The sequence below is a fragment of the Oncorhynchus gorbuscha genome, linkage group LG14, assembly GCF_021184085.1.
Source record: "Oncorhynchus gorbuscha isolate QuinsamMale2020 ecotype Even-year linkage group LG14, OgorEven_v1.0, whole genome shotgun sequence".
Classification (NCBI taxonomy): domain Eukaryota; kingdom Metazoa; phylum Chordata; class Actinopteri; order Salmoniformes; family Salmonidae; genus Oncorhynchus; species Oncorhynchus gorbuscha.
Genome location: NC_060186.1, coordinates 81,511,701 through 81,583,789, shown reverse-complemented (window position 1 = coordinate 81,583,789; position 72,089 = coordinate 81,511,701). Strand labels below are relative to the sequence as shown.

The 72,089-nt window shown below is 46.0% G+C and overlaps 1 protein-coding gene across 4 annotated transcripts; it reads left to right on the top strand.

Moving 5' to 3' along the window:
- The first annotated feature begins 33,854 nt into the window (after positions 1-33,854).
- On the top strand, positions 33,855-61,604 carry tbpl1 (TBP-like 1). 4 transcript variants are annotated; one of them, XM_046299108.1, is made up of 8 exons: positions 33,855-34,234; positions 34,614-34,795; positions 38,337-38,580; positions 39,574-39,656; positions 41,599-41,662; positions 42,937-43,040; positions 55,624-55,718; positions 61,013-61,604. In XM_046299108.1, the coding sequence occupies exons 3-8, from the start codon at positions 38,446-38,448 to the stop codon at positions 61,093-61,095; spliced, it is 564 nt and encodes a 187-aa protein (XP_046155064.1). In that variant the 5' UTR covers positions 33,855-34,234; positions 34,614-34,795; positions 38,337-38,445; the 3' UTR covers positions 61,096-61,604. The 4 variants fall into 4 exon arrangements, with proteins under 4 accessions (XP_046155064.1, XP_046155066.1, XP_046155065.1 ...); XM_046299110.1 differs by having other exon boundaries at positions 33,855-34,246; XM_046299109.1 differs by having other exon boundaries at positions 33,855-34,434.
- The last annotated feature ends 10,485 nt before the right edge of the window (positions 61,605-72,089 follow it).

The window sequence follows — 72,089 nt, the reverse complement described above, 5'->3', positions numbered from 1 at the left end:
GGAGTTTGGATTGGTCAGTGTTGCATCTTGTGTCTATACAATGAGCTGCTCATAATGAGCAAATCATCCTTTCTACTGCAGTTTTTTTGTTGTCCGAAAGATATTACGTTAGCCAAGAAGAACTGCAAATATGTTGCTTCTGCTCTCAATAACATTACTGCCCTGAATTTATCAGGAGCTATCGGCAAAGGTCAGTGGGGAAATGGACTACTTTCTGCAATGCTGGGGCGGCAGGGTAGCCTAGTGGTTAGAGTGGAGGGGCGGCAGGGTAGCCTAGTGGTTAGAGTGGAGGGGCGGCAGGGTAGCCTAGTGGTTAGAGTGGAGGGGCGGCAGGGTAGCCTAGTGGTTAGAGTGGAGGGGCGGCAGGGTAGCCTAGTGGTTAGAGTGGAGGGGCGGCAGGGTAGCGTAGTGGTTAGAGTAGAGGGGCGGCAGCGTAGCCTAGTGGTTAGAGTGGAGGGGCGGCAGCGTAGCCTAGTGGTTAGAGTGGAGGGGCGGCAGCGTAGCCTAGTGGTTAGAGTGGAGGGGCGGCAGCGTAGCCTAGTGGTTAGAGCGTTGGACTAGTAACCGGAAGGTTGCGAGTTCAAACCCCCGAGCTGACAAGGTACAAATCTGTCGTTCTGCCCCTGAACAGGCAGTTAACCCACTGTTCCCAGGCCGTCATTGAAAATAAGAATGTGTTCTTAACTGACTTGCCTGGTTAAATAAAGGTAAAATAAAAAAATAAAAAATGCTGACTCTCTCATTTAATAACACGTATTGAAATCAGTGGAACGCAACCGGCCAAACCAGCTGTTCAAACTAAACGGAAACAGCACAGGATGTCTGATAAAAGTGGTTGCAGTCTGCCGTGAAGCGTTCGTCCATGTATTAAGAATATAGCTACAGATTCAGATATTATACGTTTCTAATGTTGTCCGAAAGTTGGTTACATTGCAAGCTAAAGCTTGCTGTTAGCTAGCCAGCTGGAGTTCGATAGCTGGCTTGCTAACTAACAATGAACCTAATGTTATTTGGTTAACTTTAGCTAGCTATGACAATCGGTTTGTATTGCTAGTAACGTTACTCTGTGGATTGGGATTATAGTTTTTTTTTTTAGCTAGCTAATGTTAACGTGACATGTCTAAACACAAGATCCCGAATCAAAGCCTGCTGTTAGCTAGCTAACGTTAGCTGTGGTTAGGTGGTTGGCTTGCTAGCTAACATTAACTTATGTGTAACCAATGTGAAATGGCGGTGGTGCGCGCTAAATAGCGTTTCAATCGGTGACGTCACTCGCTCTGAAACCATGAAGTAGTGGTTCCCCTTGCTCTGCAAGGGCCGCGGCTTTTGTGGAGCGATGGGTAATGATGCTTCCTGGGTGTCAGTTGTTGATGTGTGCAGAGGTTCGAGCCCAGGAGAGGGACGGAAGCTGTTACATATGAAGTGTGTGTAACATTAGTGATCTTTTCTCAGAATTACATTTCCCATTGCTAGTTATAACCTAATGTTAACTAGCTAACATTGAACCTATTGGTTAACTTTAGCTAGCCATGACAATTGGTTTGTATTGCTAGTTAAAGCTTGCTGTTAGCTAGCCAGCTGACGTTAGATGGCTGGCTAGCTACAATAGCTAGCAGTACCTGTATGAACTGCGTGTAGTGATCTTATCTCAGAATGCTATTTTGTATATATTGTATAATATTGCTAAAATATTGGTATCTGGAATTAGCAGATAGCAGCGTTGTCATCAACATGCACATCAGCTGATGTTACAAAGTGCTGTATAGAAACCCAGCCTAAAACCCCAAACAGCAAGCAATGCAGGTGTAGAAGCACGGTGGCTAGGAAAAACTCCCTAGAAAGGCAAGAACCTAGGACGAAACCTAGAGAGGAACCAGGCTATGAGGGGAGGCGGGACCAAGTTTCAGGACCAGGTTTCAGCTGCTGCGCAACATTGACATCCTTCCTCCCATAGATGGTCTGCCTGTACAAGCTGCACATGGACTGGACACAGCTAGACAAAGTTATCTTTTTGAGAAGATCAGGGAGTTTTGTGACGAAGAGGCTATGGAACATCACGTGCCCTGCACCAAAGTCAAGGGCAGGACAGAAACAGGCTCTCCGAATGTAGATTCCCTTCCCATGCGTGGTTCAGACGGACCAGTCAACAGCACTATCTGCAGTGCCTCTACTCACATGACTCTCTGCTAACACACCATATGTTGCTGCTACTATAGTTGTTTTATCCTGCTGCTCAGCCACTTTACCCCTGATTGTATGCAAATAACTACCTCGTCTATCACTGATATCGTTATTGATCTTGAACATAGTGTATATGTTATTTATATTGACACTATCTATTTCTGATATTGATACTATACAAGTAACCATTAATATATGGCGCATCAACGTAAATATATGGCGCATCAACGTAAATATATGGCGCATCAACGTAAATATATGGCGCATCAACGTAAATATATGGCGCATCAACGTAAATATATGGCGCATCAACGTAAATATATGGCGTAAATATATGGCGCATCAACGTAAATATATGGCGCATCGACGTAAGACCTTCCTCCTGTAATGTCCTTTCTTGTATGCGTTCATGTCCGTGTCCCTTCCCATATACGTGATAGCTCTAGCCTTTAGCCATGGGCAGATATTGCCTGTGGTCCATGTTTTTTGTTTTGGATATGCTCTTATAGTCACTGTGGGGGACAACATTGTCTAAGCACTTATTGATGAAGCCTGTGACTGTTGTGGTTAACTCCTCAATGCTGTCGGATGAATCCCGGAACATATCCCAGTTCTGCACTAGAAAAACAATATTGTAGCCTCACGTCTGCTTTATCCGACCACTTCCGTATTGAGCGCATCACTGGTACTTCCTGTTTGAGCGTTGGTTTGTAAACAGGAAGCATGATAATGGAGTCATGGTCAGATTTGCTGGAGGGACGAGGAGGGAGGGGCTTGTATGTGTTTCTGTGGGTAGAATGTAATTGGTCTAGAGGTTTATCACTCCTCGTTGGGTTAACTCCTCAATGCTGTCGGATGAATCCAGAAGTGTTATCACGTCTGCTTTGTCCGACCACTTCCGTATTGAGTGAGTTTGTAGGACGGTTTGGAGTCAAGTCTTTGCTGGAGGGACGAGGAGCGTGTTAAATTCTCACTCCTCCCACCAGAAACTTTGTCTCTGGGTGAGTGGTTTCTAGTTTGTTTATGGCTCCATACAGTTTGTTGAGTTGCCCGAGTGGTTTTGGCTTGTGGAGGGATGGATATTGCCGTGATAATTATGGATGAGAACTCTCTTGGTAGATTAAAGGGTCTACAGAGGTATTCCCCATCGTTACACACACCTGCTCCCCATCGTTACGCACACCTGCTCCCCAACATTACACACATCTTGCTCCCCATCGTTACATACACCTGCTCCCAATCGTTAAGCACACTTGCTCCCCATCGTGACACACACCTGCTCCCCATCGTTAAGCACACCAGCTCCCCATCGTTAAGCACACCAGCTCCCCATCGTTAAGCACAGCTGCTCCCCATCGTTAAGCACACTTAATCCCCATCGTTAAGGACACCAGCTCTCCATCGTTAAGCACAGCTGCTCCCCATCGTTAAGCACACTTAATCCCCATCGTTAAGCACACCTGTTCCCCATCGTTAAGCACACCTACTCCCCATTGTTAAGCACACCTGCTCCCCATTGTTACGCACACCTGCTCCCCATCGTTAAGCACACCTGCTCCCCATCGTTAAGCACACCTGCTCCCCACCGTTACGCCACCTAATCCCCAGCATTAAGCACACCTGCTCCCCATAATTACACACACCTGCTCCCCATTGTTAAGCACACCTGCTCCACATCATTACACACACCTGATCCCCATTGTTAAGCACACCTGCTCCCCATCATTACACACACCTGCTCCCCATCATTACACACACCTGCTCCCCATGGTTAAGCACACCTGCTCCCCATCATTACACACACCTGCTCCCCATCATTACGCCACCTGCTCCCCAGAATTAAGCACCTCTGCTCCCCATCATTACACACCTGCTCCCCATCGTTACAAAACCTGCTCCCCATCATTACACACACCTGCTCCCCATCGCTATGCCACCTGCCCCCCAGCATTAAGCACACCTGCTCCCCAGCATTAAGCACACCTGCTCCCCATTATTAAGCACCCCTGCTCCCCATCATTACACGATCTGCTCCCCATCATTACACACACCTCCTCCCCATCATTACACATACCTGCTCCCCATCATTACACACACTGCTCCCCATCGTTACACACACCTGCTCCCCATCATTACACACACCTACTCCCCATCATTACACACACCTGCTCCCCATCATTACACACACTGCTCCCCATCTTTACACACACCTGCTCCCCATCATTACACACACCTGCTCCCCATCATTACACACACCTGCTCCCCATTGTTAAGCACACCTGCTCCCCATCTTTACACACACCTGCTCCCCATCATTACACACACCTGCTCCCCATGGTTAAGCACACCTGCTCCCCATCATTACACACACCTGCTCCCCATCATTACGCCACACCTGCTCCCCAGCATTAAGCACACCTGCTCCCCATCATTACACACCTGCTCCCCATCGTTACAAAACCTTCTCCCCATCATTACACACACCTGCTCCCCATCGTTACGCCACCTGCTCCCCAGCATTAAGCACACCTGCTTCCCAGCATTAAGCACACCTGCTCCCCATTGTTAAGCACACCTGTTCCCCATCATTACACGATCTGCTCCCCATCATTACACACACCTGCTCCCCATCATTACACATACCTGCTCCCCATCATTACACACACCTGCTCCCCATCGTTACACACACCTGCTCCCCATCATTACACACACCTGCTCCCCATCATTACACACACCTGCTCCCCATTGTTAAGCACACCTGCTCCCCATCATTACACACAAAACGGCAGAGAAAAAAATCCCAAAACTACGCTCTCGAATAATCAGAAACTCGTGCAAACACACGGAGGAACAAACACAGTTCCGACACTTTGCATACACGTGCGTAATAGCGAAAAAACAACAAACATCAAATACAATCAAGCGCAATACACACAAGTCTAATCCTGCACGAATTACGGCAGGTAACAGGTGCCCTATATACCCACAGAAATCAAAGCAATTGAAAACCAGGTGTGAAAAGGAACACAGACAAAACAACCAGAAAAACAAAAAGGGATCGGTAGTGGCTAGTAGACCGGCGACGCCGAGCGCCGAGCGCCGCCCGAACAGGGAGAGGAGTTACCTTCAGTAGAAGTCGTGACAACCATGTCCTATCTGCTTATTCTCACGATTAAACTCACTCCCCATCATTACACACACCTGCTCCCCATCATTACACACACCTGCTCCTCATCATTACACACACATGCTCCCCATCATTACACACACCTGCTCCCCATCGTTACACTTCTCCTGTTTTGTTTATCTGCTTATTCTCACGATTAAACTCACCTTCTGCGCCTGCTTCCTGACTACTAGCATATACGGTACAGTTGGTGGAGTCCTATAACAGACGGGATACCAGGACGAGTTCTCAAAGACCAGCTGACAGGTGTCTTCAGACTTTTGAAATCTCTCCTTGTCCCAGTCTGTAATCTCAAACTGACCACCATTGTCCCTGTTCCCAAGAACTCCAAGGTAACCTGCCTGAAAGACTATCGCCCTGTAGCACTCACATCTGTAATTATGAAGCGCTTTGAGCATCCAGTTGCAGCGTGAGGTGTTCACTCCCAGGGTCCCCGGCTTGGTGATGACCTTGGGACGAAGGGCGTTGAACGCTGATCTGTAAGTCAGCATTTTCAGGTAGTCACTTCCCCTCTTGTCCAGGTGGGAAAGGGCGGTGTAAAGTACAAATGGCACCCTTTTCCCTAGATGATGCACTACTTTACATAGGGCTCTGGTCAAAAGTAGTGCACTAAATGGAGAATAGGGTGCAATTTGTGACACAGAGAATTGGAGTCTGTCCAGGGTGTCCTGGATGATGGAATTGATGTAATAGCCTTTATAAAGCACTTCATAAATACAGATGTGCGTGCTACAGGGCGATAGTCATTCAGGCTGGTTACCTTAAGAGTTCTTGTGAACAGGGTGGTCAGCTTGAAATCTGTTGAGATAATACACTGGGACCAAGGAGTGAGTGAAAATGTCTGTGAAGACACTCGCCAGCTGGTCTGTTCATTGCTTTGAGAACGCAATGGTAAGTGTGTGTGTGTGTGTGAGTGAGAAGAGGTAACAGTGAGGCTGTGAAACTCAGGAGGAGATAAGCAGGTTTATTATGTTTAATTCAACTCTCAGGAGGAGATAAGCAGGTGTATTATGTTTCATTCAACTCTCAGGAAGAGATAAGAAGGTCCATTTAGCTGACAGAAACCTTCTATACATCGAAACTCCAACAAGGATCATAATTTACATCATGATCCTAACTCTATGATCCTAACTCTATAGTATAACAGGATGATCCTAACTCTATGATCTTAACTCTATGGTATAACAGGATGATCCTAACTCTACAGTATAACAGGATGATCCTAACTCTATAGTATAACAGGATGATCCTAACTCTATGGTATAACAGGATGATCCTAACTCTATGATCCTAACTCTATGGTCCTAACTCTATAGTATAACAGGATGATCCTAACTCTATGGTATAACAGGATGATCCTAACTCTATGGTCCTAACTCTATAGTATAACAGGATGATCCTAACTCTATAGTATAACCGGATGATCCTAACTCTGTGGTATAACAGGATGATCCTAACTCTATGGTATAACAGGATGATCCTAACTCTACAGTATAACAGGATGATCCTAACTCTATGGTATAACAGGATGATCCTAACTCTACAGTATAACAGGATGATCCTAACTCTATAGTATAACAGGATGATCCTAACTCTATGGTATAACAGGATGATCCTAACTCTATGGTATAACAGGATGATCCTAACTCTATGGTATAACAGGATGATCCTAACTCTATGGTATAACAGGATGATCCTAACTCTATAGTATAACAGGATGATCCTAACTCTATGATCCTAACTCTATGGTATAACAGGATGATCCTAACTCTACAGTATAACAGGATGATCCTAACTCTATGGTATAACAGGATGATCCTAACTCTATGATCCTAACTCTATGGTATAACAGGATGATCCTAACTCTATGGTATAACAGGATGATCCTAACTCTATGGTATAACAGGATGATCCTAACTCTATGGTATAACAGGATGATCCTAACTCTATAGTATAACAGGATGATCCTAACTCTATGATCCTAACTCTATGGTATAACAGGATGATCCTAACTCTACAGTATAACAGGATGATCCTAACTCTATGGTATAACAGGATGATCCTAACTCTATGATCCTAACTCTATGGTATAACAGGATGATCCTAACTCTACAGTATAACAGGATGATCCTAACTCTATGGTATAACAGGATGATCCTAACTCTATGGTATAACAGGATGATCCTAACTCTATGGTCCTAACTCTACAGTATAACAGGATGATCCTAACTCTACGGTATAACAGGATGATCCTAACTGTACAGTATAACAGGATGATCCTAACTCTATAGTATAACAGGATTATCCTAACTCTACAGTATAACAGGATGATCCTAACTCTATGGTATAACAGGATGATCCTAACTCTATGGTCCTAACTCTACAGTATGACAGGATGATCGTAACTCTATGGTCCTAACTCTACAGTATAACAGGATTATCCTAACTCTATGGTATAACAGGATGATCCTAACTCTACAGTATAACAGGATGATCCTAACTCTATGGTATAACAGGATGATCCTAACTCTATAGTGTAACAGGATGATCCTAACTCTATAGTATAACAGGATGATCCTAACTCTATGGTATAACAGGATGATCCTAACTCTATGATCCTAACTCTATGGTAGTCCAACTATGTGTCCAACTTGTGTTGACACAATTCATCCAGTTAATTGTCAAGAATAAAAAGAAGAAGAAGAAGAAGATGGAATAATTATCTTCTATATGTCTTTGGTCTTTTGATCAGTGAAGAGGCTGCTTGCTATCTGGGATCCTTGGGACATCCCAAAGGTTGACTTTTAAAACAGTTGAAGTAAGGGTTAAGGTTAGGCTCAGGGTAGGGACTTTTAGGATCTCAGATAGCACTAATCACGCTGACAGCTGCACATGAACCCAAAACTACCTTTGACCCCTTTGTCACCCCTGACCTTGCAGTGTGAGCCAGACAACACTACAGATGTGTCAGTTTGTTTAAATGATGATATCTTGCTGTGTGTTTGTTCTTGTCTATTTGGTGTCTGGCTTATTTATTTGATAGCAGCAAGCTGCCCGCTTGGAGGTGTGAAGCACTGTACTACATTGTACGGTGTCCATATTATGATTCAGTCTCAGTTAGATTTGAGTCGTTCTCACAAGGAGATGAGTCGTTCTCACAAGGAGTTGAGTCGTTCTAACAAGGAGTTGAGTCGTTCTAACAAGGAGTTGAGTCGTTCTCACAAGGAGATGAGTCGTTCTCACAAGGAGTTGAGTCGTTCTCACAAGGAGTTGAGTCGTTCTCACAAGGAGTTGAGTCGTTCTCACAAGGAGTTGAGTCGTTCTCACAAGGAGTTGAGTCGTTCTCACCGGGAGTTGAGTCGTTCTCACAAGGAGTTGAGTCGTTCTCGCAGGAAGTTGAGTCGTTCTCACAGGAAGTTGAGTCGTTCTTACAAGGAGTTGAGTCGTTCTCACAGGAAGTTGAGTCGTTCTCACAGGAAGTTGAGTCATTCTTACAAGGAGTTGAGTCATTCTAACAAGGAGTTGAGTCGTTCTCACAAGGAGCTGAGTCGTTCTCACAAGGAGTTGAGTCGTTCTCACAGGAAGTTGAGTTGTTCTCACAAGGAGTTGAGTCGTTCTCACAAGGAGCTGAGTCATTCTCACAAGGAGTTGAGTCCGGTGGAGTACCGTTGGAGGAGTTTAAGAGGGAAGTGACTACCTTTGGATCCTTGGGACATCCTAACGGTTTGGGGGGGCTGTGGTTGAAGTGAACGAGCAGTAAGAATAGAGAGGCTGGAGTAGAAAGCACTACAGTGCTGTTAGAGTTTGAAGAGAATCTTCAGCGACCAGTACATCTAGGATTCATCAGCTTTTCTGTTAGGAAGCTTGTGCAAGCGTCACTTCGCTGCTTTAACTGTCCCAGCGTGGGACATGTAGAAAATGTAAAAAAAATGTCAAGCTTAAGAGCACAGTTTTATATGATGTGGATGTCGTACCAACTAGACAGGACTGATTATTAAAATACCTGACAGGAAACACGTTTCACATTCAGTTGATACTTTCTATTTCCTGTCCAGTCATATGGTCTATCACATTAGATGTTCTTTCTATTTCCTGTCCAGTCACATGATCTATCACATTAGATGTTCTGTCTATTTCCTGTCCAGTCATATGGTCTATCACATTAGATGTTCTTTCTATTTCCTGTCCAGTCACATGATCTATCACATTAGCTGTTCTTTCTATTTCCTGTCCAGTCACATGATCTATCACATTAGATGTTCTTTCTATTTCCTGTCCAGTCATATGGATGTCCTTTCTATTTCCTGTCCAGTCATATGGATGTTCTTTCTATTTCCTGTCCAGTCATATGGATGTTCTTTCTATTTCCTGTCCAGTCATATGGTCTATCACATTAGATGTTCTTTCAATTTCCTGTCCAGTCATATGGATGTTCTTTCTATTTCCTGTCCAGTCACATGGTCTATCACATTAGATGTTCTTTCTATTTCCTGTCCAGTCATATGGTCTATCACATTAGATGTTCTTTCTATTTCCTGTCCAGTCATATGGATGTTCTTTCTATTTCCTGTCCAGTCATATGGTCTATCACATTAGATGTTCTTTCTATTTCCTGTCCAGTCACATGATCTATCACATTAGATGTTCTTTATATTTCTTCTTGAAGGTGGATTAGCCTGAGAAATATGGATTGGTAAAGAGTTCCATTCAGCTATGGCTCTATATAAAACTGTAGATTTAAGGCAATTTGTCCTTGGCTTGGGTTGTCTTAGCTGCCCTGAATTTGCCTGTCTGGTTTGGTGGTTATGCGTGTTGCTAGTATGTACTAACTGGCCTGTGTTTTTTATTTTTTATTTAACATTCCTAAAGAAAATCAGAAGACTGGATTGAGTTTTTGTTTTTAATGTGAAGCCATGAGAGATTCTGATGTATAATATTTATACTTATAGAGTGATGAAGGTCATCTGGCAGCCCTGTTTTGAGGGATTGACCATATAACTGGACAGTACTCTAAGTGTGATAGGACCAGGGACAGTACTCTAAGTGTGATAGGACCAGGGGCAGTACTCTAAGTGTGATAGGTCCAGGGATTGACCGTATAAATGGACAGTACTGTAAGTGTGATAGGACCAGGGATTGACCATATAACTGGACAGTACTCTAAGTGTGATAGGACCAGGGATTGACCATAGAACTGGGCAGTACTCTAAGTGTGATAGGACCAGGGATTGACCATATAACTGGACAGTACTCTAAGTGTGATAGGACCAGGGATTGACCATAGAACTGGGCAGTACTCTAAGTGTGATAGGGCCAGGGATTGAATCATTGGGTTGTGCCGTGGCAGAGATCTTTGTGGGCTATACTCGGCCTTGTCTCAGGATAGTAAGTTGGTGGTTGAAGATATCCCTCTAGTGGTGTGGGGGCTGTGCTTTGGCAAAGTGGGTGGGGTTATATCCTTCCTGTTTGGCCCTGTCCGGAGGTGTCATCGGATGGGGCCACAGTGTCTCCTGACCCCTCCTGTCTCAGCCTCCAGTATTTATGCTGCAGTAGTTTATGTGTCGGGGGGGCTAGGGTCAGTTTGTTATATCTGGAGTACTTCTCCTGTCCTATTCAGTGTCCTGTGTGAATTTAAGTGTGCTCTCTCTAATTCTCTCTTTCTCTCTTTCTTTCTCTCTCTCGGAAGACCTGAGCCTTAGGACCATGCCTCAGGACTACCTGACATGATGACTCCTTGCTGTCCCCAGTCCACCTGGCCGTGCTGCTGCTCCAGTTTCAACTGTTCTGCCTGTGATTATTATTATTTGACCATGCTGGTCATTTATGGACATTTGAACATCTTGGCCATGTTCTGTTATAATCTCCACCCGGCACAGCCAGAAGAGGACGGGCCACCCCACATAGCCTGGTTCCTCTCTAGGTTTCTTCCTAGGATTTGGCATTTCTAGGGAGTTTTTTCCTAGCCACCGTGCTTCTACACCTGCATTGCTTGCTGTTTGGGGTTTTAGGCTGGGTTTCTGTACAGCACTTTGAGACATCAGCTGTTGTACGAAGGGCTATATAAATATAAATACATTTGATTTGATTTTAATCACCTGATTCAGTGTGCTAGATGTTACACACTATGAACATTTTCTTGTAACAGCAATTCCCCTTGTCCATCTTAATAACACTATTATCTAGGTGTTCTGACCGTGATAAAGCTGTTTCGTTTCTTTTCAGTTGCTCTACATGCATTCTATTCATCGACAAATTCAATTTGGGATCATCAGCAAGCATATATCTTGAACCAAATACAACACATTGATTTTTTTTAGAAATGTTCAACACCAATTTGTTCATATGAACCCACTCAGACACCATTCTTAGTTCACTGCTCAGGACATCTGTTAGCTCATTACATTCCAATGATGCGCTGAACATTGTAGAGTCAGAGTACAGCTGAAGTAGGAAGTTTACATACACTTATGTTGGAGAGATTAAAACTAGTTTTTCAACCACGCTACACATTTCTTGTTAACAAACTATAGTTTTGGGAAAGTGGGTTAGTGGGATCTACTGTGTGCATGACACTTGTAATTTTTCAAACAGTTGTTTACAGACAAATTATTTCACTTATAATTCACCGTATCACAATTCCAGTGGGTCAGAAGTTTACATACACTATGTTGACTGTGCCTTTAAACAGCTTGGAACATTCCAGAAAAGTATGTCATGGCTTTAGAAGCTTCTGATAGGCTAATTGAGATCATTTGAGTCTGTGGATGTACTTCAAGACCGACCTTCAAACTCAGTGCCTCTTTATTTGACATCATGGGAAAATCAACAGAAATCAGCCAAGACCTCAGAAAAAAATTGTAGACATCCACAAGTCTGGTTCATCCGTGGGAGCAATTTCCAAACGCCTGAAGGTACAACATTCATCTGTACAAACAATAGTACGCAAGTATAAACACCATGGGACCACACAGCCGTCATACTGCTCAGGAAGGAGACGCGTTCTGTCTCCTAGAGATGAACGTACTTTGGTGTGAAAAGTACAAATCAATCCCAGAACAACAGTAAAGGACCTGTGAAGATTCTGGAGGAAACAGGTACAAAAGTATCTATATCCACAGTAAAACGAGTCCTATATTGATATAACCTGAAAGGCTGCTCAGCAAGGAAGAAGCCACTGCTCCGAAACCGCCATAAAAAAGCCAGCCAGAGAAATGTCCTCTGGTCTGATGAAACAAAAATAGAACTGTTTGGCCATAATTACCATCGTTATGTTTGGAGGAAAAGGGGGAGACTTGGAAGGCAAAGAACACCATCCCAACCATGAAGCACGGGGGTGGCAGCATCATGTTGTGGGGGTTCTTCGCTGCAGGAGGGACTGGTGCACTTCATAAAATAGATGGCATCATGAGGAAGGAAAATTATCTGGATATATTGAAGCAACATCTCAAGACATCAATCAGGAAGTTAAAGCTTGGTCGCAAATGGGTTTTCCAAATGGACAATGGCCCCAAGCATACTTCCAAAGTTGTGGCAAAATGGCTTAAGGACAATAAAGTCAAGGTATTGGAGTGGTCATCACAAAGCCCTGACCTCAATCCTAAGAAAAATTGTGGGTAGAACTGAAAAAGCGTTTGCGAGCAAGGAGGCCTACAAACCTGACTCAGTTACACCAGCTCTGTCAGGAGGAATGGGCCAAAATACACCCAACTTATTGTGGGAAGCTTGTGGAAGGCTACCCGAAATGTTTGACCCAAGTTAATCATTTTGAAGGCAATGCTACCAAATACTAATTGAGTGTATGTAAACTTCTGACCCACTGGGAATGTGATGAAAGAAATATAGCTTAAATAAATCATTCTCTCTACTATTATTCTGACATTTCACATTCTTAAAATAAAGTGGTGATCCTAACTGACCTAAAACAGGGAATTTTTACAAGGATTAAATGTCAGGAATTGTGAAAAACTGAGTTTAAATGTATTTGGCTCAGGTGTATGTAAACTTGCGACTTCAACTGTAAATGATGGGAACTAATGGTAACTGTAGGCTACTACCGGTGATATACATTCACCAGACAGTTTATTAGGTACACCAACCTTTCATGAAAATGTATCGCTCCTACAGACAGTGAGTCATGTGGCCATGGCTTGCTATATAAACCAGGCAGACAGGCATCAAGGCATTCAGTTACTGATTGAATGAACATTAGAATGGGGAAACAACTCATAGGTCCTTGTCACGGATTGGCTGTTGCAGGGACATTATGTTAGCTAGCTGCTGTATGGCTTGCTATATAAACCAGGCAGACAGGCATCAAGGCATTCAGTTACTGATTGAACATTAGAATGGGCAAAACCAGTGACCTGCGCGACTTAGAACGTAGTACATTATACTGTTTATTCAAATAATCAAAGCTTGATTACAAATTGATTAATTGAATCAGCTGTGTAGTCATGCTAGAGATTAAACCCCTCCAAAAAAATGTCCACACCTTGGGGTCCCCAGGACCGAGTTCGGGAAGCGTTTGCTATAGGTCCCTGGCCGAGTCAGCAGTCACATCAAACATCTCAGGAAGAAACGGAAGCTTGACTAGTGGAGAGCTGCTCCAAGGCAGCTGGTCAGTGGTGGAAGCGGCCAAGCGGGGTCATGGTTCATACGTTGAGTCAGTATGGACAACTCTGTGGGAATATAATAACAATATGAAGTTTAAGATGTTTATTGGGCACCACTTGTTACACAGAACAAGACATTTGAAATAACATGTTATTACACTATTTTATCAAACTTAGAAAGAGCAGTCAACTCAATAAAACAGGAGGCGAGAGGAATGTGTGTGTGTGTGTGTGTGTGTGTGTGTGTGTGTGTGTGTGTGTGTGTGTGTGTGTGTGTGTGTGTGTGTGTGTGTGTGAGAGAGTGTGTGTGTGTGTGTGAGTGTGAGTGTGAGTGTGAGTGTGTGTGTGTGTGTGTGTGTGTGTGTGTGTGTGTGTGTGTGTGTGTGTGTGTGTGTGTGTGTGTGTGTGTGTGTGTGTGTGTGTGTGTGTGTGTGTGTGTGTGTGTGTGTGTGTGTGTGTGTGTGTGTGTGTGTGTGTGTGTGTGCGCACTTCAATGTTCCATCATTAAACAGTTTTGCATATTCATAAGCTTCATCACAAAATTACTTTTATTTGGTCATTTCATTTCAAAACATTTTCTTCTTAATAAACAATTATCAGACACTCTTGAACCATAATCAAACATGGACTACGCATTGTTACACAAGTAAACCCTCGCATTTATTATTGTCAGGTTAATCATGTTTACTGATTAAGGTCTTTACAGTACGAGTAGAATAACTTAATTTAACCTTTGACATTTCTCTGCCCCTCAACAATATACAGAGAGGGATTGAATTGACAGTAATCGGATACGGACGTATTGACTAATAAATATAGCTAAGAAACAACAGCATATAATAAATATAGCTAAGGATGCACAACAAATGACATGCCTAGTTAGCACGCAGCCTACACGGAGCATAAGAAAGCTAACTGAATTTATAACGTTTTTAAAAAATCAGATAATGTTATAATTTCTTCCCGCCACACTAGGGTGCTTCGTCCTGCCGAACCAATCAATTGCTCCGTTTAGTCCCTCTCGCTCTCTGCATGTCTAGCACCAAGTCACCATCTCAAGCTGAACTCTGCTCCAATGAAATTAATCTGGAAGAAAACTGAATTTAAAAATATATTTTTTTGCAATATTTCTCGTTAGCTAGCTGGCTAGCCAGATCACCAATTCAGGATTTTAATAGGAGAGGTTTAAGAGGATCTTCATAATTTACACATGTTGTGTTTAGTTGCCTGTTGCCACTGCATTGACGTCACGGTTAGTTTATTCTTGATTTGTTTTTGTATTTGCTTAAGGTTCACTTTATTCATTAAAAGTATATTATATATATATATATATATATATATATATATATATATATGCCATTTATATATATGCCATTTAGCAGACGCTTTTATCCAAAGCGACTTACAGTCATGTGTGCATACATTCTACGTATGGGTGGTCCCTCCAGGCTCTGATCAGGCCCTAACCCACTACCCTGGCGTTACAAGCGCCATGCTCTACCAACTGAGCTACAGAAGGACGCTGGGCCTTGGTCCACTCATTCCAATGAGACAGACAGTGATGAGTGGTGAGGCTGAGGCAGGCTGCAACGCAGGAGGAAGCAGAGGAGACAGAGAGAGAAGAAGAAGCAAATCAGAAAGAGAGATTAGTACAGTGGTTCCCAAACTTGGGGTCGGGGCCCCATGTGGGGTCCCCTTAGAGAAATATATTATAGATGATAGTTTATAGTTTATAGATGATAGTTTATAGATTCTAATTTATAGTTTATAGATTTTGGTTTATAGTTTAAAGATTATAGTTTATCGATTATAGTTTATAGTTTATAGATGATAGTTTATAGTTTATAGATGATAGTTTATAGTTTATAGATGATAGTTTATAGATGATAGTTTATAGTTTATAGATGATAGTTTATAGATGATAGTTTATAGATGATATAGATGATAGTTTATAGTTTATAGATGATAGTTTATAGATGATAGTTTATAGTTTATAGATGATAGTTTATAGATTAGTTTATAGATGATAGTTTATAGATGATAGTTTATAGTTTATAGATGATAGTTTATAGTTTATAGATGATAGTTTATAGATGATAGTTTATAGATAGATAGTTTATAGTTTATAGATTATAGTTTATAGTTAGATATAGTTTATAGATTATAGTTTATAGTTTATAGTTTATAGTTTATAGTTTATAGTTTATAGTTTATAGTTTATAGTTTATAGATTATAGTTTATAGTTTATAGATTATAGTTTATAGTTTATAGATTATAGTTTATAGTTATATTATAGTTTATAGTTTATAGATTATAGTTTATAGTTTATAGTTTATAGTTTATAGATTATAGTTTATAGTTTATAGATTATAGTTTATAGTTTATAGTTTATAGATTATAGTTTATAGTTTATAGATTATAGTTTATAGATGATAGTTTATAGATGATAGTTTATAGATTATAGATTATAGTTTATAGATTATAGATTATAGTTTATAGATGATAGTTTATAGATTATAGTTTATAGATTATAGTTTATAGATTATAGTTTATAGTTTATAGATGATAGTTTATAGATGATAGTTTATAGATGATAGTTTATAGATGATAGATGATAGTTTATAGATGATAGATGATAGTTTATAGATGATAGATGATAGTTTATAGATGATAGTTTATAGATGATAGATGATAGTTTATAGATGATAGATGATAGTTTATAGATGATAGTTTATAGATTATAGTTTATAGATGATAGTTTATAGATATAGTTTATAGTTTATAGATTATAGTTTATAGATTATAGTTTATAGATTATAGTTTATAGATTATAGTTTATAGATTATAGATGATAGTTTATAGATTATAGATTATAGATTATAGATTATAGATGATAGATTATAGATGATAGTTTATAGATGATAGTTTATAGATTATAGATTATAGATGATAGTTTATAGATGATAGTTTATAGATGATAGTTTATAGATGATAGTTTATAGATGATAGTTTATAGATTATAGATTATAGATTATAGTTTATAGTTTATAGATTATAGATTATAGATTATAGTATACCCACCTTTTGTTTTCACCACAGCATCGCTTATATTAACACAGAATTGGAAGTCATATTCAAAATAATTAATGTGAAAGTGATAATACGAAAGTCTGTGTGCACCAATGACGTCTGATTGTGCAAGGCTTGATTACTAATGCCTAGGAATAATAATAATATAATAATATATGCCATTTAGCAGACTCTTTTATCCAAAGCGACTTACAGTCATGTGTGCATACATTCTATGTATGGGTGGTCCCGGGGATCGAACCCACTACCCTGGCGTTACAAGCGCCATGCTCTACCAACTGAGCTACAGAAGGACCACAAGTTTACATGTGAATGCTATGTCATTTGAGAAAAGAGGTACGTGAAGAGTTTATGATTTTATGCAATTTATCTTCACAACTGACTGAACCATCACTGATGCTACGTGTCAGTGTGAATCAGTTCACATGTGTATATTTATATATAATATAAATATAAATATAATGTATATTTATACCCTCTTTCTGGGTATAACATGACAGCAGTGTAGCTAACAGGCTAATGTGTTTGTAGATGGACTGGTGTGAATGAACTTACAGCGGCTGTCACGCCTTGGTCAAAAGTATTTTGTGTTTTCGTTATATATTTGGTCAGGTCAGAGTGTGACATGGGTTTATTTTGTTGTATTTCGTATTAGGGTTTTGTAGGCATTGTGATTGCGGCTGAGTACGGGTGTAGCATAGTTTTGGCTGCCTGAGGCGGTTCTCAATCAGAGTCAGGTGATTTTCGTTGTCTCTGATTGGGAACCATATTTAGGTCGCCGGGGTTTCACTGTGTATTTCGTGGGTGATTGTTCCTGTCTCTGTGTAGTTATTCACCAGATAGGCTGTATAGGTTTTCGCGTTTCGTTTGTTGTTTTTGTATATATTAGTTACTTCATGTATCGTCGATTCTTCATTAAAGAACATGAGTAACCACCACGCTGCATTTTGGTCCGACTCTCGCCGTTACAGCGGCCAAGGTGATAACGGCTGGGGGGGGTTTTCTCTTGTCTTTTTCTTGTTCTCCAAATAGCACGGAGACATTCAGTAAATGAGTTTCAACTTTCAAATCATTTCCTGGAGGGGACCTCACTAAAACTCGAACCTCTGGTTGCATGGTCAAATGTGTCATATGAATGTCATTTGTTTAACTAATGTAAAAAATTGTTGAATAAATAAGCGTTTTACTCACATTTCAAATCCAAATCAAATAAAATAAAATTTTATTTGTCACATACACATGGTTAGCAGATGTTAATGCGAGTCTAGCGAAATGCTTGTGCTACTAGTTCCGACAATGCAGTAATAAGAGCGTCTGCTAAATGACTTAAATGTAAATGTAATGTAATCTAACTAACAATTCCAAAACTACTGTCTTATACACAGTGTAAGGGGATAAAGAATATGTACATAAGGATATATGAATGAGTGATGGTACAGAGCAGCATAGGCAAGATACAGTAGATGGTATTGAGTGCAGTATATACATATGAGATGAGTATGTAAACAAAATGGCATAGTTAAAGTGGCTAGTGATACATGTGTTACATAAGGATGCAGTCGATGATATAGAGTACAGTATATACGTATGCATATGAGATGAATAATGTAGGGTAAGTAACATTATATAAGGTAGCATTGTTTAAAGTGGCTAGTGATATATTTACATCCTTTCCCATCAATTCCCATTATTAAAGTGGCTGGAGTTGAGTCAGTGTCAATGACAGTGTGTTGGCAGCAGCCACTCAATGTTAGTGGTGGCTGTTTAACAGTCTGATGGCCTTGTGATAGAAGCTGTTTTTCAGTCTCTCGGTCCCAGCTTTGATGCACCTGTACTGACCTCGCCTTCTGGATGATAGCGGGGTGAACAGGCAGTGGCTCGGGTGGTTGATGTCCTGTTTGATGCACTGTTTATATTCGGTCATGTTACCAGACACCTTGCCCTGGTTAAAAGCAGTGGTTCGCACTTTCAGTTTCACGCGAATGCTGCCATCAATCCACGGTTTCTGGTTAGGGAATGTTTTAATCGTTGCTATGGAAACGACATCTTCAACGCACGTTCTTATGAACTCGCACACCGAATCAGCGTATTCGTCAATATTGTTATCTGACGCAATACGAAACATATCCCAGTCCACGTGATGGAAGCAGTCTTGGAGTGTGGAGTCAGCTTGGTCTGACCAGCGTTGGACAGACCTCAGCGTGGGAGCCTCTTGTTTAAGCTTCTGTTTGTAGGCAGGGATCAACAAAATGGAGTCGTGGTCAGCTTTTCCGAAAGGGGGGCGGGGCAGGGCCTTATATGCGGAAGTTAGAGTAACAATGATCCGAGGTTTTTCCACCCCTGGTTGCGCAATCGATATGCTGATAAAATTTAGGGAGTCTTGTTTTCAGATTAGCCTTGTTAAAATCCCCAGCTACAAGTTATTATTTTATTAGCTAGCTATTCTAGAAAGAAAGTACTCTACCCCCCCCCCAAAAAAAAATAATATATGAATGAGACACTGCTTCACTACACGCTTTACTTGACACCAAGATTATCCCAATAAATGGAGAGAGAGGCAGGACAAGAAAACAATGGTTGTAAACACAGAATACAGATTCACAAGCACATTTCACAGTTGACATTTCATGTTAGGGATTTCTGACCATTGGCTCAGAAATCGTTATGGCTTGCGATGAGTTAATTAACATAGATGTTGACACCATTGCACCCCATGGTTTTAAACAAGAGAAACCCCAACTTTCTGCAACTTTACGAAGGTACTACTCAAAATATTTCACAAAAATTCATCATATTGATGGATTATGGTTTAATTTGTGAAATATTTTGCATAATTGTTTTTATTTTGACAGTTTGTGGTTTTATTTACAAAATATTTAAATATTTTGACAAATCAGAGTTTTATTTATGATTTATTTTGAATATATACGCCTGGATCGTGGTAGACATATTTACAGAATAAATAAATGAATCTCACTCCATATTATAGCCAGCTGTGAATTCTCTCATTGATAACAACATTTCCTCATCCAACTTTCTGCTCCTCCACCACCGACCCCTCCTCTATAACCTGTCCAGCAACCTCAACCCCAGACATAGCTTTTCTAACCACATGGCACAAAACAATATGTTTCCATATGTTCTCAATCCACACTGCTCTCTAGGCGACAACGGACAACAAAACACAAACCCTGCCTTTTCAAATGGCACCCTATTCCCTATATAGTGTACTACTTTAGACCACAGCCCTATTCCCTATATAGTGTACTACTGTTGACCAGGGTTCTATAGAACCCTATTCCCTATATAGTGTACTACTGTTGACCAGGGCCCTATGGCACCCTATTCCCTATATAGTGGTACTACTTTAGACCAGAGCCCTATTCCCTATGTAGTGTACTACTTTAGACCAGAGCCTTATTCCCTATATAGTGTACTACTTTAGACCAGAGCCCTATCGCACCCTATTCCCTATATAGTGTACTACTGTTGACCAGGGCCCTATGGCACCCTATTCCCTATGTAGTGTACTACTTTAGACCAGAGCCTTATTCCCTATATAGTGTACTACTGTTGACCAGGGCTCTATAGAACCCTATTCCCTATGTAGTGTACTACTTTAGACCAGAGCCTTATTCCCTATATAGTACACTACTTTAGACCAGAGCCCTATTCCCTATATAGTGCACTACTTTAGACCAGAGCCCTATGACACCCTATTCCCTATATAGTGTACTACTGTTGACCAGGGCTCTATGGTACCCTATTCCCTATATAGTGTACTACTTTTGACCAGGGCTCTATAGAACCCTATTCCCTATTAAAGTGCACTACTTTTGACCAAGGTCAAATGGAGAATAGGGTACCATTTAGGACACACGCAAAGTAACCAGCAACGTAGCCAATCCCCTCTACAGGGTGTCAAACACTACTACCATAAAGTGCAGTATTGGCAGGAAGACTCTAAGTAGGGAATCAGCAGGATTTCACGTGTCAACAAAACTCTCCTTGAGTTGGGACAGTGTCAGCGTTTTTTAAACTTATGTGATCCAAGCTAGGCCTAGTCACCTGGCCATACTTACGGCATCTAGGCCTAGCCCTAAACATGATTGTTAGCAATCATCCTAATACTAATCGTAATTAATCTAAATAGCAACAAAGACGTATTATTTTCTATCTTTAATCAGTTCTGACCAAAAAAAAATGTTTTTCTCGTTACAGCATCTAGATTAGTGACTTGACAAGGCCTAATAACGAGATGGGCCGAACTAAGTAGAAGTTACTGTAACAGCTATTTAAATCACACACACATAAAGCCTAGCTACAAGCACAAGGAACCAACTAAAGTACATAATTACAGCAGGCCTAACTAGCCCAGGTGTCTAGTTGTATATCACTTAACCAACCACAGACCCACAGTTGATGTACCTGTTTGACAACACTTTTCCCAAAGATAAATCCCGTAGACGGTTCAGACGGAAAGTTTGCCCAGGAAACAATTGCATCCAATTGTTTGATGCTCCCACACCCTTCCAAATCAAAACCAAACATGGATTCCATAGAAACCCGTCTGTGTTTCACATAAGTGTGTCTAGCTAATCAGCCTCGCAATTGTGCAAGAAGCTGCAGCAGATGGGGGGGGGGGGGTATGTGGAAAGGAGGGTGTACCTGCTAACATTGACATCCATCTATTAGAATGAAGGGGGTGAGGCTTCTTCTTCTTCTTCCTCTTCCTCTTCTTCTTATTCTTCCTCTTCTTCTTCTTATTCTTCCTCTTATTCTTCCTCTTCTTCTTCTTATTCTTCCTCTTCTTATTCTTCCTCTTCTTATTCTTCTTATTCTTCCTCTTATTCTTCTTATTCTTCCTCTTCTTCTTCCTCTTCTTCTTCCTCTTCTTCTTCTTCAAGATTTTATTGGTGGATTACATCCAAAGAGAGGTGTATTGCCGCCACCTGCTGGAGAGGGTAAAAACTGAGATACTTTAATAAACATGCTTATATTATTCTCAAAAAACAAAGTCAAATGTACTCCTTCTATTGGTCTAAACTACTCAGATCCCAATACAGGCTCTGGGGCCTGATCCATACGAGCTCTGGGGTCTGATCCCAACACAGGCTCCGGGGCCTGATCCATACAGAAGAGCCTTGTTTATTTGATGTTTATTTATTCTGCCCGGTCAGTGTCTCTGTCACTTGTCTAGGCGGTGTGTCAGGCTCTGCCCAGTCAGTGTCTCTGTCACTTGTAGTAAATTGTCCTGACTCTGTGGTTGTATCCACAGTTTCACAAAAGAAACATGTCCCTCTTGATGTTCCATTCCAGGACAACAGAGTTCCCCTTCCTGTCTACGACGGTGTATGGCTCTGGTTCAAAGTTACTTGACAACTTGTTCTGCTTTGGTTTCTGTAGCAGAACCATGTGACCATGTTGGATTGGTGCTGTCAGTTGCTTTCCTAGATCTGGCGGAGTTCTGTCAGCCCTTCTCCTTACTTTCAGCATCAGCGAAGCCAAACAGTGTTGTTGTGTGATTCAGGCTCCTGGTTGCATGTCGGCTAACAGCTCTGGCAGTTTGGTCCTGATTTTGGCGGTTGAACAGTAGTTCAGCTGGCCTCTGACTGAATGTGGCGTACTGGAGGCCATGACATTCCCTTCTGATTGAGTGTGGCGTACTGGAGGCCATGACATTCCCTTCTGATTGAGTGTGGCGTACTGGAGGCCATGACATTCCCTTCTGACTGAGTGTGGCGTACTGGAGGCCATGACATTCCCTTCTGACTGAGTGTGGCGTACTGGAGGCCATGACATTCCCTTCTGACTGAGTGAATGACATTCCCTTCTGACTGAATGTGGCGTACTGGAGGCCATGACATTCCCTTCTGACTTGAGTGTTCCCTTCTGACTGAGTGTGGCGTGACTGGAGGCCATGACATTCCCTTCTGACTGAGTGTGGCGTACTGGAGGCCATGACATTCCCTTCTGACTGAATGTGGCGTTCCCTTCTGACTGGAGGGCCATGACATTCCCTTCTGACTGAGTGTGGCGTAGTGGCCATGACATTCCCTTCTGACTGAGTGTGGCGTACTGTAGGCCATGACATTCCCTTCTGATTGAGTGTGGCCATGACATTCCCTTCTGACTGAGTGTGGCGTACTGTAGGCCATGACATTCCCTTCTGACTGAGTGTGGCGTACTGTAGGCCATGACATTCCCTTCTGACTGAGTGTGGCGTACTGTAGGCCATGACATTCCCTTCTGACTGAGTGTGGCGTGAGTGTGACATTCCCTTCTGACTGAGTGTGGCGTACTGTAGGCCATGACATTCCCTTCTGACTGAGTGTGGCGTAGGCCATGACATTCCCTTCTGACATTCCATTCCCTTCTGACTGAGTGTGGCGTACTGACATTCCCTTCTGACTGAGTGTGGCGTACTGTAGGCCATGACATTCCCTTGACTGACTGAGTGTGGCGTACTGTAGGCCATGACATTCCCTTCTGACTGAGTGTGGCGTAGTAGGCCATGACATTCCCTTCTGACTGAGTGTGGCGTACTGTAGGCCATGACATTCCCTTCTGACTGAGTGTGGCGTACTGTAGGCCATGACTTCCCTTCTGACTGAGTGTGGCCAGGCCATGACATTCCCTTCTGACTGAGTGTGGCGTACTGTAGGCCATGACATTCCCTTCTGACTGAGTGTGGCGTACTGTAGGCCATGACATTCCCTTCTGACTGAGTGTGGCGTACTGTAGGCCATGACATTCCCTTCTGACTGAGTGTGGCGTACTGTAGGCCATGACATTCCCTTCTGACTGAGTGTGGCGTACTGTAGGCCATGACATTCCCTTCTGACTGAGTGTGGCGTACTGTAGGCCATGACATTCCCTTCTGACTGAGTGTGGCGTACTGTAGGCCATGACATTCCCTTCTGACTGAGTGTGGCGTACTGTAGGCCATGACATTCCCTTCTGACTGAGTGTGGCGTACTGTAGGCCATGACATTCCCTTCTGACTGAGTGTGGCGTACTGGAGGCCATGACATTCCTTCTGACTGAGTGTGGCGTACTGTAGGCCATGACATTCCCTTCTGACTGAGTGTGGCGTACTGTAGGCCATGACATTCCCTTCTGACTGAGTGTGGCGTACTGTAGGCCATGACATTCCCTTCTGACTGAGTGTGGCGTACTGGAGGCCATGACATTCCCTTCTGACTGAGTGTGGCGTACTGTAGGCCATGACATTCCCTTCTGACTGAGTGTGGCGTACTGTAGGCCATGACATTCCCTTCTGACTGAGTGTGGCGTACTGTAGGCCATGACATTCCCTTCTGATTGAGTGTGGCGTACTGGAGGCCATGACATTCCCTTCTGAGAGGAGGACCAAGGTGCAGCGTGGTAAGTATTCATATTCTCCTTTTAATGAAAACGAATACTCGAACAAAACACGAGAAGGAAACGAGAACGAAACGAAAACAGTCCGGAACGGTGAAATACAAAACACAGAACAGAAAATAAACACACAGATGGGAAAAAGGGCTGCCTAAATATGATTCTCAATCAGAGACAACTAACGACACCTGCCTCTGATTGAGAACCATACCAGGCCAAACACAAACACAACATAGAAAACGGAACATAGACATCCCACCCCAACTCACAACCCTGACCACACTAAAACAAAGACATAACAAAAGAACTAAGGTCAGAACGTGACAAATCAGCTGTTCTCATCAAAGGTTGCTTATTGGTATTCACACCTGTACCAAGGATCAGAATCTCATATTCACTTTTGAAATACCCAATTATTTTTTCACGTGTCCTACTCCACTAGCCAGCACCTCAACCTAAACAGGCGTTCCTTCCGCCTCCAGAAATACCAAATTCTAACATTTAATCCAATCCGAAATCTGAAAAACTTGGTCCTGTCGATTACTATAATTCACGCCTGTCTCACTCTCAGATAACTGATGCCTGACACCAGACATACACTGAAGAAGGTGGACACACAAATGGTTTCAGTTTGTTTTTCCTGTTGAACCCCCCCCCACCCCACCCCACCCCCAAAATAAAAAAGAGGAAGTTGGGAAGTTTGGTATTTATTTGTCCTTTAATTTTCTGGACTAGTATATCGCTTTAACACACCGACATTTAGAGTTTGGAGGTTGAGCGCGTTGGAACTTGCTTTCTTAAAAACATGCTTCCCTCATGCGCTGCTTATTCGTCTAGTGTAAGCATCACTGGTTATAAACTAAGTAAATAATATTTGCGTTAATCTGCCTACATCCCTTTGGCATTTTATTGGGTGTATTATTCCCATAGATATGATATATGATGCCATATGATGTTGTTTGTTAACAGCTACGTTCTCATTGTTGATATGACAGTACGTTGCATGTACACTGAATGTACAAAAACATGAATCTTCCATAATATTGATGATTCACTTGTCAACCAAACGCTTGGGCTGTGTCGAGTCCAATGCTTCTCACAAAGTTGGCTGGATGTCCCAGGCACAAAGTCTTCCATTCAGAAACCTGGGTCTGTGTCCACAAAGCATCTCACAGTAGGAGCGCTGATCTAGCATCAGTTTGGCACTTTTACATTATAATAAATATTATTATTATTATTATTCTCTGTTTATCTTATATAAATAGACACTTTAACTATATCTACATGTACATACAACCTCAATCATCCTGACTAACCGGTGTCTGTATATAGCCCCTCTGCTGTATATAGCCCCTCTACTGTATATAGCCCCTCTACTGTATATAGCCCCTCTACTGTATATAGCCCCTCTACTGTATATAGCCCCTCTACTGTATATAGCCCCTCTACTGTATATAGCCCCTCTACTGTATATAGCCCCTCTACTGTATATAGCCCCTCTACTGTATATAGCCTCTCTACTGTATATAGCCTCTCTACTGTATATAGCCTCTCTACTGTTATAGCCTCTCTACTGTTATAGCCTCTCTACTGTATATAGCCTCTCTACTGTATATAGCCTCTCTACTGTTATAGCCTCTCTACTGTATATAGCCTCTCTACTGTTATAGCCTCTCTACTGTAGGGTGTAGTCAGGGGCTAGGTGAGAGTAGGGGGTAGTGGGTAGTGGTAGGGTATAGTCAGGGGCTAGGTGAGAGTAGGGGTAGTGGTAGGGTATAGTCAGGGGCTAGGTGAGAGTAGGGGTAGTGGTAGGGTATAGTCAGGGGCTAGGTGAGAGAGAGGGGGGGGGTAGTGGTAGGGTATAGTCAGGGGCTAGGTGAGAGTAGGGGGTAGTGGGTAGTGGTAGGGTGTAGTCAGGGGCTAGGTGAGAGTAGAGAGTAGGGGTAGTGGTAGGGTATAGTCAGGGGCTAGGTGAGAGTAGGGGGTAGTGGGTAGTGGTAGGGTGTAGTCAGGGGCTAGGTGAGTAGGGGGGGTGTGGTAGGGTATGTCAGGGGCTAGGTGAGAGTAGGGGGTAGTGGTAGGGTGTAGTCAGGGGCTAGTGGTAGAGGGTAGTGGTAGGGTGTCAGGGGCTAGGTGAGAGTAGGGGGTAGTGGGTAGTGGTAGGGTGTTGTCAGGGGCTAGGTGAGAGTAGAGGGGGTAGTGGTAGGGTAGTGGTAGGGTGTTGTCAGGGGCTAGGTGAGCTAGGGGGTAGTGGTAGGGTATAGTCAGGGGCTAGGTGAGAGTAGGGGGTAGTGGGTAGGTAGGGTATAGTCAGGGGCTAGGTGAGAGTAGGGGGTAGTGGTAGGGTATAGTCAGGGGCTAGGTGAGAGTAGAGTAGGGGGTAGTGGTAGGGTATAGTCAGGGGCTCAGGGGCTAGGTGAGAGTAGGGGTAGTGGGTAGTGGTAGGGTAGTCAGGGGCTAGGTGAGAGTAGGGGGTAGTGGTAGGGTATAGTCAGGGGCTAGGTGAGAGTAGGGGGGGTAGTGGTAGGGTATAGTCAGGGGCTAGGTGAGAGTAGGGGTAGTGGTAGGGTATAGTCAGGGCTAGGTGAGAGTAGGGGGTAGTGGTAGGGTAGGGTAGTCAGGGGCTAGGTGAGAGTAGGGGGTAGTGGTAGGGTATAGTCAGGGGCTAGGTGAGAGTAGGGGGGGGTAGTGGTAGGGTATAGTCAGGGGCTAGGTGAGAGTAGGGGGTAGTGGTAGGGTGTAGTCAGGGGCTAGGTGAGAGTAGGGGGGGGTAGTGGTAGGGTATAGTCAGGGGCTAGGTGAGAGTAGGGGGTAGTGGGTAGTGGTAGGGTATAGTCAGGGGCTAGGTGAGAGTAGGGGGTAGTGGTAGGGTATAGTCAGGGGCTAGGTGAGAGTAGGGGTAGTGGTAGGGTATAGTCAGGGGCTAGGTGAGAGTAGGGGGTAGGTGGTAGGGTAGTCAGGGGCTAGGTGAGTAGGGTAGTGGTAGGGTATAGTCAGGGGCTAGGTGAGAGTAGAGGGGGGGTAGTGGTAGGGTATAGTCAGGGGCTAGGTGAGAGTAGGGGGTAGTGGTAGGGTATAGTCAGGGGCTAGGTGAGAGTAGGGGGGGTAGTGGTAGGGTATAGTGGTAGGGTATAGTCAGGGGCTAGGTGAGAGGGGGTAGTGGGTAGGGGGGTATAGTCAGGGGCTAGGGAGAGTAGGGGGTAGTCAGGGGCTAGGTGAGAGTAGGGGGTAGTGGTAGGGTATAGTCAGGGGCTAGGTGAGAGTAGGGGTAGTGGGTAGTGGTAGGGTATAGTCAGGGGCTAGGTGAGAGTAGGGGGTAGTGGTAGGGTATAGTCAGGGGCTAGGTGAGGTAGTAGTGGTAGGGTATAGTCAGGGGCTAGGTGAGAGTAGGGGTAGTGGTAGGGTGAGGGGCTAGGTGAGTGTAGGGGGTAGTGGTAGTGGTAGGGTGTTGTCAGGGGCTAGGTGAGAGTAGGGGGTAGTGGGTAGTGGTAGGGTGTAGTCAGGGGCTAGGTGAGTAGGGGGTAGTGGGGTGTTGTCAGGGCTAGGGTAGGGGGTAGTGGGTAGTGGTAGGGTGTTGTCAGGGGCTAGGTGAGAGTAGGGGGTAGTGGTAGGGTAGGGTATAGTCAGGGGCTAGGTGAGAGTAGGGGGTAGTGGGTAGTGGTAGGGTATAGTCAGGGGCTAGGTGAGAGTAGGGGCTAGTAGTAGGGTATAGTCAGGGGCTAGGTGACAGTAGGGGGTAGTGGGGGTAGTGGGTAGTGGTAGGGTGTAGTCAGGGGCAAGGTGAGAGTAGGGGGTAGTGGTAGGGTGTAGTGGGGCTAGTGGTAGGGGGTAGGGTGTTGTCAGGGGCTAGGTGAGTAGGGGGTAGTGGGTAGGGTATAGTCAGGGGCTAGGTGTAGGGGGTAGTCAGGGGCTAGGTGAGAGTAGGGGGTAGTGGTAGGGTATAGTCAGGGGCTAGGTGAGAGTAGGGGTAGTGGTAGGGTGTAGTCAGGGGCTAGGTGGTAGGGGGTATGGTAGGGTCAGGGGCTAGGTGAGAGTAGGGGGTAGTGGTAGTGGTAGGGTATAGTCATGGGCTAGGTGAGAGTAGGGGGGAGTGGTAGGGTATAGTCAGGGGCTAGGTGAGAGTAGGGGGTAGTGGTAGGGTATAGTCAGGGGCTAGGTGAGAGTAGGGGTAGTGGTAGGGTATAGTCAGGGGCTAGGTGAGAGTAGGGTAGAGGGTAGTGGTAGGGTATAGTCAGGGGCTAGGTGAGAGTAGAGAGTAGGGGGTAGTGGTAGGGTATAGTCAGGGGCTAGGTGAGAGTAGGGGGTAGTGGTAGGGTGTTGTCAGGGGGGTGAGTGGGCGTAGGGGTAGTGGTAGGGTGTTGTCAGGGGCTAGGTGAGAGTAGGGGTAGTGGTAGGGTATAGTCAGGGCTAGGTGAGAGTAGGGGGTAGTGGTAGGGTGTAGTCAGGGGCTAGGTGAGAGTAGGGGTAGTGGGTAGTGGTAGGGTAGGGGCTAGGTGAGTAGGGGGTAGTAGTCAGGGGCTAGGTGAGTAGGGGTAGTGGTAGGGTGTTGTCAGGGGCTGGTAGGGTAGTGGTAGGGTATAGTCAGGGGCTAGGTGAGAGTAGGGGGTAGTGGTAGGGTATAGTCAGGGGCTAGGTGAGAGTAGGGGGTAGTGGGTAGTGGTAGGGTATAGTCAGGGGCTAGGTGAGAGTAGGGGTAGTGGTAGGGTATAGTCAGGGGCTAGGTGAGAGTAGGGTAGGGGGTAGTGGTAGGGTATAGTCAGGGGCTAGGTGAGTGTAGGGGGTAGTGGGTAGTGGGGGTATAGTCAGGGGCTAGGTGAGTGGGGGTAGTGGTAGGGTAGGGTAGTCAGGGGCTAGGTGAGAGTAGGGGTAGTGGTAGGGTATAGTCAGGGGCTAGGTGAGAGTAGGGGGGGGTAGTGGTGGGTAGTCAGGGGCTAGGTGAGAGTAGGGGGTAGTGGTAGGGTAGTCAGGGGCTAGGTGAGAGTAGAGAGTAGGGGTAGTGGTAGGGTGTAGTCAGGGGCTAGGTGAGAGTAGGGGGTAGTGGGTAGTGGTAGGGTATAGTCAGGGGCTAGGTGAGAGTAGGGGGTAGTGGTAGGGTAGGGTAGTCAGGGGCTAGGTGAGAGTAGGGGGTAGTGGTAGGGTGTAGTCAGGGGCTAGGTGAGTGTAGGGGTGGTGGTAGTGGTAGGGTGTTGTCAGGGGCTAGGTGAGAGTAGGGGGTAGTGGGTAGTGGTAGGGTGTAGTCAGGGGCTAGGTGAGTAGGGGGTAGTGATAGGGTGTTGTCAGGGGCTAGGTGAGAGTAGGGGGTAGTGGGTAGTGGTAGGGTGTTGTCAGGGGCTAGGTGAGAGTAGGGGGTAGTGGTAGGGTGTACTCAGGGGCTAGGTGAGAGTAGGGGTAGTGGGTAGTGGTAGGGTATAGTCAGGGGCTAGGTGAGAGTAGGGGGTAGTAGTAGGGTATAGTCAGGGGCTAGGTGACAGTAGGGGTAGTGGGGGTAGTGGGTAGTGGTAGGGTGTAGTCAGGGGCAAGGTGAGAGTAGGGGGTAGTGGTAGGGTGTAGTCAGGGGCTAGGTGAGAGTAGGGGTAGCGGTAGGGTGTTGTCAGGGGCTAGGTGAGAGTAGGGGGTAGTGGTAGGGTATAGTCAGGGGCTAGGTGAGAGTAGGGGGTAGTGGTAGGGTATAGTCAGTGGGGGTATAGTCAGGGGCTGGTGAGAGGGGGGTAGTGGTAGGGTATAGTCAGGGGCTAGGTGAGAGTAGGGGGTAGTGGTAGGGTGGGTAGTCAGGGGCTAGGTGAGAGTAGGGGGAGTGGTAGGGTATAGTCAGGGGCTAGGTGAGAGTAGGGGGTAGTAGGTAGTGGTAGGGTATAGTCAGGGGCTAGGTGAGAGTAGGGGGGGCAGTGGTAGGGTATAGTCAGGGGCTAGGTGAGAGTAGGGGGTAGTGGTAGGGTAGTCAGGGGCTAGGTGAGAGTAGAGAGTAGGGGGTAGTGGTAGGGTATAGTCAGGGGCTAGGTGAGAGTAGAGTAGGGGGTAGTGGTAGGGTATAATCAGGGGTAGTGGTAGGGGGCTAGGTGTGGTAGTCAGGGGCTAGGTGAGAGTAGGGGGAGTGGTAGGGTATAGTCAGGGGCTAGGTGAGAGTAGGGGGTAGTGGTAGGGTATAGTCAGGGGCTAGGTGAGAGTAGAGAGTAGGGGGTAGTGGTAGGGTATAGTCAGGGGCTAGGTGAGAGTAGGGGTAGTGGTAGGGTATAGTCAGGGGCTAGGTGAGAGTAGAGAGTAGAGGGTAGTGGTAGGGTATAGTCAGGGGCTAGGTGAGAGTAGAGAGTAGGGGGTAGTGGTAGGGTATAGTCAGGGGTTAGGTGAGAGTAGGGGGTAGTGGTAGGGTGTTGTCAGGGGCTAGGTGAGTGGGTAGTGGTAGGGTGTCAGGGGCTGTCAGGGGCTAGGTGAGAGTAGGGGGTAGTGGTAGGGTGTAGTCAGGGGCTAGGTGAGAGTAGGGGGTAGTGGTAGGGTAGTAGTCAGGGGCTAGGTGAGAGTAGGGGGTAGTGGTAGGGTATAGTCGTAGTGGGTAGTGGTAGGGTGTTGTCAGGGGCTAGGTGAGTAGGGGGTAGTGGGTAGTGGTAAGGTGTTGTCAGGGGCTAGGTGAGTAGGGGGTAGTGGGTAGTGGTAAGGTGTTGTCAGGGGCTAGGTGAGTAGGGGGTAGTGGTAGGGTGTTGTCAGGGGCTAGGTGAGAGTAGGGGGTAGTGGTAGGGTATAGTCAGGGGCTAGGTGAGAGTAGGGGGTAGTGGTAGGGTATAGTCAGGGGCTAGGTGAGAGTAGGGGGTAGTGGTAGGGTATAGTCAGGGGCTAGGTGAGAGCAGGGGGTAGTGGTAGGGTATAGTCAGGGGCTAGGTGAGAGTAGGGGGTAGTGGTAGGGTATAGTCAGGGGCTAGGTGAGAGTAGAGAGTAGGGGGTAGTGGTAGGGTATAGTCAGGGGCTAGGTGAGTGTAGGGGGAGTGGTAGGGTGCTGTCATGGGCTGGGTGAGAGTAGGGGGGAGTGGTAGGGTGCTGTCATGGGCTGGGTGAGAGTAGGGGGGAGTGGTAGGGTATAGCAAGGGTGGTTCATTGGTCCAGAGCCATTCACCTTCACACTCCTGGGCCAGACTACACTCTATCATAGGACCTACTGAAAAGATGAGTCTTCTGTAAAGACTTAAAGGTTGAGACCGAGTCTGTGTCTCTCACATGGGTAAGCAGACCGTTCCATAAAAATGGAGCTAGAAGAAAGCCCTGCCTCCAGCTGTTTGCTTAGACATTCTAGGGACAGTTAGGAGGCCTGCGTCTTGTGACCGTAGCGTATGTGTAGGTATGTACGGCAGGACCAAATCAGAGAGATAAGTAGGAGCAAACCCATGTAATGCTTTGTAGGTTAGCAGTAAAACCTTGAAATCAGCTCTTGCCTTAACAGGAAGCCAGTGTAGGGAGGTTAGCATTGGAGTGATATGATCACATTTTTTGGTTCTAGTCAAGATTCTAGCAGCCATATTTAGTACGAACTAAAGTTTATTTCGTGTTTTATCCGAGTATCCGAAAAGTAGAACATTGCAGTCATTTCATTTAGAAGTGACAAAAGCATGGATTACCTTTTCTGCATCCTTCCTGGACAGAAAGTTTCTGATTTTTGCAATGTTACGTAGATGGAAAAAAACTGTCCTTGACACAGTCTTGATATGTTCGTCAAAAGAGAGATCGGGGTCCAGAGTAACGTCGAGGTCCTTTACAGTTTTATTTGAGACGACTGTACAACCGTCAAGATGAATTGTTAGATCCAAAAGAAGATATCTTTGTTTATTGGGTCATAGAACTAGAATCTCTGAGTCGATGATGGCTCTGAAAGCCATTTGGACTGGGTCTGTAGACTTTTCCATGTGAATATTAAAGTCACCAAAACTTTTAATATTATCTGCCATGACTACAAGGTCCAATAGGAATTCAGGGAACTCAATGAGGACTGTAAACAGTAGCTATAAAAAGTGATTGAGTAGGCTGCATAGATTTCACGACTAGAAGCCCAAAATATGAAAACACAGTCATTTATTTTTTTGTACATTGAAATTTGCTATCGAAAATGTTAGCAACAACTCCTTTGCGAGATGCACGGGGGATATGGTCACTAGTGTAAACAGGAGAAGAGGCTTCATTTAACACAGTAAATTCATCAGGCTTAAGCCATGTTTCAGTCAGGCCAATCACATCAAGATTATGTTCAGTGATAAGTTCATTGACTATAACTGCCTTGGAAGTGAGGGATCTAACATTAAGTAGCCCTATTTTGAGATTTGAGGTATCACGATCTCTTTCAATAATGACAGGAATGAGGGAGGTCTTTATTCCAGTGAGATTGCTAAGGCGAACACCGCCATGTTTAGTTTTGACCCAACCTAGGTCGAGGCACAGACACGGTCTCAATGGGTAAAGCTGAGCTGACTACACTGACTGTGCTACTAATGGTAGACTCCACTAAGCTGGCAGGCTGGTTTACAGCCTGTTGCCTGGCCTGCACCCGATCTCATTGTGTATCATTCTCCACATTTAGCCTCATGTCAGTTTCAGTGAGGACTTTTCACCACAAGAAGGAGTTCCATAACTTCCATTTCACATTTCCACTTGGGCATCTTTTTTCAAAGTTGCCCAATTGCAACAAAAAAAAACTGCGACATTGGCAACACTGTGAGCGGAAACACACGGTCTTGGAACTAAACTGGATACTAATTCCCTCATTGGTTGCTCTGATAAAAGTCCATTTGATCAAATGTCGATTTTTTTGCGAATTTAAGGTGTAGAGGCAGAGTTTATGATTGACAGAGATCACTCCTCCTACCTGTGTGACCGTGCTCTCCTCAGTTGAAAAGCTCTGAAGAATTAAAGAGGCGCACTGTAACACGGAAACGCGTTCGCAGACTAGAAGACACATATCTCGAATGGGACATGAGCTTTCATATAAGCATTGCGACGTTGACATTCGACGTGTGTTTTTATATATGCTATTTGTAATTCAACACAGTCCATTACTTGCACGACATTTTCATTATATACGATGTGTCAATTGTATTTTTTATTTTATTATTCCATACATTCTCCGTTTTCATTATATACGATGTGTCAATTCTATTTTTTTTATTATTCCATACACTCTCCATTTTCATTATATACGATGTGTCAATTCTATAATTTAATTTTTGTTATTATTATTATTATTTTTGTTCATACTCTCTCCGGGTGGGACATCCAACAATTGGATTTAATTAACCCTCATTGAAATATCAATTGGAGACATCTTTGTCCACAAGAGGGTGATATAACCATAGAGATTCTTACGTCGGAAAAACTGCAGCCCTGCCCCCCTCTTCCCTTTTCTAAAACCCAAACAGGAAGTAGTTACCCAGAAGGTTATCGGCTGAACACAGACGCGAGAGCAAATAACGTTACATTTCGCCCGTGATAATGGCGTTTGTTTTTTATTTTGCCAACAGTTCAGTGAGGTATATCTCCACTTAAGAAGAAAATACAGTCTTGGAGAATCCCATCAAAAACTAGCTAACTAATGTTAAAATAAAAAAATAAAAAAAAATAATAATAATAAAAAGCAAGTTGCCCTTGAAGAGCTAACAACGTTAGCCATTTTCTTTGTTAATTGGCTGGCTAGCGAGCTGAAACGTGTACCGAGCTACATGTCAATTCTCTCTTTGTTTACAAGCCTGCTAACTAACTATTGATGTAACTAGGTAACAAGAGAACGAACGGCAACGACCAATGAGTTACGAGGTGATTGTGCAGGTCAGGCGTTACTACGCAACGCCGGGTAGCAACTAAACTGACCTAGCTAAGCTAAACTCAACTCCTATTCAATATCTTTAGACTTTTTATTTTTTGTTGTTGTTGTTTTTGATTTTTAATGATGCAGAAATCTGACTACCCAACTTATTTTGTAATAATATAAAAGAGCGGTGTGTCTAGACGCCCTGGTAAGAAGTTAGCCAGTGCTACTCTGATGCTAGCTAGCTAGCTAGTTCACTTGACTTACTAATTAGCTTAACGTTATTCCCCTTTTTATCTTACTTAGATAATGTCTCTCTGTACCATTCCGATGTTAATTGTGAAACTTGAATGTAACGTTTTGAATGTAATGTTTTAATATTTGCAGTATATCGTTTTTTCTGACCGGGGTCGTATGAACATCCCTGGTCTGTGTGCTGCAAGGAGCAGCTGTTGAGGAGTTTCCCGGATAAATCCTCATTAATCACGTCCATCTGTGGAACTAATTGTCTCTATTTTCCACTTGAGACAAGTCTGATTGAAGAACAAGAACATCTACAGACAAACCCGGTATGTTATGGTACACGAAACAACAACAAAGCTGAAGTGGATAGTTAATATACATGGTCAGGTGTACAGTACCAGTCAAATGTTTGGACACCTACTCATTCCAGGTTTAAAAAAAACAACTATTTTCTACATTGTAGACTAATAGTGAAGACATCAAAACTATGAAATAACACATATGGAATCATGTAGTAACCAAAAAAAGTGTTAAACAAATCCAAATATATTTTATATTTGAGATTATTCAAAGAAGCCACCCTTTGCCTTGATGACCGCTTTGCACACTCTTGGCATTCTCTCAACCAGCTCCACGAGGTAGTCACCAGGAATGCATTTCAATTAACAGGTGTGCCTGTGGAATTTCTTTCCTTCTCAATGCGTTCCAGCCAATCAGTTGTGTTGTGACAAGGTAGGGGTGGTTTACAGAAGATGGCCCAATTTGGTAAAAGACCAAGTCGATTTTATGGCAAGAACAGCTCAAATAAGAAAATAGAAACGACAGTCCATCACTACTTTAAGACATGAAGGTCAATCCTGAAAATGTATTTGGACGTTTCTTCAAGTGCAGTGGCAAAAACCATCAAACGCTGTGATGAACCTGGCTCTCATGAGGACCGCCACAGCAAATGAAGACCCAGAGTTACATCTGCTGCAGAAGATAAGTTCATTAGAGTTAACTGTCTCTCATGAGGACCGCCACAGGAAAGGAAGACCCAGAGTTACCTCTGCTGCAGAAGATAAGTTCATTAAGAGTTACCAGCCTCAGAAACTGTAGCCCAAATAAATGCTTCAGAGTTCAAGTAACAGACACATCTCAGCATCAACTGTTCAGAGGAGACTGTGTGAATCAGGCCTTCGTGGTGGAATTGCTGCAAAGAAACCACTACTAAAGGACACCAATAGGAAGATCGAACTTGCTTGGGCCAAGGAACATGAGAAATGGACATTAGACCGGTGGAAATCTGTCCTTTGGTCCAAATTGGAGATTTTTGGTTACGCATGTGTGGTCCCCACCTTGAAGCATGGAGGAGGTGTGATGGTGTGCTTTGCTGTTGACACTGTCAGTGATTTATTTAGAATTCAAGGTACACTTAACCAGCATGGCTACCACAGCATTCTGCAGTGATACACCATCCCATCTGGCTTGCGCTCAGTGGGAATATAATTTGTTTTTCAACAGGACAATGACCCAAACCGCCTCCAGGCTGTGTACAGCTATTTTAAACAAGAAGGAGAGTGATGGAGTGCTGCATCAGATGACCTGGCCTCCACAATCACCCGACCTCAACCCAGTTGAGATGGTTTGGGATGAGTTGACCTGCAGAGTGAAGGAAAAGCAGTCAACAAGTGCTCAGCATATGTGGGAACTCTTTCAAGATGGTTGGAAAAGCATTCCAGGTGAAGCTGGTTGGGAGAATGCCAAGAGTGTGCAAAGCTGTCAAGGCAAAGGGTGGCTACTTTGAAGAATATATAATATATTTAGATGGAACACTTTTTGTTGGTTACTACATGATTCCATGTCTGTTATTTCATTGTTTTGATGTCTTTACTATTATTCTACAATTTTAGAGAATTGTAAAAAATAAAAAAATAAAAAAAACCTGTAATGAGAGGTATGTCCCAACTTTTGACCGAATCTGTACATTTTCTGTATCAATCGAGACTTTGGTCCATATACAGTTGAAGTCGGAAGTTTACATACTCTTAGGTTGGAGTCATTAAAACTAGTTTCTCAACCACTCCACAATTTCTTGATAACAAACTATAGTTTTGGCATGTCGGTTAGGGCATCTACTTTGTGCATGACACAATTTTTCCAACAATTGTTTACAGACAGATTATTTCACTTTATAATTCATGATCACAATTCCAGTGGGTCAGAAGTTTACATACACTAAGTTGACTGTGCCTTTAAACAGCTTGGAAAATTCCAGAAAATTATGTAATGTCTTTAGAAGCTTCTGATAGGCTAATTGACATCATTTGAGTCAAACGCCTGAAGGTACCACGTTTATCTGTACAAACAATAGTACGTAAGTATAAACACCATGGGATCACACAGCCGTCATACCGCTCAGGAAGTAGACGCGTTCTGTCTCCTAGAGATGAACGTACTTTGGTGCGAAAAGTGAGAAACAATCCCGGAAGAACAGCGAAGGACCTTTTAAAAAACTATATTATTTCACCTTTATTTAACCAGGGAAGCTAGTTGAGAACAAGTTCTCATTTACAACTGCGACCTGGCCAAGATAAAGCAAAATGAAGCCTTGTGAAGATGCTCGAGGAAACGGGTACAAAAGTATCTATATCCACAGTAAAACGAGTCCTATATCGACATAACCTGAAAGGCAGCTCAGCAAGGAAGAAGCCACTGCTCCAAAACTGCCATAAAAAAGCCAGACTACGATTTGCAACTGCACATGGGGACAAATATTGTACTTTTTGGAGAAATGTCCTCTGGTCTGATGAAACAAAAATAGAACTGTTTGGCCAAAATTACCATCTTTATGTTTGGAGGATAAAGGGGGAGGCTAGCATGCCGAAGAACATCATCCCAACCGTGAAGCACGGGGGTGGCAGCATCATGTTGTGGGGGTGCTTTGCTGCAGGAGGGACTGGTACACTTCACAAAATAGATGGCATCATGAAGGAGGAAAATTATGTGGATATATTGAAGCAACATCTAAAGACATCAGTCAGGAAGTTAAAGCTTGGTCTCAAATGGGTCTTCCAAATGGACAATGGCCCCAAGCATACTTCCAATGTTGTGGCAAAATGACTTAAGGACAACAAAGTCAAGGTATTGGAGTGGCCATCACAAAGCCCTGACCTCAATCCTATGGAACATTTGTGGACAGAACTGAAAAAGTGTGTGTGAGCAAGGAGGCCTACAAATATACCAGCTCTGTCAGGAGGAATGGGCTAAAATTCACCCAACTTATTGTGGGAAGCTTGTGGGAGGCTACCTGAAACGTTTGACCCAAGTGAAACAATTTAAAGGCAATGCTACCAAATACTAATTGAGTGTATGTAAACTTCTGACCCACTGAGAATGTGATGAAAGACATCAAAGCTGAAATAAATCATTCTCTCTACTATTATTCTGACTTTTCACATTTCTTAAAATAAAGTGGTGATCCTAACTGACCTAAGACAGGGGATTTTTACTAGGATTAAATGTCAGGAATTGTGAAACTGAGTTTTAAATGTGTTTGGCTAAGTTGTATTTAAACTTCAACTGTACGTTTATCCAGCCTTTCAGTGTAGAAGTGCTGGTCTAGGATCAGTTCCCCTCTCCATGTAAATCTGATACATTGTGATCTAAAATGTAAAACTGATCTTAGACCAGCACTCCTACTCTGAGATGTTGCGATATCGAATGGCTATTGGTGAAGGTGGTGAAGGCTTCATTCATCTAGCTAGCGGAATGAGATCTCTAATACTAGGGATGTCTCTGTGATTTCTAGTGTTCGTATCCAAGGCTTCATTCATCTAGCTAGCGGAATGAGATCTCTAATACTAGGGATGTCTCTGTGATTTCTAGTGTTCGTCTCCAGGCGGTTGTCATGCACCTGTAATCCGCTTCCTGTCAGCCAGACAGCCGGGCCCAGCCACCCAGACCCAGCCACAGCGCTCCGGTCCAGTGGGTCGCCATGGAGCCCAGTAATGATGTAGCGTTGGATATCATTATCACCAACGTGGTGGCTGTATTCAGGACACGCTGCCACCTCAACCTGCGCACCATCGCTCTGGAGGGGGTCAACGTAATCTATAAACCTGAATATGGGGTAAGGACAGACGCACAATGGGTGGACAGACGGCCATTTTGAGTGTACACATAATTATTATTTTACTTAGCTCTTAAGACTACAGGATTCTAATATCCCATAACTCTTTGCAGCAATGGAACCACCTTTGCTTGTTAGCAACGGCGCTAGCACTTAACCTGTATTTTTTTAAATATAGCTTAGGAGGAAAACAGGAAGTAAAATCAGAAAGTGTACCCCTCAATCTTTTTCTGTAATTTGTCGAATCAACTCAACTGACTTTACAATACATGCAATCGATTGCATGAGCCACATCAGTTAGCATCATTTGAATGAAAATTCTACGTTACCATGGAAATTAATTGCATCACAATACCAGCCAGGCCATTGTGAGTTTCCCAGTCAAATTGCCAGGGTTATAGGTTCCACGCCTGTTCTATGTCTATGGTGAGGACACCACCTGTAATGTTTGTTTCACCTTTCAACTCAGTTGGCCAGAGAATTGGCTTTCCCGGAATTCCTCTCAACGTTTCTAGAGTTTTTTTTTTTGTGATCTCAAGGGAACCCGGGGCGTTTTGCTTTGAGGGAACCCGGGGCGTTTGAGGGAACCCGGGCGTTTTGCTTTGAGGGAACCCGGTGCGTTTTGCTTTGAGGGAACCCGGGGCGTTTTGCTTTGAGGGAACCCGGTGCGTTTGAGGGAACCCGGTGCGTTTGAGGGAACCCGGGCGTTTTGCTTTGAGGGAACCCGGTGCGTTGAGGGAACCCGGTGCGTTGAGGGAACCCGGTGCGTTTGAGGGAACCCGGGGCCCTTATCTTAATTGATCTACATACTGTGTTACACACTCCTTTAGTTCTATGCACTTCTGTGCAGATTAGTTTTTGAACCGGGCCGTATACAACTCTCCGTGGTTCTGTTTGCGTAGAGTATGTAGAGTCCTTTAGGTGCTCTGTGACTAGTAACTATGTGAGGACAGTGGGTATTGTATAGTCCTATCCTGTGTGTGTATCTTCTAGAAAGTCCTGATGAAACTCCGCAAACCCAGGATCACCGCTTCCATCTGGTCTTCAGGGAAAATCATCTGTACGGGCGCTACCAGGTACACACACCTCAACACACACACACACCTCCACACACACACACCTCAACACACACACCTCAACACACACACACACCTCAACACACACACACACCTCAACACACACACCTCAACACACACACACACCTCAACACACACACACACCTCAACACACACACACACCTCAACACACACACACACCTCAACACACACACACACCTCAACACACACACACCTCAACACACACACACACCTCAACACACACACACACCTCAACACACACACACCTCAACACACACACACACCTCAACACACACACACACCTCAACACACACACACACCTCAACACACACACACACCTCAACACACACCTCAACACACACCTCAACACACACCTCAACACACACACCTCAACACACACACACCCCAACACACACACACACACACACCTCAACACACACACACACACCTCAACACACACACACACACACCTCAACACACACACCTCAACACACACACCTCAACACACACACCTCAACACACACACCTCAACACACACACACCTCAACGCACACACACACCTCAACACACACACACACCTCAACACACACCTCAACACACACCTCAACACACACACCTCAACACACACACACCTCAACACACACACACCTCAACACACACACACCTCAACACACACACACCTCAACACACACACACACACCTCAACACACACCTCAACACACACACACACACACCTCAACACACACACACACACCTCAACACACACACCTCAACACACACACCTCAACACACACACCTCAACACACACACCTCAACACACACACACACACCTCAACACACACCTCAACGCACACACACCTCAACACACACACACACCTCAACACACACACACACCTCAACACACACACACACACACACACACCTCAACACACACACACACACCTCAACACACACACACACACCTCAACACACACACGCACACCACAACACACATACACACACACCTCAACACACACACACCTCAACACACACACACCTCAACACACACACACCTCAACACACACACACCTCAACACACACACACCTCAACACACACACACACACCTCAACACACACACCTCAACACACACACACACACCTCAACACACACACCTCAACACACACACACACCTCAACACACACCTCAACACACACACACCTCAACACACACACACACACCTCAACACACACACACACACCTCAACACACACACACACACCTCAACACACACACACACACCTCAACACACACACACCTCAACACACACACACACACACACACCTCAACACACACACACACACACCTCAACACACACACACCTCAACACACACACACACCTCAACACACACACACACCTCAACACACACACACACACCTCAACACACACACACACACACCTCAACACACACACACACACACCTCAACACACACACACACACACCTCAACACACACACACACACACCTCAACACACACACACACACACCTCAACACACACACACCTCAACACACACACACACACACACCTCAATACACACACACACACCTCAATACACACACACACACCTCAATACACACACACACACCTCAACACACACACACACCTCAACACACACACACACACACCTCAACACACACACACACCTCAACACACACACACCTCAATACACACACACACCTCAACACACACACACCTCAATACATACACACACACACCTCAATATACACACACCACACATACCTCAATATACACACACACCACACCATACACATACACCACAATACACACACCACACACACACACACCACACACATCACAATATACACACACGCAACACACCAACGCTATCATGTATACACGCGCTTACACACACACACTGATCTGTGTCTCTCTGTCTCCCCAGCGAGGATGAGGCTAAGCAGGGAGCCCGGAGGTTAGCCCGCACCCTGCAGAAACTGGGCTTCAAGGTATGAGAACTAACCTGTTCATGACCCATGTGGTTGTTGGTAGAGCGTGGTACTAACCTGTTCATGACCCGTGGGGTTCAGTTGATAGAGCGTGGTACTAACCTGTTCATGACCCGTGGGGTTGTTGGTAGAGCGTGGTACTAACCTGTTCATGACCCGTGGGGTTCAGTTGGTAGAGCGTGGTACTAACCTGTTCATGACCCGTGGGGTTCAGTTGGTAGAGCGTGGTACTAACCTGTTCATGACCCGTGTGGCTGTTGGTAGAGCGTGGTACTAACCTGTACATGACCCGTGGGGTTGTTGGTAGAGCGTGGTACTAACCTGTTCATGACCCGTGGGGTTCAGTTGGTAGAGCGTGGTACTAACCTGTTCATGACCCGTGTGGCTGTTGGTAGAGCGTGGTACTAACCTGTACATGACCCGTGGGGTTGTTGGTAGAGCGTGGTACTTGCAATGCCAGGGTTGTGGGTTTAATTCCCACGGGGGACCGTTACGGGGCCAGAAAATACCATGTGCTAAATGACTCCAATGTAAACATCACAAAACGTCATTAAAATGACAGGAATCGATTCCTTACGACAGGAGTCGATTCCTTACGACAGGAGTCGATTCCTTACGACAGGAGTCGATTCCTTACGACAGGAGTCGATTCCTTACGACAGGAGTCGATTCCTTACCCTTACGACAGGAGTCGATTCCTTACCCTTACGACAGGAGTCGATTCCTTACCCTTACGACAGGAATCGATTCCTTACGACAGGAGTCGATTCCTTACGACAGGAGTCGATTCCTTACGACAGGAGTCGATTCCTTACGGCAGGAGTCGATTCCTTACGACAGGAATCGATTCCTTACCTTACGACAGGAATCGAATCCTTATGACAGTGTCGATTCCTTACGACAGGAGTCGATTATTTACGACAGGAGTCGATTATTTACGACAGGAGTCGATTATTTACGGCAGGAGTCGATTCCTTACGGCAGGAGTCGATTCCTTACGGCAGGAGTCGATTCCTTACGGCAGGAGTCGATTCCTTACGGCAGGAGTCGATTCCTTACGGCAGGAGTCGATTCCTTACGGCAGGAGTCGATTCCTTAAGAAATTGTAAATCGAGCCCTAACTTCAGCCCACCACAAACTTATCGTGTGTGTGTGTGTGTGTGTGTGTGTGTGTGTGTGTGTGTGTGTGTGTGTGTGTGTGTGTGTGTGTGTGTGTGTGTGTGTGTGTGTGTGTGTGTGTGTGTGTGTGTGTGTGTGTGTGTGTGTGTGTGTAGGTGAGGTTCTCAGAGTTCAAGGTGGTGAATGTCCTGGCAGTGTGCTCCATGCCCTTCGCCATCCGACTCATCGACTTCACCAAGAACAACCGGCCCATCGCCAGGTAAAACCGACAACGACGTCACAACGACGTCACGCCAGCAATGGATCACACACACACACACACACACACACACACACACACACACACACACACACACACACACACACACTGTCCCTGCAACAACCATTGCCAACCGTTTCCACAGATCTCAACACAGCAGTGTGTGACCGTGTAGATGAGGCATTTCTATAGTAAAGGGTGTCCCAGCCAGAACAACCCATTGGGCAGGAGGCCATCTCCTGTTTCTGTAGTGAGACAGCTTGATGTACCAGGACACCCCCTGGACAGGACACTAGTCTGTATCCTGTTTCTGTAGTGAGTCAGCTTGATGTACCAGGACACCCCCTGGACAGGACACTAGTCTGTCTCCTGTTTCTGTAGTGAGACAGCTTGATGTACCAGGACACCCCCTGGACAGGACACTAGTCTGTATCCTGTTTCTGTAGTGAGACAGCTTGATGTACCAGTACACCCCCTGGACAGGACACTAGTCTGTCTCCTGTTTCTGTAGTGAGACAGCTTGATGTACCAGGACACCCCCTGGACAGGACACTCGTCTGTCTCCTGTTTCTGTAGTGAGACAGCTTGATGTACCAGGACACCCCCTGGACAGGACACTCGTCTGTCTCCTGTTTCTGTAGTGAGACAGCTTGATGTACCAGGACACCCCCTGGACAGGACACTCGTCTGTCTCCTGTTTCTGTAGTGAGACAGCTTGATGGACAGGACACCCCCTGGACAGGACACTCGTCAAGAATCAATGCCATATCTTTAATTGAAATGCTCTTTGATTTTGGTACAATCTGACATTCACTACTGTTCAAAGTTTTTTAGGGAAACTGGCCCATAGATTTTAAATTCTCAATGGTAATAGATGACGTGTCCTTTCCATGTCCTTGCCGTGTCCTTTCCATGTCCTTGCCGTGTCCTTACCGAGTCCTTACCGTGTCCTTGCCGTGTCCTTACCGAGTCCTTACCGTGTCCTTGCCGTGTCCTAACACATTTAGCTATTGCACCTTTTGAATTCTACTAATTGTTATGTCAAATCACTGACAGTCACTCAATGAGCCCCTGTGCCCACATAAAAGTGGGTACTGACTCACTCAATTAGCCCCTGTGCCCACATAAAAGTGGGTACTGACTCACTCAATTAGCCCCTGTGCCCACATAAACGTGGGTACTGACTCACTCAATTAGCCCCTGTGCCCACATAAACGTGGGTACTGACTCACTCAATTAGCCCCTGTGCCCACATAAACGTGGGTACTGACTCACTCAATTAGCCCCTGTGCCCACATAAACGTGGGTACTGACTCACTCAATTAGCCCCTGTGCCCACATAAACGTGGGTACTGACTCACTCAATTAGCCCCTGTGCCCACATAAACGTGGGTACTGACTCACTCAATTAGCCCCTGTGCCCACATAAACGTGGGTACTGACTCACTCAATTAGCCCCTGTGCCCACATAAACGTGGGTACTGACTCACTCAATTAGCCCCTGTGCCCACATAAACTGTGGATGGAAAAGTGGGTACTGACTCACTCAATTAGCCCCTGTGCCCACATAAACTGTGGATGGAAAAGTGGGTACTGACTCACTCAATTAGCCCCTGTGCCCACATAAACGTGGGTACTGACTCACTCAATTAGCCCCTGTGCCCACATAAACGTGGGTACTGACTCACTCAATTAGCCCCTGTGCCCACATAAACTGTGGATGGAAAAGTGGGTACTGACTCACTCAATTAGCCCCTGTGCCCACATAAACTGTGGATGGGAAAGTGGGTACTGACTCACTCAATTAGCCCCTGTGCCCACATAAACGTGGGTACTGACTCACTCAATTAGCCCCTGTGCCCACATAAACGTGGGTACTGACTCACTCAATTAGCCCCTGTGCCCACATAAACGTGGGTACTGACTCACTCAATTAGCCCCTGTGCCCACATAAACTGTGGATGGAAAAGTGGGTACTGACTCACTCAATTAGCCCCTGTGCCCACATAAACGTGGGTACTGACTCACTCAATTAGCCCCTGTGCCCACATAAACTGTGGATGGAAAAGTGGGTACTGACTCACTCAATTAGCCCCTGTGCCCACATAAACGTGGGTACTGACTCACTCAGCTAATATTGTTTCAGATTGGTAAATTCGTCTAGCCAGCTATCTAAACTTGTGGTAATCATGGTGGATTTACTGACCTCGGGGCCCCATTAATTTTGTTAGTCACGCTCACTCAGATATCCTGTTCAAAACTGAAAACATTTCTCTCCACCCTACGACAAAATCAATAGCGTTGCGGGAAATGACTTGTAAAATGTCAAATTGATCTCCGCGCCATGGCAAAATAAGAATTGCACGAAATGCCTTTCTATAAATGTCCTACATCTCCTCTCAGACCCATGGTACCTGCCTACAGAGCAGCAAGAGGAACTACCCCTTCCCTACCAACTGCCACCTCTGGTCTCTTGACCCTCCCACCCCTACAGGAGGCAGTTTCCTCTGGTCTCTTGACCCTCCCACCCCTACAGGAGGCAGTTCCCTCTGGTCTCTTGACCCTCCCACCCCTACAGGAGGGAGTTCCCTCTGGTCTCTTGACCCTCCCACCCCTACAGGAGGGCAGTTCCCTCTGGTCTCTTGACCCTCCCACCTCTACAGGAGGGCAGTTCCCTCTGGTCTCTTGACCTTCCCACCCCTACAGGAGGGCAGTTCCCTCTGGTCTCTTGACCCTCCCATCCCTACAGGAGGGCAGTTCCCTCTGGTCTCTTGACCCTCCCACCCCTACAGGAGGGCAGTTCCCTCTGGTCTCTTGACCCTCCCACCCCTACAGGAGGGCAGTTCCCTCTGGTCTCTTGACCCTCCCACCCCTACAGGAGGGCAGTTCCCTCTGGTCTCTTGACCCTCCCACCCCTACAGGAGGGAGTTCCCTCTGGTCTCTTGATCCTCCCACCCTTACAGGAGGGCAGTTCCCTCTGGTCTCTTGACCCTCCCACCCCTACAGGAGGGAGTTCCCTCTGGTCTCTTGATCCTCCCACCCCTACAGGAGGGAGTTCCCTCTGGTCTTTAATTGAAATGCTCTTTGATTTTGGTACAATCTGACATTCACTACTGTTCAAAGTTTTTTAGGGAAACTGGCCCATAGATTTTAAATTCTCAATGGTAATAGATGCCGTGTCCTTACCGTGTCCATACCGTGTCCTTGCCGTGTCCTTACCGAGTCCTTACCGAGTCCTTACCGAGTCCTTACCGTGTCCTTGCCGTGTCCTTACCGAGTCCTTACCGTGTCCTTGCCGTGTCCTAACACATTTAGCTATTGCACCTTTTGAATTCTACTAATTGTTATGTCAAATCACTGACAGTCACTCAATGAGCCCCTGTGCCCACATAAAAGTGGGTACTGACTCACTCAATTAGCCCCTGTGCCCACATAAACGTGGGTACTGACTCACTCAATTAGCCCCTGTGCCCACATAAACGTGGGTACTGACTCACTCAATTAGCCCCTGTGCCCACATAAACGTGGGTACTGACTCACTCAATTAGCCCCTGTGCCCACATAAACGTGGGTACTGACTCACTCAATTAGCCCCTGTGCCCACATAAACGTGGGTACTGACTCACTCAATTAGCCCCTGTGCCCACATAAACGTGGGTACTGACTCACTCAATTAGCCCCTGTGCCCACATAAACTGGATGGAAAAGTGGGTACTGACTCACTCAATTAGCCCCTGTGCCCACATAAACTGTGGATGGAAAAGTGGGTACTGACTCACTCAATTAGCCCCTGTGCCCACATAAACTGTGGATGGAAAAGTACTGACTCACTCAATTAGCCCCTGTGCCCACATAAACGTGGGTACTGACTCACTCAATTAGCCCCTGTGCCCACATAAACTGTGGATGGAAAAGTGGGTACTGACTCACTCAATTAGCCCCTGTGCCCACATAAACTGTGGATGGAAAGTGGGTACTGACTCACTCAATTAGCCCCTGTGCCCACATAAACTGTGGATGGAAAAGTGGGTACTGACTCACTCAATTAGCCCCTGTGCCCACATGAACGTGGGTACTGACTCACTCAATTAGCCCCTGTGCCCACATAAACTGTGGATGGAAAAGTGGGTACTGACTCACTCAATTAGCCCCTGTGCCCACATAAACGTGGGTACTGACTCACTCAATTAGCCCCTGTGCCCACATAAACTGTGGATGGAAAAGTGGGTACTGACTCACTCAATTAGCCCCTGTGCCCACATAAACGTGGGTACTGACTCACTCAGCTAATATTGTTTCAGATTGGTAAATTGGTCTAGCCAGCTATCTAAACTTGTGGTAATCATGGTGGATTTACTGACCTCGGGGCCCCATTAATTTTGTTAGTCACGCTCACTCAGATATCCTGTTCAAAACTGAAAACATTTCTCTCCACCCTACGACAAAATCAATAGCGTTGCGGGAAATGACTTGTAAAATGTCAAATTGATCTCCGCGCCATGGCAAAATAAGAATTGCACGAAATGCCTTTCTATAAATGTCCTACATCTCCTCTCAGACCCATGGTACCTGCCTACAGAGCAGCAAGAGGAACTACCCCTTCCCTACCAACTGCCTTCCCTACCAACTGCCACCTCTGGTCTCTTGACCCTCCCACCCCTACAGGAGGCAGTTTCCTCTGGTCTCTTGACCCTCCCACCCCTACAGGAGGCAGTTCCCTCTGGTCTCTTGACCCTCCCACCCCTACAGGAGGGAGTTCCCTCTGGTCTCTTGACCCTCCCACCCCTACAGGAGGGCAGTTCCCTCTGGTCTCTTGACCCTCCCACCTCTACAGGAGGGCAGTTCCCTCTGGTCTCTTGACCTTCCCACCCCTACAGGAGGGCAGTTCCCTCTGGTCTCTTGACCCTCCCATCCCTACAGGAGGGCAGTTCCCTCTGGTCTCTTGACCCTCCCACCCCTACAGGAGGGCAGTTCCCTCTGGTCTCTTGACCCTCCCACCCCTACAGGAGTTCCCTCTGGCAGTTCCCTCTGGTCTCTTGACCCTCCCACCCCTACAGGAGGGCAGTTCCCTCTGGTCTCTTGACCCTCCCACCCCTACAGGAGGGAGTTCCCTCTGGTCTCTTGATCCTCCCACCCTTACAGGAGGGCAGTTCCCTCTGGTCTCTTGACCCTCCCACCCCTACAGGAGGGAGTTCCCTCTGGTCTCTTGATCCTCCCACCCCTACAGGAGGGAGTTCCCTCTGGTCTTTAATTGAAATGCTCTTTGATTTTGGTACAATCTGACATTCACTACTGTTCAAAGTTTTTTAGGGAAACTGGCCCATAGATTTTAAATTCTCAATGGTAATAGATGCCGTGTCCTTACCGTGTCCATACCGTGTCCTTGCCGTGTCCTTACCGAGTCCTTACCGAGTCCTTACCGAGTCCTTACCGTGTCCTTGCCGTGTCCTTACCGAGTCCTTACCGTGTCCTTGCCGTGTCCTAACACATTTAGCTATTGCACCTTTTGAATTCTACTAATTGTTATGTCAAATCACTGACAGTCACTCAATGAGCCCCTGTGCCCACATAAAAGTGGGTACTGACTCACTCAATTAGCCCCTGTGCCCACATAAACGTGGGTACTGACTCACTCATTAGCCCCTGTGCCCACATAAACGTGGGTACTGACTCACTCAATTAGCCCCTGTGCCCACATAAACGTGGGTACTGACTCACTCAATTAGCCCCTGTGCCCACATAAACGTGGGTACTGACTCACTCAATTAGCCCCTGTGCCCACATAAACGTGGGTACTGACTCACTCAATTAGCCCCTGTGCCCACATAAACGTGGGTACTGACTCACTCAATTAGCCCCTGTGCCCACATAAACGTGGGTACTGACTCACTCAATTAGCCCCTGTGCCCACATAAACTGGATGGAAAAGTGGGTACTGACTCACTCAATTAGCCCCTGTGCCCACATAAACTGTGGATGGAAAAGTGGGTACTGACTCACTCAATTAGCCCCTGTGCCCACATAAACGTGGGTACTGACTCACTCAATTAGCCCCTGTGCCCATGGATAAACGTGGGTACTGACTCACTCAATTAGCCCCTGTGCCCACATAAACTGTGGATGGAAAAGTGGGTACTGACTCACTCAATTAGCCCCTGTGCCCACATAAACTGTGGATGGAAAAGTGGGTACTGACTCACTCAATTAGCCCCTGTGCCCACATGAACGTGGGTACTGACTCACTCAATTAGCCCCTGTGCCCACATAAACGTGGGTACTGACTCACTCAATTAGCCCCTGTGCCCACATAAACGTGGGTACTGACTCACTCAATTAGCCCCTGTGCCCACATAAACTGTGGATGGAAAAGTGGGTACTGACTCACTCAATTAGCCCCTGTGCCCACATAAACGTGGGTACTGACTCACTCAGCTAATATTGTTTCAGATTGGTAAATTGGTCTAGCCAGCTATCTAAACTTGTGGTAATCATGGTGGATTTACTGACCTCGGGGCCCCATTAATTTTGTTAGTCACGCTCACTCAGATATCCTGTTCAAAACTGAAAACATTTCTCTCCACCCTACGACAAAATCAATAGCGTTGCGGGAAATGACTTGTAAAATGTCAAATTGATCTCCGCGCCATGGCAAAATAAGAATTGCACGAAATGCCTTTCTATAAATGTCCTACATCTCCTCTCAGACCCATGGTAACTGCCTACAGAGCAGCAAGAGGAACTACCCCTTCCCTACCAACTGCCACCTCTGGTCTCTTGACCCTCCCACCCCTACAGGAGGCAGTTTCCTCTGGTCTCTTGACCCTCCCACCCCTACAGGAGGCAGTTCCCTCTGGTCTCTTGACCCTCCCACCCCTACAGGAGGGCAGTTCCCTCTGGTCTCTTGACCCTCCCACCCCTACAGGAGGGCAGTTCCCTCTGGTCTCTTGACCTTCCCACCCCTACAGGAGGGCAGTTCCCTCTGGTCTCTTGACCTTCCCACCCCCACCCCTACAGGAGGGCAGTTCCCTCTGGTCTCTTGACCCTCCCATCCCTACAGGAGGGCAGTTCCCTCTGGTCTCTTGACCCTCCCACCCCTACAGGAGGGCAGTTCCCTCTGGTCTCTTGACCCTCCCACCCCTACAGGAGGTCTCTTGCAGGAGGGAGTTCCCTCTGGTCTTTAATTGAAATTCCCTCTGGTCTCTTGACCCTCCCACCGTGTCCTACCTTGGAGGGAGTTCCTCTGGTCTCTTGACCCTCCCACCCCTACAGGAGGGCAGTTCCCTCTGGTCTCTTGATCCTCCCCCCCTACAGGAGGGAGTTCCCTCTGGTCTCTTGACCCTCCCACCCCTACAGGAGGGAGTTCCCTCTGGTCTCTTGATCCTCCCACCCCTACAGGAGGCAGTTCCCTCTGGTCTCTTGACCCTCCCACCCCTACAGGAGGGCAGTTCCCTCTGGTCTCTTGACCCTCCCACCCCTACAGGAGGGAGGTTCCCTCTGGTCTCTTGACCCTCCCACCCCTACAGGAGGGCAGTTCCCTCTGGTCTCTTGACCCTCCCACCCCTACAGGAGGGCAGTTCCCTCTGGTCTCTTGATCCTCCCACCCCTACAGGAGGGAGTTCCCTCTGGTCTCTTGACCCTCCCACCCCTACAGGAGGGAGTTCCCTCTGGTCTCTTGATCCTCCCACCCCTACAGGAGGCAGTTCCCTCTGATCTCTTGATCCTCCCACCCCTACAGGAGGCAGTTCCCTCTGGTCTCTTGATCCTCCCACCCCTACAGGAGGGCAGTTCCCTCTGGTCTCTTGACCCTCCCCTCTGGTCTCTTGACCCCTACAGGAGGGTTCCCTCTGGTCTCTTGAGTTCCCTCTGGTCTCTTGATCCTCCCACCCCTACAGGAGGGAGTTCCCTCTGGTCTCTTGATCCTCCCACCCCTACAGGAGGGCAGTTCCCTCTGGTCTCTTGACCCTCCCACCCCTACAGGAGGGAGTTCCCTCTGGTCTCTTGATCCTCCCACCCCTACAGGAGGGCAGTTCCCTCTGGTCTCTTGATCCTCCCACCCCTACAGGAGGGATGTTCCCTCTGGTCTCTTGACCCTCCCACCCCTACAGGAGGGAGGTTCCCTCTGGTCTCTTGATCCTCCCACCCCTACAGGAGGGAGGTTCCCTCTGGTCTCTTGACCCTCCCACCCCTACAGGAGGGAGTTCCCTCTGGTCTCTTGATCCTCCCACCCCTACAGGAGGGAGTTCCCTCTGGTCTCTTGACCCTCCCACCCCTATAGGAGGGAGGTTCCCTCTGGTCTCTTGACCCTCCCACCCCTACAGGAGGGAGTTCCCTCTGGTCTCTTGACCCTCCCACCCCTACAGGAGGCAGTTCCCTCTGGTCTCTTGACCCTCCCACCCCTACAGGAGGGAGTTCCCTCTGGTCTCTTGACCCTCCCACCCCTACAGGAGGGAGTTCCCTCTGGTCTCTTGATCCTCCCACCCCTACAGGAGGGATGTTCCCGCTCGTCTCCGTCCTGGCATCCGATGATGGAAGCAGCTTCCCCCTGAAGGACAGCAGAGTCCCTTCCCGTCTTCTAAAAACCTGCCCTCTTCAAATAGTATCTTAAATAGTCCTACAGCAACCACCCCCCCGTTACTAAAAACCTGCCCTCTGATCTTAAATAGTCCCAGCAACCACGCCAAACCCCCCTTACTAGCTCTGATCTTAAATAGTCCTACAGCAACCACGCCAAACCCCCTTACTAGCTCTGATCTTAAATAGTCCTACAGCAACCACGCCAAACCCCCCCTTACTAGCTCTGATCTTGCTACTTTTTGTTGAGGTAAGAAATGTATTACTATGAATGTGTGATGTAGTTGTCCCACCTGGCTATCTTAAGATAAGAGCTTCTGCTAAATGACTAAAATGTCAAATTTCATGGCAAAATGTGTAGACTTGCAGGACATGAATTCAAAAATATATATATATTTTTTTTAAATGTCCCAGGGTCCTTAGCTCAGTAATGAGCTTTATTGTCGAACCGCTGAGCTGTAGTCAACGAACAGCATTCTCACATAGGTGTTTGTTTTGTCCAAGTGGGAAAGGGCAGTGTGGAGTGAAATAGAGACCGCATCATCTGTGGATCTGTTATTGGAGTGGGTCAAGGGTCTCTGGGATAATGGTGTTGATGTGAGCCATTTACTAGCTTTTCAAAGCACTTCATGACTACAGACGTGAGTGCTACGGGTCTATAGTCATCTAGGAAGGTTACATTAGTGTTCTTAGGCACAGGGACTATGGTAGTCTGCTTGAAGCATGTTGGTATTTCAGACTCAATCAGGGACATGTTGAAAATGTCAGTGAAGACACCTGCCAGTTGGTCAGCACATGCCCGGAGCACACGTCCTGGTAATCCGTCTGGCCCTGCGGCCTTGTGAATGTTGACCTGTTTAAAGGTCTAACTCACATCGGCTCACCCACACACTACTCTATAATGACGAAGCGAAAACATGTTTTTTGAATTTTTTGCTAATTTAGTGAAAATTAATTTACATAAGTATTCACACCCCTGAGCCAATACATGTTAGAATCACCTTTTGAGTCTTTCTGGTTAGAATCACCTTTGAGTCTTTCTGGTTAGAATCACCTTTTGAGTCTTTCTGGTCTTTCTGAATCACCTTTTGAGTCTTTCTGGTTAGAATCACCTTTTGAGTCTTTCTGGTTAGAATCACCTTTGAGTCTTTCTGGTTAGAATCACCTTTGAGTCTTTCTGGTTAGAATCACCTTTGAGTCTTTCTGGTTAGAATCACCTTTTGAGTCTTTCTGGTTAGAATCACCTTTGAGTCTTTCTGGTTAGAATCACCTTTTGAGTCTTTCTGGTTAGAATCACCTTTTGAGTCTTTCTGGTTAGAATCACCTTTGAGTTTTTCTCGATAAGTCTCTAAGAACTTTGCACACATTACTTTTAACAAAATTCTTCAAGCTCTGTCAAGTTGGTTGTTGACAGTCATTTTTAAGCCGTAAGATTTTCAAGCCTCCGAAACATTCAACTCCAGTGTATATTTGGCCTTGTGTTTTAGGTTATTGTCCTGTTGAAAAGTGAATTTGTCTCCCAGTGAGTCTTTTTATCCTAAAAAAAAACTCAAAAGTCCTTGCCGATGACAAGCATACCCATAACATGATGCGGCCACCACCATACTTCAAAAGTGGTACTCTGTGTTGTTGGATTTTCTCCAAACATAACTCTTCGTATTCAGGACATGAAGTTAATTTCTTTGCCAATAATTTTTGCAGTTTTACTTTAGTAACTTGTTACAAACAGGAGGCATGTTTTGGAGTATTTTTTTATTCTGTACAGGCTTCCTTCTTTTCATGTTTCGGAGGCTTGAAAATCTATGGCAAGACTTAAAAAATGACTGTCAACAAACACCTTTTGAGTCTTTCTTAACGATTGAATTAACCTTGACTGCTAAATACCATCATTCACAACTATGGATTTGTATTTATACGTGTGTGTGCTTGTGTTCTTCTCACTCTGTCCTTTAGGTTAGTGTTGTGGAGTAACTACAATGTTGTTGATCCGTCCTCAGTGTTCTCCTATCACAGCCATTAAACTCTGTCCTTTAGGTTAGTGTTGTGGAGTAACTACAATGTTGTTGATCCGTCCTCAGTGTTCTCCTATCACAGCCATTAAACTCTGTCCTTTAGTTGAGTCTACAATGTTAGTTGATCCATCCATCCTCAGTGTTCTCCTATCACAGCCATTAAACTCTGTCCTTTAGGTTAGTGTTGTGGAGTAACTACAATGTTGTTGATCCATCCTCAGTGTTCTCCTATCACAGCCATTAAACTCAAACTGTTTTAAAGTCCCCAGGTTAGTGTTGTGGAGTAACTACAATGTTGTTGATCCATCCTCAGTGTTCTCCTATCACAGCCATTAAACTCAAACTGTTTTAAAGTCCCCATAATGGTTTGTTGTTGATCCTTCCTCTCTGGCAACTAAGAACTTCACGACGCTCAGAGATATATTCAAATACTGCTTTTTTAAATTTATTTTTACCCACCTACCAATAGGTTCCCTTCTTTGTGAGACATTGGAAAACCTCCCTGGTCTTTGTGGTTGGAAAACCTCCCTGGTCTTTGTGGTTGGAAAACCTCCCTGGTCTCTGTGGTTGGAAAACCTCCCTGGTCTTTGTGGTTGGAAAACCTCCTGGTCTTTGTGGTTGGAAAACCTCCCTGGTCTTTGTGGTTGGAAAATTCTCCCTGGTCTTTGTGGTTGGAAAACCCCCTGGTCTTTGTGGTTGGAAAACCCCCCTGGTCTTTGTGGTTGGAAAACCCCCCTGGTCTTTGTGGTTGGAAAACCTCCCTGGTCTTTGTGGTTGGAAAACCTCCCTGGTCTTTGTGGTTGGAAAACCTCCCTGGTCTTTGTGGTTGGAAAACCTCCCTGGTCTTTGTGGTTGGAAAACCTCCCTGGTCTTTGTGGTTGGAAAACCCCCTGGTCTTTGTGGTTGGAAAACCCCCCTGGTCTTTGTGGTTGAATCTGTGTTGTGAAAATTCACTGCTCGACTGAGGGACCTTACAGATAATTGTTTGTGTGGGGTACAGAGATGAGGGACCTTACAGATAATTATTTGTTTGGGGTACAGAGATGAGGGACCTTACAGATAATTATTTGTGTGGGGTACAGAGATGGGTACAGAGATGAGGGACCTTACAGTATGTGTGGGGTACAGAGATGAGGGACCTTACAGATAATTATTTGTTTGGGGTACAGAGATGAGGGACCTTACAGATAATTATTTGTTTGGGGTACAGAGATGAGGGACCTTACAGTATGTGTTGGGGTACAGAGATGAGGGACCTTACAGTATGTGTTGGGGTACAGAGATGAGGGACCTTACAGATAATTATTTGTTTGGGGTACAGAGATGAGGGACCTTACAGATAATTATTTGTTTGGGGTACAGAGATGAGGGACCTTACAGATAATTATTTGTTTGGGGTACAGAGATGAGGGACCTTACAGATAATTATTTGTTTGGGGTACAGAGATGAGGGACCTTACAGTATGTGTGGGGTACAGAGATGAGGGACCTTACAGATAATTATTTGTGTGGGGTACAGAGATGAGGGACCCTACAGATAATTGTTTGTGTGGGGTACAGAGATGAGGTAGTCATTCACAAATCATGTTACTCTTATTATTGCACACAGAGTGAGTCCATGCAACTTGTTTTTACTCCTGAACTTGTTTAGGCTTGAAATAACAAAGGGGTTGAATACTTATTGACTCAATACATTTCAGCTGTTCATTTTTTAAATAATTCCACTTTGACATTATGTGGTTGTGTGTAGATCAGTGACACAATCTCAATTTAATCTGTTTTTAAATTCAACCTGTAACGCAACAAAGTGTGAAAACGTCAAGGGGTGTGAATACTTTCTGAAAGTGTGTGTGTGTGTGTGTGTGTGTGTGTGTGTGTGTGTGTGTGTGTGTGTGTGTGTGTGTGTGTGTGTGTGTGTGTGTGTGTGTGTGTGTGTGTGTGTGTGTGTGTGTGTGTGTGTGTGTGTGTGTGTGTGTGTGTGTGTGCGTGCGTGTGTGTAGCTATGAGCCAGAGCTCCACCCCGCTGCCACCTACAGGATCAAAACCCTCAAGGCCACCGTCCAGGTCTTCTCTACCGGCAGCCTTACCATCACAGGTACACACACACCGTCCACCGACAGCCTTACCTTCACAGGTACACACACACACTGTCCAGCGACAGCCTTACCTTCACAGGTACACACACACACACACACACCGTCCAGGTCTTCTCTACCGGCAGCCTTACCATCACAGGTACACACACACACACCTTCACAGGTACACACACGCACACACCTTCACAGGTACACACACGCACACACCTTCACAGGTACACACACGCACACACCTTCACAGGTACACACACGCACACACCTTCACAGGTACACACACGCACACACCATCACAGGTACACGCACACACACACACACCGTCCAGGTCTTCTCTACCGGCAGCCTTACCATCACAGGTACACACACACACACACCGTCCAGGTCTTCTCTACCGGCAGCCTTACCATCACAGGTACACACACACACACACACACCTTCACAGGTACACACACACACACACCTTCACAGGTACACACACGCACACACCTTCACAGGTACACACACGCACACACCTTCACAGGTACACTCACGCACACACCTTCACAGGTACACACACACCTTCACAGGTACACACACCTTCACAGGTACACACACACACACCTTCACAGGTACACACACCTTCACAGGTACACACACCTTCACAGGTACACACACACACACACCTTCACAGGTACACACACAGTCCAGGTCTTCTCTACCGGCAGCCTTACCATCACACACACACACACACACCGTCCAGCGACAGCCTTACCTTCACAGGTACACACACACCGTCCAGCGACAGCCGTACCTTACATTTACATTTTACATTTTACATTTAAGTCATTTAGCAGACGCTCTTATCCAGAGCGACTTACAAATTGGTGCATTCACCTTATGACATCCAGTGGAACAGTCACTTTACAATAGTGCATCTAAATCTTAAAGGGGGGAATACTTATCCTATCCTAGGTATTCCTTAAAGAGGTGGGGTTTCAGGTGTCTCCGGAAGGTGGTGATTGACTCCGCTGTCCTGGCGTCGTGAGGGAGTTTGTTCCACCATTGGGGGGCCAGAGCAGCGAACAGTTTTGACTGGGCTGAGCGGGAGCTGTACTTCCTCAGTGGTAGGGAGGCGAGCAGGCCAGAGGTGGATGAACGCAGTGCCCTTGTTTGGGTGTAGGGCCTGATCAGAGCCTGGAGGTACTGAGGTGCCGTTCCCCTCACAGCTCCGTAGGCAAGCACCATGGTCTTGTAGCGGATGCGAGCTTCAACTGGAAGCCAGTGGAGAGAACGGAGGAGCGGGGTGACGTGAGAGAACTTGGGAAGGTTGAACACCAGACGGGCTGCGGCGTTCTGGATGAGTTGAAGGGGTTTAATGGCACAGGCAGGGAGCCCAGCCAACAGCGAGTTGCAGTAATCCAGACGGGAGATGACAAGTGCCTGGATTAGGACCTGCGCCGCTTCCTGTGTGAGGCAGGGTCGTACTCTGCGGATGTTGTAGAGCATGAACCTACAGGAACGGGCCACCGCCTTGATGTTGGTTGAGAACGACAGGGTGTTGTCCAGGATCACACCAAGGTTCTTAGCGCTCTGGGAGGAGGACACAATGGAGTTGTCAACCGTGATGGCGAGATCATGGAACGGGCAGTCCTTCCCCGGGAGGAAGAGCAGCTCCGTCTTGCCGAGGTTCAGCTTGAGGTGGTGATCCGTCATCCACACTGATATGTCTGCCAGACATGCAGAGATGCGATCGCCACCTGGTCATCAGAAGGGGGAAAGGAGAAGATTAGTTGTGTGTCGTCTGCATAGCAATGATAGGAGAGACCATGTGAGGTTATGACAGAGCCAAGTGACTTGGTGTATAGCGAGAATAGGAGAGGGCCTAGAACAGAGCCCTGGGGGACACCAGTGGTGAGAGCGCGTGGTGAGGAGACAGATTCTCGCCACGCCACCTGGTAGGAGCGACCTGTCAGGTAGGACGCAATCCAAGCGTGGGCCACGCCGGAGATGCCCAACTCAGAGAGGGTGGAGAGGAGGATCTGATGGTTCACAGTATCGAAGGCAGCCGATAGATCTAGAAGGATGAGAGCAGAGGAGAGAGAGTTAGCTTTAGCAGTGCGGAGCGCCTCCGTGATACAGAGGAGAGCAGTCTCAGTTGAATGACTAGTCTTGAAACCTGACTGATTTGGATCAAGAAGGTCATTCAGAGAGAGATAGCGGGAGAGCTGGCCAAGGACGGCACGTTCAAGAGTTTTGGAGAGAAAAGAAAGAAGGGATACTGGTCTGTAATTGTTGACATCGGAGGGATCGAGTGTAGGTTTTTTCAGAAGGGGTGCAACTCTCGCTCTCTTGAAGACGGAAGGGACGTAGCCAGCGGTCAGTGATGAGTTGATGAGCGAGGTGAGGTAAGGGAGAAGGTCTCCGGAAATGGTCTGGAGAAGAGGGGAGGGGATAGGGTCAAGCGGGCAGGTTGTTGGGCGGCCGGCCGTCACAAGACGCGAGATTTCATCTGGAGAGAGAGGGGAGAAAGAGGTCAGAGCACAGGGTAGGGCAGTGTGAGCAGAACCAGCGGTGTCGTTTGACTTAGCAAACGAGGATCGGATGTCGTCGACCTTCTTTTCAAAATGGTTGACTTAGTCGTCTGCAGAGAGGGAGGAGGGGGGGAGGAGGATTCAGGAGGGAGGAGAAGGTGGCAAAGAGCTTCCTAGGGTTAGAGGCAGATGCTTGGAATTTAGCGTGGTAGAAAGTGGCTTTAGCAGCAGAGACAGAGGAGGAAAATGTAGAGAGGAGGGAGTGAAAGGATGCCAGGTCCGCAGGGAGGCGAGTTTTCCTCCATTTCCGCTCGGCTGCCCGGAGCCCTGTTCTGTGAGCTCGCAATGAGTCATCGAGCCACGGCGCGGGAGGGGAGGACCGAGCCGGCCTGGAGGATAGGGGACATAGAGAGTCAAAGGATGCAGAGAGGGAGGAGAGGAGGGTTGAGGAGGCAGAATCAGGAGATAGGTTGGAGAAGGTTTGAGCGGAGGGAAGAGATGATAGGATGGAAGAGGAGAGAGTAGCGGGGGAGAGAGAGCGAAGGTTGGGACGGCGCGATACCATCCGAGTAGGGGCAGTGTGGGAGGTGTTGGATGAGAGCGAGAGGGAAAAGGATACAAGGTAGTGGTCGGAGACTTGGAGGGGAGTTGCAATGAGGTTAGTGGAAGAACAGCATCTAGTAAAGATGAGGTCGAGCGTATTGCCTGCCTTGTGAGTAGGGGGAAGGTGAGAGGGTGAGGTCAAAAGAGGAGAGGAGTGGAAAGAAGGAGGCAGAGAGGAATGAGTCAAAGGTAGACGTGGGGAGGTTAAAGTCGCCCAGAACTGTGAGAGGTGAGCCGTCCTCAGGAAAGGAGCTTATCAAGGCATCAAGCTCATTGATGAACTCTCCGAGGGAACCTGGAGGGCGATAAATGATAAGGATGTTAAGCTTGAAAGGGCTGGTAACTGTGACAGCATGGAATTCAAAGGAGGCGATAGACAGATGGGTAAGGGGAGAAAGAGAGAATGACCACTTGGGAGAGATGAGGATCCCGGTGCCACCACCCCGCTGACCAGAAGCTCTCGGGGTGTGCGAGAACACGTGGGCGGACGAAGAGAGAGCAGTAGGAGTAGCAGTGTTGTCTGTGGTGATCCATGTTTCCGTTAGTGCCAAGAAGTCGAGGGACTGGAGGGAGGCATAGGCTGAGATGAACTCTGCCTTGTTGACCGCAGATTGGCAATTCCAGAGGCTACCGGAGACCTGGAACTCCACGTGGGTCGTGCGCGCTGGGACCACCAGATTAGGGTGGCCGCGGCCACACGTTGTGGAGCGTTTGTATGGTCTGTGCAGAGAGGAGAGAACAGGGATAAACAGACACATAGTTAACAGGCTACAGAAGAGGCTACGCTAATGCAAAGGAGATTGGAATGACAAGTGGACTACACGTCTCGAATGTTCAGAAAGTTAAGCTACGTAGCAAGAATCTTATTGACTAAAATGATTAAAATGATACAGTACTGCTGAAGTAGGCTAGCTGGCAGTGGGTGCGTTGTTGACACTACACTAATCAAGTCGTTCCGTTGAGTGTAATAGTTTCTACAGTGCTGCTATTCGGGGGCTAGCTGGCTAGCTAGTAGTGTTGTTTACGTTACGTTGCGTTAAAAGAACGACAATAGCTGGCTAGCTAACCTAGAAAATCGCTCTAGGCTACACAATTATCCTTGATACAAAGACTGCTATGTAGCTAGCTATGTAGCTAGCTACGATCAAACAAATCAAACCGTTGTACTGTAATGAAATGAAATGAAAATGTGATACTACCTGTGAATGCGACCGGGTTGTTGAGTTCTATTCAGAAGACGTTGGCTAGCGTTGGCTAGCTAGCAGAGTCTCCTACGTTAAGGACGACAAATAGCTGGCTAGCTAACCTCGGTAAATTAAGATAATCACTCTAAGACTACACACTCTAAACCTAAACAACACAATTATCTTGGAACGAAGATACGAAGACAGCAAAGACAGCTATGTAGCTAGCTAACACTACACTGATCAAGTCGTTCAGTTGAGTGTAATAGTTTTCCCAGTGCAGCTAATCAGTGGACGTTAGCTAGCTGGCTAGTGAAGACTACGTAAGGACGGCGAAATACGATAGTTACGCAATTATCTTTGATACAAAGACGGCTATGTAGCTAGCTGAGAAGAAATTGCTAAGATTAGACAAATCAAACCGTTGTGCTATAATGAAATATAATGAAATGTAAAAAGTTATACTACCTGCGGGAGCGAAGCGCCGATGCGACCACTCGCTCCAAACCGGAAGCAATAAGATGCCTTCACAGGTACACACACACACACCGTCCAGCGACAGCCTTACCTTCACAGGTACACACACACACACACCGTCCAGCAACAGCCGTACCTTCACAGGTACACACACACACCGTCCAGCGACAGCCTTACCTTCACAGGTACACACACACACACACCGTCCAGCAACAGCCGTACCTTCACAGGTACACACACACACCGTCCAGCGACAGCCGTACCTTCACAGGTACACACACACACACACCGTCCAGCGACAGCCGTACCTTCACAGGTACACACACACACACACCGTCCAGCGACAGCCGTACCTTCACAGGTACACACACACACACCGTCCAGCGACAGCCTTACCTTCACAGGTACACACACACCGTACACAATCAAACTTTTACGTCTTTTCACTTTTGTGGAAACTTGAAAACCGTGTCCAACCCAACGCATTTCCTATGACTAACTTTGTCTGTCTGTCTCTCTCAGGACCAAATGTTCAGGCTGTAGCCACGGCTGTAGAGCACATCTACCCCATGCTGTTAGAGTGTCAGAAACCCCTCCGCAAATAACACACACGGAAAAACAGCAACGGAATGGAGAGAGAAAGACCGAGGCTGAAAAGCACCTCATCCATTGGATGCATTGTACTATCCTCAACTTGTCTGCCCCGGCAACAGTCTGGGCCTTTGTCCTGATTGGCTGGATTTGTCCAGGGAGTCAGAAAGGCAGCTTCCGTCCTCCTGCTGTCCAATGACCTGTTGTCTTGGTGACAGCTACGCCCTCTGAACTTTGACCTCTACAGGATGACCTCTACAGTATGACCTCTAACCTTTCACCTTTAGCAGCCAGCCAGCCAATGATGGCTGCTCCAGTGACTGATTCACACTAGAAGGGGCGGGACTCTCCAAGCCAACCATGATTCCTTATTATTTTAGATTTGATGATATCACAGGTTGTGTTCCAAATGGCAGCCTATTCCCTATATAGTGTACTACTTTCATGGGTCCTGGTCTAAGGTAGTGCACTATGTAGGGAATAGGGCCCTGGTCTAAAGTAATGCACTATGTAGGGAATAGGGCCCTGGTCTAAAGTAGTGCACTATGTAGGGAATAGGGCCCTGGTCTAAAGTAGTGCACTATGTAGGGAATAGGGCCCTGGTCTAAAGTAGTGTACTATATAGGGAATAGGGCTCTGGTCTAAAGTAGTGCACTATATAGGGAATAGGGCTCTGGTCTAAAGTAGTGTACTATATAGGGAATAGCGCTCTGGTCTAAAGTAGTGCACTATATAGGGAATAGGGCTCTGGTCTATAGTAGTGCACTATATAGGGAATAGGGTCCTGGTCTAAAGTAGTGCACTATATAGGGAATAGGCTGTCATTTGGAACACAAAGGTTTTTAATGCATGGGCAGACAGACAGTCTTCAACATGACCTGTCCCACAGAACATGACAGACCAGTCTTCAACATGACCTGTCCCACAGAACATGACAGACCAGTCTTCAACATGACCTGTCCCACAGAACATGACAGAACAGTCTTCAACATGACCTGTCCCACAGAACATGACAGACCAGTCTTCAACATGACCTGTCCCACAGAACATGACAGACCAGTCTTCAACATGACCTGTCCCACAGAACACAAGGGTTTTAACAGAACATACATTTCCATAAGAAGCTTTGAAAGTCCCATTTGACCGTGATGTCGAACAGAGCCTTGTGTTTAGACCCTGTAGTCATCTGCTCTATTCAAATCACTGGGATTACAAAATTCCTGTAACTTTCCACAAAATTCCCAGGTTCTCCGAAAAAATCTCGGTCGGACGATTCCAGATGACCTGTTTCTTCTATCCTTTATCCTGGGAAAACTTCCTACTGTGATTTCTTGAAAACCTGTGAATTCTGGGAGAGTTGCCTGTGTTAAGCAACCCGACATGTCCCCGTTTAACCACAGATCAGATGTTTCCATCCACCTTGGTAGTCTTTTACTTGAGATGCGTCTTCTGGAAGATTCCGTCCCGTGAGCTGTTCAGTGATCTGTGATGAGAAACACCTGGAAATGGAAAATGCAGGCTTGTCCTATTCCTGTCCTGATTGTTGTATGGTTGGACTTTTTTTTGTATTTTATAAATAAAATAAATAAAAAATGTTTAAAAAAAGGAACGTAACAATAAAATAGGCTAATCAGAGGAATTGAGTTGTTGTAAATGTCGGTGTCTCTCTCACTGTGTCTCTCTCTCACGGTGTCTCTCTCTCACGGTGTCTCTCTCTCTCACGGTGTCTCTCTCTCACGGTGTCTCTCTCACTGTGTCTCTCTCACACGGTTTCTCTCTCTCACGGTGTCTCTCTCTCACGGTGTCTCTCTCTCACTGTGTCTCTCTCACGGTGTGTCTCTCACGGTGTCTCTCTCTCACTGTGTGTCTCTCTCACTGTGTCTCTCACGGTGTCTCTCTCGCTGTGTGTGTCTCTCTCACGGTGTCTCACACGGTGTCTCTCTCTCACGGTGTCTCTCTCTCTGTGTGTCTCTCACGGTGTCTCTCGCTGTGTGTGTCTCTCTCACGGTGTCTCTCTCACGGTGTCTCTCTCTCTCACGGTGTCTCTCTCTCACGGTGTCTCTCTCACTGTGTCTCTCTCACGGTGTCTCTCTCGCTGTGTGTGTCTCTCTCGCTGTGTGTGTCTCTCTCACGGTGTCTCTCTCTCACTGTGTCTCTCTCGCTGTGTGTGTCTCTCTCGCTGTGTGTGTCTCTCTCGCTGTATGTGTCTCTCTCGCTGTGTCTCTCTCTGACGGTGTCTCTCACGGTGTCTCTCTCGCTGTGTGTGTCTCTCTCTCGCTGTGTGTGTCTCTCTCACTGTGTCTCTCTCACTGTCTCTCTCGCTCTCTCTCTCTCACTGTCTCTCTCGCTGTGTGTCTCTCTCTCTCGCTGTGTGTCTCTCTCTCTCGCTGTGTGTCTCTCTCTCGCTGTGTGTCTCTCTCTCGCTGTGTGTCTCTCTCTCCGCTGTGTGTCTCTCTCTCTCTCGCTGTGTGTCTCTCTCTCGCTGTGTGTCTCTCTCTCTCGCTGTGTGTCTCTCTCTCTCTCGCTGTGTGTCTCTCTCTCTCTCGCTGTGTGTCTCTCTCTCGCTGTGTGTCTCTCTCTCGCTGTGTGTCTCTCTCTCTCGCTGTGTCTCTCTCTCTCTCTCGCTGTGTCTCTCTCTCTCTGTGTGTCTCTCTCGCTGTGTGTCTCTCTCGCTGTGTCTCTCTCTCGCTGTGTCTCTCGCTGTGTGTCTCTCTCTCTCTCGCTGTGTGTCTCTCTCTCTCGCTGTGTGTCTCTCTCTCTCGCTGTGTGTCTCTCTCTCTCTCGCTGTGTGTCTCTCTCTCGCTGTGTGTCTCTCTCTCTTGTCTCTCGGTGTGTGTGAGGAGGGGGTTACAGTTTCTTGGCTTTCTTATGTAAGAAGCAGACTAAAGTGCACTTTGGCCCCTATCTTGCCTAGGCTCTGGATAAGAGCGTCTGCTAAATGACTTAAATGTAAATGTCTCATTCCCCAGGCAGTGGGCCTCCAGCACAGACCACCTCCTTACCCAGCCTGCCCTGTGACACACTCCCTGGCCTTTTTTCAATTTGATTTGCTCACCGTCCGTCCTCTCGTCTTTTTTTGAAAAAGCTCCAAGTTAATTGTTGAGGAGAGTGAACGTGGAAGGAAATGTGTTTGTTTGAAATGAGAGGGTCCTCCTTCACTCACGCATCATTAGATAAATTACGTTCACAAGAGTGGATCCCCAAATAACTGATGTTTACAAGAGTGGATCCCCAAATAAATGATGTTTCCATGAGAGTGGATCCCCAAATAACTGATGTTTACAAGGGTGGATCCCCAAATAAATGATGTTTACAAGGGTGGATCCCCAAATAAATGACGTTTACAAGGGTGGATCCCCAAATAAATGATGTTTACAAGGGTGGATCCCCAAATAAATGACGTTTACAAGGGTGGATCCCCAAATAAATGATGTTTACAAGGGTGGATCCCCAAATAAATGATGTTTTCATGAATGGATCCCCAAATAAATGTGTAATGGAATCAAAACTAATGAAGTTAGTTTAACTATGAGCAGCAGTAGTTTTTAAACGCATGTTTTAAAAGTCTGTGTGTGATAACAGTGCGCGCACACAATTTCATTTTTCACCTAAATTTTCAGGTACAGAATAAAAAATAAAAAAAACATCTAAAGTTCAATGTGTTTCCATCCATTTTCAACTTTACCGATTTTAGTTTTGTCACAAACTGTTGCGTTTTAAATAGCGAATGTGCCCACTGGTCCTGCCACGTGCTCTAGTCAACAGCTGGCGGACACAGTACGGGTGGCCTTATCTACATGAGATTATGGATAAGAGCAAGAATATTTGTGTTTGTCAAACGGCAGCCAAGCATCGATCATCATGTCACCAGAATCAGACCCTCGATATTTATTGGAAAGGAGCATCAAGCTCATCACTGTGCACTTTCACCAGCCTGTGAAGTACATCATTTATTTCATCTGTAGTCTAATAAACTGCATGCCTTTCCCGAGTCGTAGTGGGAGGACCACACACACCATATCAACGCCTGACTCCAAATTGACTTCCATACGATGGTTATTATATCAATATTTCCGCATGAAGGTGTTTCCATCGCCATTTTGCGCATAATTAGGTTTCTCGACGCAACAAGATCCCACCGTGTCAAACGAACAAATTCTGTCGCCACTTTCTGTTTCCATCACAACTGTCGTGATTTCATTTATATATACGGACTGTACTCACAGAAACTGTGGATGGAAACGTGGTTCCTGACAGTCAACTCAATTAGCCCATGTCAGCCAACATGTTTTCTATTGGTAAATTAGTCTAGCCAGCTATCGAAACTTGTAGTAATCATGGTCAAATTACCGACCAGTGGCCCCCATTTTATGTTGTTATTCACTAGAACGCAGATATATTATTCAGAACTGCAAATGTTTCTCTCTACCCATTGGCAAAATTAACAGATTTAACAATTAGCTACGAAATGTGATTTTCTCTCTCCGCTGTCAAGGGATACTAAAATGTTTTGCACACAAGGTGGTGGTGGTGGGACCCCCCCAATATAATGTCACGTAGGGCCCATAAATGCAAGGGCCTGCTCTGACTGTATGTGTGGGTATTGATGTGGGTAAGTAGACTCACGGCCCCCTTATTATGTTCAGATTGCGCTACGCCAAGTTGTTACGCGGTGGTGTGGTATGTACAATCTGCATATTACAATGCTTATACGGTGAAGGATGGAACGTAAGACAAGAGCAACACCTTAAACACACACGGAATAATCTAACCCACGCAAACTCTGCTTAGACAAGGAACAAACCAACTAAGCGCAAACACACAATATTATTGTTCGTGGCTATATTATTAGCGCAGAATTTCTGTCAGAGGCGCAGCATCGCATGACTTCCGGGAATGCTTGCAAACAGATCAAGCACGCGGGGTTTTGGGGTTAGTGAAGTCTATAGAGTACCACAGTATGAGTCATAATACCCATAAAACCTAGCGGTCAAACATAAATAGTTCCAATCATTTTTTTCCCCCAGTAAATAGATATGGAATAAATGGAAGTCACCATGCATGAGAGATGTACCGCTGTAGGCTTACCCTGGTGTGAAGTTTTGACAAGAAGTACAATCCTTTTTAAGTGTTTCTAAAATCCCCAAAGGGGAAAATGAATTGTGGAAAAACGATTGGAACCATTCCCCTGTTTTACCGGTATAATGACACCTCCACTGTGGAGCTCTACGAGAAGAGAAACTATCTTCCTTAGTTGTTAATTTTCCCGAGATCTAAAGGCACAACCTAGATTCGAGACAATTTGAACATGTTATTAAGCCAACCACGTCAAAGTGACAAACTTGACAACGTTTTCATTTTCGTTTAAAACAACTTTGTTTTTTTTGACGGCCTGCTCATGCGCATAAACGCCTGAGACGACAGCTCGACCCGATTACCTTTTTCTGCGCAGGAGTTTTAGCTTCCAAACCGCGCCATGACGTACCTGTGAAGCGAGCCACAATAAGGATGAGTCATAATCGTGGAATTTGCGGTTTGCCTTCAAAATAAAAGTCCCCCCAATGAAGGGGATTTAAACGGTTACAAATAGGGGAATCATGCCATATTTGGATTATATAGTGCTAAACAAGGTCGGAATGTTGTTATATATATATATATATATATATATATATATATATATATATATATTAAACAAAATACAATAATTTCTTAATTTGACACCAAAAACAATCTGAAATCGCACTGTGGCTGTGTTACAGTATACAGTATGAGGTGAGACGTTGAACTGATGAAATCCGCCTACTCAGTGAAACTCCAAAGAACACACCCACTCAGCAAGTGACCGCGAATTATGGGCTACCCCCCCCCCCACACACAACAAAAAATAGTCATCCCAAATATGGAGCTACAGAGAAGGAGAGGTATGAGGTTGGCTGAATGTACCTACTGTTGGTGCAGAAAACCGGCAGGAATACGATTACTGCACCGTTTGTATCAGTTCGCTGTGTGTCTCACTGACTAATTCAGTCCCACACTGAGAGAGACCTGTGCATTCTCCTTACCAGAGTTGTTCGGCTGTGATACACCTCGTTTTATTACTGAGTGACAACTGTAATAGCAGGCTAGTGGTGTTATCGCCAAACCAGTGCCAGAATGTTAACTCATGGTAGAATAACACCAACAGGTTTCAGATAATGTTAACTCATGGTAGAATAACACCAACAGGTTTCAGATAATGTTAACTCATGGTAGAATAACACCAACAGGTTTCAGATAATGTTAACTCATGGTAGAATAACACCAACAGGTTTCAGATAATGTTAACTCATGGTAGAATAACACCAACAGGTTTCAGATAATGTTAACTCATGGTAGAATAACACCAACAGGTTTCAGATAATGTTAACTCATGGTAGAATAACACCAACAGGTTTCAGATAATGTTAACTCATGGTAGAATAACACCAACAGGTTTCAGATAATGTTAACTCATGGTAGAATAACACCAACAGGTTTCAGATAATGTTAACTCATGGTAGAATAACATCAACAGGTTTCCCAGAATGTTAACTCATGGTAGAATAACACCAACAGGTTTCAGATAATGTTAACTCATGGTAGAATAACACCAACAGGTTTCAGATAATGTTAACTCATGGTAGAATAACACCAACAGGTTTCAGATAATGTTAACTCATGGTAGAATAACACCAACAGGTTTCAGATAATGTTAACTCATGATAGAATAACACCAACAGGTTTCAGATAATGTTAACTCATGGTAGAATAACACCAACAGGTTTCAGATAATGTTAACTCATGATAGAATAACACCAATAGGTTTCAGATAATGTTAACTCATGGTAGAATAACACCAACAGGTTTCAGATAATGTTAACTCATGGTAGAATAACACCAACAGGTTTCAGATAATGTTAACTCATGATAGAATAACACCAACAGGTTTCAGATAATGTTAACTCATGGTAGAATAACACCAACAGGTTTCAGATAATGTTAACTCATGATAGAATAACACCAACAGGTTTCAGATAATGTTAACTCATGGTAGAATAACACCAACAGGTTTCAGATAATGTTAACTCATGGTAGAATAACACCGAGAGGTTTCCCAGAATGTTGACTACAGGAGGTGGGCTGTTACAGAAGGTGGGCTGTTACAGGTGGTGGGCTGTTACAGAAGATGGGCTGTTACAGGAGGTGGGCTGTTACAGAAGATGGGCTGTTACAGGAGGTGGGCTGTTACAGGAGGTGGGCTGTTACAGAAGATGGGCTGTTACAGGAGGTGGGCTGTTACAGAAGATGGGCTGTTCCTGGAGGTGGGCTGTTACAGAAGATGGGCTGTTACAGAAGATGGGCTGTTACAGGAGGTGGGCTGTTACAGAAGATGGGCTGTTACAGAAGATGGGCTGTTACAGAAGATGGGCTGTTACAGAAGATGGGCTGTTACAGAAGGTGGGCTGTTACAGAAGGTGGGCTGTTACAGGAGATGGGCTGTTACAGGAGGTGGGCTGTTACAGGAGGTGGGCTGTTACAGAAGATGGGCTGTTCCTGGAGGTGGGCTGTTACAGAAGGTGGGCTGTTACAGAAGATGGGCTGTTACAGAAGATGGGATGTTATAGAAGGTGGGCTGTTACAGAAGATGGGCTGTTACAGAAGATGGGCTGTTACAGAAGATGGGCTGTTACAGAAGGTGGGCTGTTACAGAAGATGGGCTGTTACAGGAGGTGGGCTGTTACAGAAGATGGGCTGTTACAGGAGGTGGGCTGTTACAGAAGATGGGCTGTTACAGGAGGTGGGCTGTTACAGAAGATGGGCTGTTACAGGAGGTGGGCTGTTACAGAAGATGGGCTGTTACAGGAGGTGGGCTGTTACAGGAGGTGGGCTGTTACAGGAGGTGGGCTGTTACAGAAGGTGGGCTGTTACAGAAGATGGGCTGTTACAGAAGATGGGCTGTTATAGAAGGTGGGCTGTTACAGAAGATGGGCTGTTACAGGAGGTGGGCTGTTACAGAAGATGGGCTGTTACAGGAGGTGGGCTGTTACAGGAGATGGGCTGTTACAGGAGATGGGCTGTTACAGGAGGTGGGCTGTTACAGGAGGTGGGCTGTTACAGGAGGTGGGCTGTTACAGAAGGTGGGCTGTTACAGAAGGGGGCTGGGCTGTTACAGGAGGTGGGCTGTTACAGGGGGGCTGTTACAGGAGGTGGGCTGTTACAGGAGGTGGGCTGTTACAGGAGGTGGGCTGTTACAGGAGGTGGGCTGTTACAGAAGGTGGGCTGTTACAGAAGGTGGGCTGTTACAGGAGGTGGGCTGTTACAGGAGGTGGGCTGTTACAGGAGGTGGGCTGTTACAGAAGGTGGGCTGTTACAGAAGGTTGTTACAGGAGGTGGGCTGTTACAGGAGGTGGGCTGTTACAGGAGGTGGGCTGTTACAGGGTGGGCTGTTACAGAAGGTCTGTCAGAGTAACATTTTTTTTTTTTACAGAGCTGATGTTAAAACATAACAGGAGGTGGGCTGTTAAGAATTTTCAGTCCTGTTAAACAGACTGTTAAATATATGTGTATTTATACAGGGGGGCTGTTTAATTTGGGCTGTTATATTCCTGACAAGCTCTCAGTGGTGTAAAGGTGGGCTGTTAAAAATACTTTAGGAGATTTTTATTTTTAAACTTTATTCAGGAGATGGGCTGTTAAAAGCAAGTGGGCTGTTAAGAACAAATTGGGCTGTTTACGACAAGGGCCTGGCAAAAGGCCTCCTGTTACAGAAGGTGGGCTGTTACAGGGGGGCTTTAAAATACAAACTATTTGAAAATATAAATATAGGACAAAGCATTCATTCCTATAGAAAATAATAATTCCCAGAAACCTGTTAAAAGTACTCATTACATATTGAATGGTTAGCAGGACAGGAAAATTGTCTAATTCATCCCTGTTACTGCCTCTGATCTGGAAGGACTCACTAAACAGAGAACATCCTGGTCATCTCTACTGCCTCTGATCTGGAGGACTCACTAAACAGAGAACATCCCTGGTCATCCCTACTTTTTTTTTTTTTGCCTCTGATCTGGAGGACTCAAAACTAAACAGAGAACATCCCTGGTCATCCATACTGCCTCTGATCTGGAGGACTCACTAAACAGAAACATCCCTGGTCATCTCTACTGCCTCTGATCTGGAGGACTCACTAAACAGAAAATATAAATATAGGAAAAGCATCCCTATAGTCATCCCTACTACCTCTGATCTGGAGGACTCACAAACAGAGAACATCCCTGGTCATCTCTACTGCCTCTGATCTGGAGGACTCACTAAACAGGGAACATCCCTGGTCATCCCTACTACCTCTGATCTGGAGGACTCACTAAACAGAGAACATCCCTGGTCATCCCTATTGCCTCTGATCTGGAGGACTCACTAAACAGAGAACATCCCTGGTCATCCCTACTGCCTCTGATCTGGAGGACTCACTAAACAGAAAACATCCCTGGTCATCCCTACTGCCTCTGATCTGGAGGACTCACTAAACAGAAAACATCCCTGGTCATCCCTACTGCCTCTGATCTGGAGGACTCACTTCACACAAATGCTTCATTCGTAAAGGATGCTGGAGAGAACCTGTCGGGCTCAGAGGTTTATATGTCCATGCAGAATATAGTAATTATTTAATGCAGTATAGTACATTCTGATTAAGGTCCTATTTATGTCTGCTTTTCAACTTTAACACTCTACATCAAACGTGTATGCTACTGTGTGTTGTTACCAGATTAGTCAACTGAATACAGGCCGCAGGCGGACGGGTCTGAAGGTCGTGTGAACTGGGGGACGCACAGGCCTCAGGAGGACGGGTCAGAAGGTCGTGTGAACTGGGGGAGGCACAGGCCTCAGGCGGACGGGTCAGAAGGTCGTGTGAACTGGGGGAGGCACAGGCCGCAGGCGGACGGGTCAGAAGGTCGTGTGAACTGGGGGAGGCACAGGCCGCAGGCGGACGGGTCAGAAGGTCGTGTGAACTGGGGGAGGCACAGGCTTCAGGCGGACGGTTCAGAAGGTCGTGTGAACTGGGGGAGGCACAGGCCTCAGGCGGACGGGGTCAGAAGGTCGTGTGAACTGGGGGAGGCACAGGCCTCAGGCGGACGGTTCAGAAGGTCGTGTGAACTGGGGGAGGCACAGGCCTCAGGCGGACGGGGTCAGAAGGTCGTGTGAACTGGGGGAGGCACAGGCCTCAGGCGGACGGGTCAGAAGGTCGTGTGAACTGGGGGAGGCACAGGCCTCAGGCGGACGGGTCAGAAGGTCGTGTGAACTGGGGGGAGGCACAGGCCTCAGGCGGACGGGTCAGAAGGTCGTGTGAACTGGGGGAGGCACAGGCCTCAGGCGGACGGGTCAGAAGGTCGTGTGAACTGGGGGGAGGCCTGTGTTCAGGGACACAGTGGGAAACCAGGCTACATACAAAAGGAGTTTCTCCTGCAATACTTTTCCAGTTATCCGAAGAGTTACATAATTGTATGTCTCTTTCTGCAGGGTTTTTCATTTAATATGTATTTATTTAACTCGGCAAGTCAGTTTAAGAACAAATTCTTATTTTCAATGACGCTCTAGGAAACAGTGGGTTAACTGCCTGTTCAGGGGCAGAACAACAGATTTATTTACCTTGTCAGCTCGGGGGATTTGAACTTGCAACCTTTTGGTTACTAGTCCAACGCTCTAACCACTAGGCTACCCTGCCGCCCCAATAATGACGGCCTACCCCGTCCAAACCCTAAACCGGACGACGCTGGGCCAATTGTGCGCTGCCCTATGGGACTCCCAATCACGGCCGGTTGTGATACAGCCTGGAATCGAACCAGGATCTGTAGTGACGCCTCTAGCACTGAGATGCAGTGCCTTAGACTGCTCCACCACTCGGGACTGTTTGAGGTGCTGGCCCCTAGCTTCTCCTCCTGCACGCACTCAGACATGGTGGGGCAGAGAGTGTTCTGGAAGCTGCTGGAGA

Excerpts from the sequence above, each read along its gene's own strand:
- tbpl1 (XM_046299108.1), top strand. The coding sequence starts at position 38,446 with ATGGAGCCCAGTAATGATGTAGCGTTGGATATCATTATCACCAACGTG. Across the intron at positions 38,581-39,573 it reads TCTATAAACCTGAATATGGG|AAAGTCCTGATGAAACTCCG; the intron begins GTAAGGACAGAC and ends TGTATCTTCTAG. Across the intron at positions 43,041-55,623 it reads AACAACCGGCCCATCGCCAG|CTATGAGCCAGAGCTCCACC; the intron begins GTAAAACCGACA and ends GCGTGTGTGTAG.